The sequence below is a fragment of the Hemitrygon akajei genome, chromosome 4 (genome assembly GCF_048418815.1).
Source record: "Hemitrygon akajei chromosome 4, sHemAka1.3, whole genome shotgun sequence".
Taxonomy (NCBI): domain Eukaryota; kingdom Metazoa; phylum Chordata; class Chondrichthyes; order Myliobatiformes; family Dasyatidae; genus Hemitrygon; species Hemitrygon akajei.
The window spans coordinates 16,744,468-16,813,669 of NC_133127.1; the positions used below are offsets into that span (position 1 = coordinate 16,744,468).

General features: G+C 42.8%; 1 protein-coding gene across 1 annotated transcript; it reads left to right on the forward strand.

Moving 5' to 3' along the window:
- The first annotated feature begins 11,672 nt into the window (after positions 1-11,672).
- LOC140725881 (interleukin-12 subunit beta-like) lies at positions 11,673-39,787 on the forward strand. Its single transcript, XM_073041821.1, has 8 exons — positions 11,673-11,713; positions 19,656-19,734; positions 27,764-28,000; positions 29,284-29,374; positions 30,581-30,777; positions 34,443-34,606; positions 36,593-36,717; positions 39,574-39,787. The coding sequence occupies exons 2-8, from the start codon at positions 19,656-19,658 to the stop codon at positions 39,614-39,616; spliced, it is 936 nt and encodes a 311-aa protein (XP_072897922.1). The 5' UTR covers positions 11,673-11,713; the 3' UTR covers positions 39,617-39,787.
- The last annotated feature ends 29,415 nt before the right edge of the window (positions 39,788-69,202 follow it).

Genomic DNA, 69,202 nt, shown 5'->3' on the forward strand with positions numbered 1-69,202 from the left:
TTACGGATTTATTGAGTATGTCCATAAGAAAATGAATCTCAGGGATGTATATGGTGACATCTATGTACTTTGAAATAAATTTGAAATAAAGTTTGAAGTTTAATGAAGCATTTGATGTCCACATTGGATAACATCTCCAGCTTGGGCCAAAATGGCAGGTTACTGAATGGTCTGCTCAAGTACTAGGTGTTGGATTAAGGTCACAATTGCGATTTAAATTTTTATTTTTCTTGTATTTTAACTTTTCTTATGTTTGCGATCCAACTTCTCATTTAAGATGATGCAGCTTCTGGATAGAGGCTGATGAAATAAGAAAAACAGCTAAACGCTTTGTTAATCATACTTCTTCTGGTAAATGATCACCACAAGTAAAAGTCTGTAATTTCCCTTTGGATTTGAAGATGATTTGATGTGGCAGAACTGAGGTGAGGCGAGGAGGTGGGCCCATCACCGAGAGCGAGGGGGGCCTGAGGTTTGATTGATTTAAGTGCTGCGCTGAAAACTGAATTGAGGCAGCGAGATCTGGGCACCAGAGCATACCGAATGAACTTGATTAGGCAGGGACTTGAGCGCCGTGCTGAATTAGAAAGATCGATTACAGGCAGAATCGAGTTGGCGGTGTCCAGGCCCCAGAGTGTATTGAGGTGGTGTTTAGACATCAATTTAGGCACCGGGCCAGGCTAAAAAGGTCACGGTCTAAGGTGAGGGACGGACCGCTTCAGATCACTGTTTCATGATATTTACTCGGCTCTGTGCTGAGCTATGGGACTCTCTTGAGGAATTCGCTTGCGATTTTTTTTCTCTACACATTGGGTGTTCAACGGTCTTTTTTTATTAAATGGGCTCTTTTATTTTTCATGTGTTTTTTCATGAGCATGATATATTTTCTTTTCTGCTTGCACACTGGGTGTTTGGCGGTCTTTTTTTAATATATGGGTTCTTTGTTTGATGGCTGTCTGTTGGGCGTCGTATCTCAAGGTTGTTTAAGGTATACATACTTAGATAATAAATATACTTTGACTTTTAAACTTCGTAAAAGGATCGAAAAATGTTGCAAAGTGTTGTAAACATCGCCAGGTCCATCGAGGGCACTAACCTCTCCACTGTCAAGTGTATCTTCAAAAGGCCATGCCTAAAGAAAGTGGCATCCATTACGAAAAATCCCCTTCACTCAGGCCATGCCCGTTTCTCATTACTACCATCAGGGAGGAGGTATAGGAGCCTGAGAATGTACACTGAATGTTTTAGGAACAACTTCTTCCCCTCTGCCGTCAGATTCCAGAATGGTCCATGAAGATGGCACCAGTGAACGATGTTCCTAGGGTGACATCTTCCAGATAGTAAATCATTTCAGGTTTTCTACATCTTCTACTTATTATTTTTATCTTAGTTTTGTTTTTGAAACTGCTGGAGCCAGTGACTTACCTTCGGTATTTCGATTGAGTGTGCTAGCGCTCTGCTGTCCCTGAGGAAACTCCAGGAGAGAAATGTGAGCAGGAACTGCCATGAGGAGAAGCTCAGAGACCAGGGGCCCATGTTCAACTACATTTCTCACCGACTAAAGCCTCGAGGAAGATTGACTCATCAAGTGTGGAGGAGAGCCAGTGGTTCTCGGAGAGGCCCACTCGAAAGCGCTGGTTCGAGTTGTTTCCCTCGGAGGAACTGCTTGTTTATATCTCTGCCCATGGATAGGCCGCTGGTTTGAGTTGCTACCCTCGGTGGAACTGCCGGTTTAAGTCACTGCTCACGGAGGGACTGCAGAGTCCTAATGCTCTCAGAGGTTTTATTGAAATTATGACATTTATGGATGTGATTCTAATTCATATTGGCCTCTTTCAGTTCTGTTTTTTTGTGCTCTCGCCCATTCTTTCTTGTTACTATTTGCTTGGGTAGGGGTTTGGTGTTTAATGTTCTGAACTGTTAGCTCTTGTGGAAAAGGAGGGGTTGAAGGAATTTAGGTTGTGAGTTTTTGTTTCTTTTCTTTTCATGGGGGAGGGGAGGTAGATTGCTGTCTTTTTTTCAAACACCTCTAAGGTTTTCTGTACTTTATGGCTATCTAGAGAAGACAAATCTCAGAGTTTATTCTGCATACACACTTTCATAATAAAATGAACCTTTGAACCTTCAGACCATTGAACGCAAGATCACCACCTGACTATTTCATGCTCTTTTTTGCGTGGTTTATTTATTTTTTTTTAACCTTATTTCTTATTGTACCTTAATTGTAATTTTTAATGTATTGCACTGCACTGCCTCAGAAAGGCGACGAATCTCATGACATGACAGAGATATTAAATCTGATTTTGATTCTGAATATCAACGGCTACAGTCGACAGAAATCTGGAAAAAAAGAGAGTTAGAAATGGTCAAGGAAAGAGTCATAAAGTCGTAGGATACTACAGCACAGAAACAGGTAATTTGGCCCATCTGGTCATTGCGGGCCTAGTCCCGTCAACCTGCACCCGAACCATAGCCCTCCATACCCCTCACGACCACGTGCCTATCCAAACTTCTCTTACGTGTTATAATTTATCACCCCTTAAATATGCCACCTTTCACCCTGATCCTATTATCTCTAGATGTAGTCTCACCCACCATGAGGGGATAAAACCTGCAAGTATTTACCCTATCTGTACCCCTAACAATTTTATGTACCTCCATAAGATCTCCCTTTGTTCTGCTATGCTCCAGTGAATAAACTCCTAACCTATTCAACCTTTCCCAAACAACTGAGGTCCTCAAGTCCTGGCAACGTCCTTGTAGATGTGTGTAAGGTACATGTTCAGACATAATCTTCCAGCATCCGTGAAGATCAAAGGAAAATTAATATTTCAGATGGTTCACTGTGCTTCTCTCCACTGACCGACCGGCTCGGTGTCGCCAGCGATTTCTGCTTCAGCTTCTGGTCAAGATTGTGACCAAGAGTGAGATGTGATTGGAAGGAGAAAGAAAACATTCAGAAAAGGTTGAAAACAAAACATTCGGAAAGGCAGAAAGCAGGGAAAGTGTAATTCACCCTTAAGCAATCAACTTCCGCTGCTCTGAACGAGGTTGCATAATCACAGTGATATTTTTGAGCCCATCGTCTAGCAGATTTACTTCTACAGTCGCCTCTGGATCTAATGAACTCTGCTTCAATCCAGTTTCCATTGCTAGATTCTCTCTCGGTGAGATAGAGTCTGTTGATGATTCTCAAGTCAGGGAAGTCTAAAGTGACGCCACCGACTGTAACATGGAAACAGCAAGCTGTTGGCCACCCCTCTCGCTGTGGCAGGAGTGATGCCTCTTTCTGTACTCCTTAGTGAGAGAGAGAGAGAGAGCCTGTAGGATGTCATACTGTTAGGACGAACAGCGGTTTTTGATGGTGTCTCGGAGCTTTGTTATTGGTTGCATGGTGGGTGGTGGGAGGAGCTTTCCGCTGGAATTAGAGGGGGAGGGGGAAGGGAAGGGTTGGCGCCTTTTCTGCTGATTGTGCATGGTAGTGGGAGGGGGCTTTGGCGTTCTACGTTTTTCTGTCATTCGTACTTCAGGGTTTCCCTCTGTTTTGTGGATCTGCAAAGAGTAAGAATTTCAGGTTGTATACAGTACACATTCTCTGATATTAAATGGACCAACTGAATCACTGTTAAATGCATACATTCCCACTTTCTTTAAAAACACGATGTGGTCATTCATTATGTGCTGTGTCGTATAACACAGGCGATCCTGGTCTTGACCATGGTTGTTCTTAGCAGTTTTTTTTTCTGCTGGACGTCCTTCTGGGCAGTGTCTTCACAAGATGGGTGATCCCAGCCATTATCAACACTCTTCAGAGATTGTCTGCCTGGCGTCAGTGCTTGCATAACCAGGGCTCGTGATGTGCCCCAGCTGCTCGTACGACCATCTACCACCTCCTCCCATGGCTTCACGTGACCTTGATCAGGGGCTAAGCAGGTGCTACACCTTGTCCAAGGGTGACCTGCACGCTAGCAGAGGGAAGGAGCGCCTTACACCTCCTTTGGTAGACATATCGCCGCCCCACCGCCCAATGTGGTAACTTGTTATAAGCAACTTTATTTTATGTATCTCGTTGTGCTGATTATTTTATAATTGTTTACATGGTTGTGAAAATTAATTCTGAGAAGATAGATCCAGTTGCATAACAAACCAACCACATGCAGCTGTGATTGACTGGATAGCCGGAGACATTTCCCAGTGTTGTAAGTGGTTAATACCAGGGCCATAAGTTTATGGAGTGACTGGGATGACTTTTTACACAGAGTGGTGGGCACATGGAACACCATGCCATTGTTAATGGTGCAGGCAGACACAGTACTGTGCAAAAGTCTTAGGCACATATGTATAGCTAGGGTGCCCTAAACTTTTGTACAGTACTGTAATTTTTTTTGTATTGTACTGTACTGCTGCCACAAAAACATAAAATATTTAATGACATATGTGAGTGATGATAACCCTGATTCTGATATGGGTCTCTACCATGGGCTGAGAGTGGGAAGGGGGCAGGGAGAGGGAATAATGGTTGGGAAAAGTGGAAGGGAAAGGAGAGGAAGCTGAAAGCACCAAAGAGACATTCTTTAATGATCAATAAATCAATTGTCTGGAATCAAATGATGTTGCCTGGTGTCTCAGGGCTGGGTATGACTATATAAACTCCAACCTGATGCCCCGCCACTCTTTCTGTACCACCTACCCCACTCCCTTCCACAGGCGCCCCACCCTCACCATTCCCAAAATCCCTTGCTGCCGCCAGATTTACAAACTCGCTCTTCGTTCCGCATTGACAAATATAGTTCTCTGCAAAAGTCTTAGGGATCCTAGCTATATATATGTGCCTAAGACTTTTGCACAGTACTGTACATTAGAGGCATTTAAGAAACTCTTAAAGATAGGCACATGGATGATAGAAGGGAAAGGTTATACTGAACTTAAGGGTAATTTGAAAGGTTGGCACAACATAATGGGACAAAAGGCCTGTTAGATAATGTCATGTTCAATGTTTAAGAGGTTCATCAGTACAACAGAAAGTCACATCATCTTCCAAGCACTAACCATCCAATAAATAATCAGAATTCTGTCCCTCGCCTCCTACACCTACTCCTCTGTAACAATGAGATTACAGAACCTTGGCTGACATGGTACCAATAAAGGGAAGGCACTGCATCACATAGGTGCTGATACTAAACTGAAGAATGGCCAGAGTAGAATTACACATACATAATTCTGGAGGAACTCAGCAGGTCAGGAAACATCTATGGAAATGAATAAACAGTGGACTTATTTGGCCAAGACCCTTCATTAGGACCCGTCCTCAGGTCTGGATGAACGGTTGGCCCAAACCATTGACTGTTTATTCCTCTTCATAGGTGTCGCCTAACCTGCAGAGTTCCTCTAGAATTCTCTGTGTGTTACTCTGGATTTCTAGCATCTGTAGAATCTCTTGTGACTGGGTAGAGTTAACTGGCGTATGAGACAGAATGGATACAGGTAAACTAACGGAAAAATGACACTGGTGGGATTGTTCTGAGAGCTTTTTAGACTTGATAGGCTGAAGGGTCTTCCCCTAAAGAATAACATATCTGACTGTCTACCTTCTTGGGTGTTAGGGAAGGATTTCAGGGTACTGGAAATAGCTTGGAAAATGTGTAGCTCGGATGGTTGATGGTCCAGTTGAGTTGTTCTCCAATCTTGGCAATTTACCTGCAAGCGTTTCATCACCACGCAAGGAGACATTGTCAGTGCACTGTTGATTGTTGACAGCAGATGGTAACAAAATGTTTAAAAGTGAATTGACAAGATTGAAGAACAAGTCAGCCCAACCATTTCAGGGTCCTAGTTTGATGAATAGGGGTTGAATTCTCCTTGATGTTCTATAAGACCATAGGGCATAGGAGCCAATATTTGTGCCTTGAACAGCAAAAAGCAATTTGTCTAGTTGTTATTGTCTTGCTGTTTGGGGATCTTGTTCTGCTCAAACTGACTGACTATTGTCTTTTTCGTCTGACAATCACATCAGCAACTAGCCTTCATTGTAAGTATTAATGAGCTTTGTGATGCCCAAGGATTGTGCAGGATGGTTTAATGATGCCAGTGTTTCATTATATAATGACCATTTGAGCACCACACACAAAAAGCTGGACAAACTCAGCAAATCAGGAAGCATATACGGTTGGGAATAAACAGTCGGCGTATCAGGCCGAATTCAGACAGATATAATGACCATGTCGGCTTCTCACCGTGATGGAGATGGCATTTAACGGGTCAGATTTGCAAGGTCATGTTTCTCAGGCGTGTGAGCTGGAAGACGGAACTGTTGGACCGGTTTCCCTCAATAGATCACCATCTAGTGGCTTTAACTAGAATTGCACTTAATAATCGGCAGAGGCAAAAAAATCTCCATTGCTGGCTTGTTCACCCCCGCAGCTGAAGGGATCTTCATGACTGAATTGGCTAAGATCTTGTGGAAGTAAAGATATTTCTGCTTTCTAGACAAGATGCTAGCAGCTCTCGGAATCCATTGGGAGCATCCTCGAGACTGACGGAGCATAGTGGCATATTCCTGCCCAAAGTAGGCTTTGCTGGAATCTTGTCCCAAGGGTTTCAATTAGGGTTGGAGAAAGTTGCTACAGGTTTAGCTTTGTCAGCTCTAAAGGGGGTGAGGGGTGGGGACGTGAGCATCAGAAGGTGGGATATCCTTCCACCATCCTTGTATGACACTCAACAAACACTTCCTGCTAAGAACAGGTGTGGCTTCCTTTCACCCATCAGTCAACAGGATGAGGGTACCATACCAATGAACACAAAGCTTTAGTCCTTCCAAAATCTCCACTTGCTTTCCGGTTGTGTGATTTGGTTCTCTTAATGATTCTGCAGAGCAGGGACCAAGCTGGAAAAACTGAGGACAAGGTCACAGATTCTGCAGATGCTGGAACAACACACAGACAAACTGCTGGAGGAACTCAGCAGGCCAGGTTGCATCCATAGGGAGGAGTAGACAGGCATTGTATCGAGCTGAGATCTGACAGAAAAACATCAACTGTTCATTCCTCCCCCCCCCCCCCACCCCACAGATGCTGCCTGACTTGTGTCAGACACGTTTCTAAGGGAAACACACACAAGATACTGGAGGAGTCAACAAGGATTGGAAAGATTCAGAAGGGCATGCTGGCAAATGGGACTAGCTTGGATAGAGCACCTTGGTCAACATTGACCAGATGGGCCGAAGGGACTACCTCGGTGCTGTGTAACTTTATAACTTCCACTCCGAGGTCTGTTGAGCTGGTCACTTTCAGGAGCCACTGGCCTGGGAAGGCCTCGCTACAGGTCCGCAATTGGGATTCTAGTGACCCATGACCTGGCCTCCAGCAAACTCTGCTCCTGAATAGCCAGACCTAGTCTTCAGGGTCAATTTCTTGTTGCCCGGCTCAGTGGTGTGTCATGTTCCACTTCTTGGATAACTGGTTCCTCGCATTTCTGACCCCAGCACCCCAGTGAGATGTTTCTCAGCTGAGAGATGAGAAGTTCAGGTGCTGACTCAGTGGAGCAGAAGATCCCTCGCTGCTATGTTAAAAGAGAACTGGAACGTTGTCCTCAGTGTCCCAGTAATACATAATCCCTTAGTTCAATTTTGCATGTTCTAAAAGTGACCTGATAAAGGGGTACACAACGATAAGAGGCAGATAACATTCGACAGCCAGAGACTTCCCCAGGGGCAGAAATGCCTAATGCAAGAGGGTGTATTTTAAGGAGTTGGGAGGAGAGAATAAGGGCAGGTTTTTCTTACACAAAGAGCTCTCTATGATTGGAATGTGCTGCCAGGGTGATTGAGGCAGATATATTAGGAATATTGATGAAAGAAAACTGGAGGGCTATGTGGGAGAGAAGGGTTGGATTGATCTTGGAGAGGGTTAAAGGGCTAGCACAAACATCATGGACTGAAGGGCCTGTACTGTGCTATATTGCTCAATGCTCCATGTTCCGCTTTTCTTTATGACATAGAAAGCAACTATTTTTAGCCTGTTGAGTCCATCTCTAAACACCGCTTATTTTTCCAATATTCTCATTAACTACCCCAAATTCTACCACTTATCTGCACACTTGGGACATTTTAGATTAGCCAGTTAACTTACCAGTCTGTACATCTTTGGATTGTGTGAACACCAGAGACCAGGATCGAACCCACGTGGCTGGAGACAGTGGCTGTCTTGGCTGTATCACTGTGGTGCCTCCAGTAATCAATAAATCAAATGATCTTCAACATAAGCGATTCTGCAGATGCTGGAAATCCTGAGCAACACATACAAAATGCTGGAGGAACTCAGCAGGTTAGGCAGCATTTATGGAGAGGAATAAACATTCAATGTTATAGGCCAAGACCCAGCTGCTCCTTTTTTGTCTGCTGTGTTTGAAAGTTTGTTGTCTCAATTCTTATATTAAAATAGTCAAATAATATCTTCTTGTGATATTCTGGGGTAATGAAAGATTCCTTATTTCTTTATTTCATTTCTTATTTTTTTCCATATTCTTTATCTTTCTTCTTAATGTCAGAAGAGGGTGGAAGGGTGGAGATATGTCTCTATAAAGGAAGTGTAAGGCACCCCTTCACTCTGCTAGCCTGCAGGTCACCCTTGGGCAAAGTGTAGCACCTGCTTAGCCCCCCATCAGGGTCACATGGAGCCACGGGAGCAGGTGGTGGATGGTCGTATGAGCAGCTGGTGTATATCACAAGTCCTGGTTATGCGACCACTGACACCAGGCAATCTCTGAAGGGTATTGATAATGACTGGGGTCACCCGTTTTGTAAAGACACCTCCCGTAGACAGACAGACTGACAGACAGACATACTTTATTGATCCCGAGGGAAATTGGGTTTTGTTACAGTCGCACCAACCAAGAATAGTGAAGAAATATAGCAATATAAAACCATAAATAATTAAATAATAATAAGTTAATCATGCCAAGTGGAAATAAGTCCAGGACCAGCCTATTGGCTCAGGGTATCTGACACTCCGAGGGAGGAGTTGTAAAGTTTGATGGCCACAGATAGGAATGACTTCCTATGCCGCTCAGTGTTACATCTCGGTGGAATGAGTCTCTGGCTGAATGTACTCCTGTGCCTAACCAGTACATTATGGAGTGGATGGGAGCCATTGTCCAAGATGGCATGCAACTTGGACAGCATCCTCTTTTTGGACACCACCGTCAGAGAGGCAATGGCAAACTACTTCTATAGAAAAATTTGCCAAGAACAAACATGGTCATGGGACCATGATCGCCTACGTTATACAATATGCTGATGATGATAATGAATGTCAGAGGATTTTTGGGTTCCGGCTCCCCGCAAGATATCAATAATTATTCTGATGTGGTATGGGGGATCCAGGAGTGTTGGTGCCCAAAATTTCCTTCTTAACAACGGCAATTGCCTGTCATTACAGAAGGCAAAGCACTTCAGGATGTCCTGTTCTGACAGACAATATGTTAGCCCCTGCGGTTCTTTCCCTCTATGGGGTAAAACAGGCTAGTTAATATTGCAATTCGATATTTTTGTATGCCTCCTGGCTGTTTTATCAGAATGTTGATTTCACTTCCTTTGTTCCTGACTCAGAGAGTCATAGAGGCACGCAAGGTGCAAATAGGCACAACTCAACCATGCTGACTAAGAGAACCATGTAAGCTCAAACACGAGGAGGTCTGCAGATGCTGGAAATTCAAACAACAACACACACAAAATGCTGGTGGAACACAGCAGGCCATGCAGCATCTATAGGGAGAAGCACTGTCAACGTTTCGGGCCGAGACCCTTCGTCAGGACTAACTGAAAGGAAAGGTAGTAAGAGATTTGAAAGTAGTGGGGGGAGGGGGAAATGCAAAATGATAGGAGAAGACCGGAGGGGGTGGGATGAAGCTAAGAGCTGGAAAGGTGATTGGTGAAAGTGATACAGAGCTGGAGAAGGGAAAGGATCATGGGACGGGAGGCCTCAGGAAAAAGAAAGAAGGGGGAGCACCAGAGGGAGATGGAGAACAGGCGAACAACTAAATATGTCAGGGTTGGGGTAAGAAGGGGAGGAGGGGCATTAACGGAAGTTAGAGAAGTAAGCTCATCCCAGTTATTTGCATTCAGTCTCACTTACCCATGCCAACCAAACTAAGAACCTAAGCTGGTCCAGTTTTCCCTCATTTGGTTAATATCTCAGAATCTAGTCGATTATTACTGGCAGATGTCATGAAATTTGTTGTTTTGCAGCAGCAGTACAATGAAAAACATAATAATAAAAATTGTGAATTACATTAAGAAGCATATATGTATATATATGTAGTTCTCTCTCTCTCTCTCTCTCTCTATATATATATATATATATAGTTAAATTAAATAAGTAGTGCAAAAAAAAGTGGTGGTATGGGTTCATTGTCTATTTAGAAATCTGATGGCAGAGGGGAAGAAGCAATTCCTGAATCATTGAGTGTTGTGTCTTCAGGCTCCTCCCTGATGGTAGGAATGAGAAGAGAGCATGTCCAGGATGCTGGCTTTTTAAGGCAATGATCCTTGACGATGTCCTGGATGCAGGGGAGTCTACTGGCCACAACACAGCCTTATAAAGTTTGCTTTTCCATGTATCTGTCCAAGTGTCCACGTGCTTATTAGATATTCATTCTCTCCTAACCCCTGCTGTAGAATATCTCCCATTCTGTCTACTTGAAATCTTCTCAAGTGCTCTTCTTCAAAAGGTAGCAGATTTGACCCAGTATATCACGGGTAGAGGCCCCCCCCCCCTATCATTGAGCACATTTTCAAGAAACTCTGTTGTATGAAAGCAACATCCATCATCAAAAATCCTCAACACTCAGGCCATGTTCTTTCTCACTGCTGCCTTCAGGTAGCAGGTACAAGAGCCTCACGACTTGCACCACCAAGTTCAAGAACAGTTACTACCCCTCAACCATCAGGCTTTTGAACAAAAGAGGATAACTACACTCAACTATGGGGATGGCCCCACAACCAGTTATTGTTACTTATTGCTATTTATTGATATTTGTATTTGCATTGCTTGTAGTCTTCCATGCTCTTGATCTTTCATTTGTCCTGTTTCATTACTGTTCTACAGATATGCCCCCAGAAAAAAAGAATCTCAGGGTTGTATGTGGTGACATGTACGTACTCTGATAATAAAGTTTACTTTGCTAACTTTGTAAATGGTTACTCTTTCTCTGCTTGAATCTGGGTGGGAGGAAGTACTGCTCCGCAAGTGATAAAAAGCATTTCACACTGAACTTGGGTCAAGGAGACATGTGATGTGAACACAGGATTTGGGGATGGTGGTGGTGGGGGGTTACTGAAGGAAAAAGGCAACGTTTTTGAGTGGAAATCCTTCTCTTTTAGTCTATGTGGCACTTGTGGGTGGGGAAAATGTTTAATGTGGGGTTCAGGACAGGAAGGAAGTTGTATTCACTCTCAATGGATATGGGTAATGACTGTACTTTGAATAATCGGGCAATAAGAATGAGCATTAACCTGTATGAGGGGGTTTTAACATTTTTTTTCTCCTTTGAAGGTTCCTAGAAATGGAAGAATTTTTTGTGTGTAATCAGCTGTTCTCTGTCATGGACTGGCGAAATCCCTATTTGGTTATGAGGGGGCGTAATCTTGTATAAAGCTTCATCCACTGTCAATTGTGTATGTCTTCAGTGCAACACAAGGACAGACAAGGACTTCAAGGTAAGTCAAACTAGTTTTCAAATTCAGAGCTATCTTACGGTCTTGGATAACAAACATTTTAAAATTTAAGTTTAATTATGGTCTTATGGTTTAATTTCTCTTATGATGAAATTATGCTTTTTCTGTCCTTTTAATATAATAGTCACTTTTAGTTCTTTTATCTATTTTAGTTGTGAAAGTACAAATGTATAAAGAAATTTATCATATAAAGGGAACAGTTACGGTAGATATCCCTAATTAATACTTTGAAAGCGGAGAGACCATTTCGTCTGGGCAGATTTATTATTAGGTCTAACTGCCCCTTAAATACATGAACTATGGATTAAAAGCATTTTTTCTGTCCATTTATGAGAGGTTTCTGAAAATAATTAATTTTTCTTTAAACAAAATTAGTTCATGGTTAACCAGCGCCACAGACTGTATTGCTATTGCTTGAGTGTTGCAGGTTTTGAGTTCTGTTGCCTGGTAGCAAAGTTTAAAGATTTACCAAACCTTCTGTCATCATAAATTGCTGGATGATCATGGAAGTGTTGGAAAATCTCAAAAAAAGTCGATCAATGATAGGAATTTAAACTAAATGAAGTGAATGCTGGAAACACTCAACAGGTCAGTTGGGAAGAGAAATGGGTTGAAGACCCTTTGTCAGAGCCACTAGAATTGCTCCAACTCAGAGGAAGTGATTCAGCATTTTCAAGGTTTTCCCTATAGATCAGCTTAATGATACTCAGATTCAGATTCAGGCTTAATATCACTGGCATTTGTTGTAAAATTTTTTTTGTCTTTGTGGCAGAAGTACATCGCAATACATAATAATAGCAAAAAACTGTGAATTACACTAAGAGATACATAAAATAGTTAAATAAATAAGCAGTGCAAAAAAGCATAGGGAGGGTGGTGTTCATGGGTTCAATATCCATTCAAAAATCGGATGGTGGAGGGTAAGAAGCTGTTCCTGAATAGTTGGGTGTATGCCTTCAGGATTCTGTATCTCCTTTCCGATGGTAACGGTGTGAAGAGGGCATGATCCGGCTGATAGGGGTCCTTCATGATGGATGCTGCCTTTTTGAGGCATTGCTCCTTGAAGATGCCCTGGATGCTACGGAGGCTAGTGCCCACGATGGAGCTGACTAAGTTTACAACACTCCGCAGTTTATTTTGATCCTGTGCAGTCGCACCCTCCCTTCACCACCAACCACCACCCCCCCCCCACCGCCCATAAGCCAGTTTGAATGCTTTCCATGGAACATCTGTAGAAATTTGCGAATGCTTATGGTGACAAACCAAATCTCCTCAAACTTCTGATAAACTATAGCCGCTGTCGTGTCTTCTTTCTTTTTTCCCCAAGTAGCCCTGGAAGTTATTTTGCATCCAATTCTCCTTTGAAAGCCCTGGTTGAATCTGCCACCACAATCTTAAGTGTGTTCCAGAACGTAAAATATGTCTGCATTAGAAATGTATTTCCCACCATCTCCTGTGGATCTTCACTTTACATCTGATTTCTCAACATTTATTTCTGTTTACTCCATCTAAACCGATCTCTAGTAATCTGTCCCCAGCCTTTGCTGCAAGGTGAAAAACCCCAGCCTCTCCAAGTTAACTGCAGCTGAAATCTCCCAACCCGACAACCATTCTGAGAAATTTCTTCCGCAATAATACTCAGCAGGTCAGGCTGTAAACTGTGAGAGAGAAAATCTTTCAGGCTGGCCATCATTTCTGATACTCTTTAAAAGACCTCTGCATCCCACCCAAAGTTAGGTTGCCAGATTTCTGTGAAGTGGTCCATTCGGTGTTTGAACAATGCTTTATAGATGTCAACAACAATACTGTGTAATTTTGCACAGTACTGTATCTGTCAATGTGGAGTGGACAGCAAATTTATAAATCTGGCTGGAGCAAAGAATGTTGGGACTAGTGAGAGTGGAGCACTGTGGAGGGGTGTGGGACGGAGGGCAGAGAAGGAGTGCCAGGGCTGGGTTGGCACAGGTGAGCCACACCCAGCACTGAGACACCAGACAAGGTAATTTGATTCTGAATAATTGGTTTATTGATCATTACAGAATGTTTCTCTGGTGCTTCCTGCTCCCTCCCCTCTCCATTCCCCTTTTCCCAACCATGATTCCCTCTCAGTCCCCATTAGAGACCAATATCAGGTTCAGCTTTACCATCACTCACATACGTCACAACTGTTGCACAGTACTGTAACTTTCTTACCTTCTCAGCCTTTGTGTTTACCCTGTATTGCTACACTTTGTTCTTTCTCCTGAGAGGTGTCAAGAGTAAAGTTATTGCTGCAGAAATTGATTATTGACTGCAATCCCATTAAATTGAAACGAATCAAACGTTCTCTGCTCTGCAATAAGAACACTTCACATACATTCTATGCATTAGTGTGCTCTTAATCATTGTTAATTAATCACTGTTAATTAAGCTCACAACTTTATTAATTAAAACCTAGGTGAGCATCCTGAGTGAGTTGTTAAATGCTTGCTCAATATTCCTCTGCTCAATACCAGTGACTTTAGAAGTAACGAGATTTGCAAACCATGTGCCAATGGAACAGGAGATGTGTTCCTGAGACACCAAGGTATCAAAATAACTCCTAAGTGTTTTTTGATATGCATCAAAACATGACAACAACTTATTTCAATATAACTGGCAGGCTGAGGCTTGAAATGGCAGTAGTCAGACTGCACTTGGAGTATTGTGAGCAGATTTGGGCACCTTATTTAAGAAGGATGTGCTGATATTGGAGTAGGTCCAGAGGGTGTTTACAGGAATGATGCCAGAAATGAAAGTCTTAATGTATGAAGTGCGTTAGATGGCTTTGGGCTTGTACTCACTGGAGTTTAGAAGAATGGTGGGTGTGGGGTGGGATCTTATTGAAACCTATCGAATATTGAAACATCTAGATTGAGTTGATATAGAGGGGTTATTTCCTATAGTGGGGGTGTCATGGACTAGAGGGCAATGCCTCAGAATAGAAGGACGTCCCTTTAGAACAGAGATGAGGAGGAATTTCTTTAGCCAGAGAGGAGTGAATCTGTGGAAGTCATTAACACAGGTGACTGTGGAGGCCAAGTCATTGCATATATTTAAGGCAGAGGTTGATATGTTCTTGATTAGTTAGGGCATGAAGGGATACAGCGAGATGGCAGAAGAATGGAATTGGGAGATAAAATTAACTGGCCACGATGGAATGGTGGGGCAGAGTCAATGGGCCAAATTCTGCTCCTTTGTCTTATGGTCTCACGGTTTAAGCAATCTAAATGATTCTCCTTATTTTTTGAACAATAGTTATTTGTACCTTTAAAATTAGAGGGTATAGGTTTTAGGTGAGAGGGAAAGATTTAAAAGGGATCGAGAGGTAACTTTTTCACCCAGATGGTAGTGAGTATTTAGAATTGGCTGCAAGAAATGGTCAGAGTGTTCTCAACAGGCAGGTACATGATTGACATTTAGAAGACATGGACAGGAAAAGTTGAAAGCGATATGGGACGCATGTAAACTAATGGGACTAACTCTATTAGGCAGCTTGGTTGGCAGGGATGAATTAGACCCAAGGGTCTGTGCTGCATAACTGAATGACTCATCAAGGCTTTGATATTATGAAAGGATGGAGAGAGGAGATAAAGTGAAATGACTCTCCTTGACAAATGAAACAAAAGGAAGGAGAATACAGAATAAAGGTGATTTGACAAAAACCAAAAGTGACAAGTGGAAAATATTATTTTCTTCCCCTGGATAGTGGTGGACACAGAGTGAATTGTGGTGTTTGGCTCAAGAGAGTGTACCAGTGTTGGTGATTACAAAGAACAAAAATTAAAACACTCAGCGGCCACTTTATTAGGTACACCTGCTCATTAATGCAAATATCTAATCAGCCAATCATGTGGCACAAACTCCAAGCAAAACAGCATGCAGACATGGTCAAGGGTTGTTCGGGCCAAAAGTCAAAGTGGGGGAAGAAATGTGATCTAAGTGACCATGGAATGACTCTTGGTTCAAGTATCACAGAAACTGCTGATCCACTGGGATTTTCATACAGTCTCTCGAGTTTACAGAGACTGGCACAGAAAGCAAAACAAAAACATTCAAATGGCAGAAGTTCTGTGGATGAATACGCCTTGTTAAGAGAGTTCAGAGGAGAATGGCCAGACCGGATCAAGTTGACTGGAAGATGACAGTGACTTAAATAACCATGCATTACAACAGTGGTGTGCAGGAGAGTACATCTGACCACAAAACACATCAAACCTTGAAGCTACGCTGCAGAAGACCAAAAGCATTTACTGAATTATAGGACTGAATACAGGGGGTACTTGAAAATGTAGATGCTGAGTAAAACTGAATAGCACCTACCGTGCAGTGACCATTATGTGATTTATCACTCTTCCCTTTGTATACCTCAGAATTAAACCATCATTTCAAAATGTTGTGGTTACCTCAACACGAAACTGGAACCCACAAGCTGATGACTCAGAGGAGAAAGTAATTCCGAGTTACAGTATAGCAGGCACCTGGTGCCTGGGACCGAACTTAGCTCTACACATACAATAAAATAAATTTATTACAGATGCTATTACAGTCTTTATCCATACAGAGTGGGTCACGGTTTATTTATGATGTATTTGGTGCAAGGGTCCAGAGATACTTTGAGTTTAACTGTTATGTTATTGTTCTCGTCCTTTTGAGATGAATTCTAACATTGCATTTGTGTTTCTTATCACCGACTCAACCCTGCACAAGGACTCCCAAGCCCCTTGCTCCTCTGATTTTTCTATTTTCTCCCATTTATAAAATAGTCTCCACCTTTATTCCTTCTATCAAAGTGCATGACCATATACTTCTGCACGCCATATTCCACCTGCCATTTCTTTCCCATTCTCCTAATCTGTCCAAGTCCTTCTGTAGGCTCCTTGCTTGCTCAAAACCATCCGCTCCTCCACCTATACTTGTATCTTCTACAAATCTGACCACAAAGCCATCAATTCCGTCATCCAAGTTATTGACATCTATTATTGTTAGCCACTGCAGACCCACACAAGAGTCTGTAGTGTGCTTCATCTTTCCGGTGTATGGCGCTGTATCTCGGTAGTACACAGTACTCCCACTGTCCAGTTTATGATGTCAAACATCTCCAGTTTACAGAAGTAACTCTGTCTGCTTTATAATATTGCATCTGTTCAGAGTACAGAGACAACTCTTAATTGCTTACAGTCACGGACCCCCAATCATTAGCTCCATGTCTCATCATTTCAGAGTGTCTCCTCTCTTAAGCTTACAATGCTACATCTCTCCGGTGTACTGTGCGACATTCTGCATTTTATAGTATTACAACTCTCCTGTGTACACTGGGAAGCAGCTTCCAGGCCATGCTCTCTTCTCGCTGCTTTCATCGGGAAGGAGGTACAGGAGCCTTAGGCCCCACGCCAGCAGGTTCAGGAGTAGTTATTACCCCTCAGCCATCAGGCCTCTGAACTGGTGAGGATAACTTCACTCACCTCAATTCTGAACTGATTCCACAATCTATGGACTCACTTTCAAGAACTCTACAATGCGCATTCTCAATATTTATCTCAATATTATTTATTTATTATTTGCTTATTTTTTCATGCTTGCAGTGTTTGTCTTCTTTTGCATATTAGTTGATTGTTCGTCATTGTTTGCGTGTAGATTTTCATTTATTCCATTGTGTTTCTTTGCAGTTACTGTAAATGCCCACAAGAAAATCAATCTAAGGATGGTATATGGTCTCATATATGTACTTAGATGATAAATTTACTTTGAACTTTGAAATTTCTCCACTTTATGGTATTAATCTCTCCAGCATACAATGCGACTTTTCTCCGCCATATGGTGCCACACTCATCCCATGCAGAGTGTGACATCTCACCACAGCTTGAGAAATCTCGAAGTTTTTAGTTTCGTTTCTCTCCTGTGCATTGTGCTAAAGCTTTTCACCACATACCCGATAAACTGACATAAGGCCATCAGGCATAGAAATAGACTTAGGCCATTTTTGTGGGTTGAGGTTGTCTGAAGTTTGACAAGTGAGAGCAAGATTTGAGCAATCGATAGGCATCCATGGATGATAAACTTACCAGCATCTGGTTGCCCCATTACAAGAAATTGTAGAGGCTTTGGGCTCTGGAAGGGGTGCATAAAAGCATTGTAGCTAATACTCATTAAACCAGAATGATGGACCATAAGACCATAAAGCAAAGAAGCAGAATTTGGCCATTCAGTCCATTGGGTCTGCTTCGCCATTCCATATTGTCCCTCTCAATCCTAGTCTCCTACCTTCTCTCCATAAATTTTGACCACCTTACTAATCAAGAACCTTTCAACCTCTGCCTTAAATATACCCAGTGGCTTGGCTCCACAGCCATCTGTGGCAAAGAATTCCACAGGTTCACCACCTCTGTCTAAAGAAATTCCTTCTTCTCTCTGTTCCAAAAGGACATCTTTCTATTCTGAGGCTGCACCCTCTAGACTCTTCCCCCAATTTAGGAAACATCCTCTCCATATGCTATAGATGTAGAAATGACATAGATGGTGAAAAGAGACTGCCCTTTGAAATCTTCTGCTGATTAAAATGCCATTACCTCCTGAGCCAGCTCTTAAATTCTTGCTTTGAGTCACTGGTTGACTTCTGATCCTGTTATTAATTTCCCCTCTGAACTGGCTGGCCTGCGCTTTTTGCTTAAGTACATGAGTCACATCTGGAAGTAGAGCAGGGTTCGCTGGTGAAGACTTACTTAGCCAGATTGCATCCTATTCAGGCGTGACTACAGAGTGCAATTCCAGGGCTAAATGTGGGTGAAGTTGAGGTAAAACTCGAGGTGTGGCGAGTAGCAGATGTGGCAAGGAAGAGAGATAGAGGGGATGAGTTAGAGTGCACAGGGACGCAACGGCATATAACTGTATATAGTGTGTGCTGTTGGTGACTGTTTGTACCATGTTTGCACATTGGCCACAGAGGAGCATTGTTTCAATTAGCTGTATACATGTGTATCGTTGAATGACAATAAACTTGAATATGAGTCCATGGGGACTGGTTTACATTCTAGGTAAAATCTGACCAGCATAGAAGGCAGGAGAACAAAAAAAAAAGAAGAGAAATGGGGAGTTAGATATCAAGCTAAACTTATAGTTTTGAATATCTTTTTCTATGGTCAGCAATAGTGGGAGGGTCACCAAACTGCCTCCACTGAGGTCCCATGCTACCACTAACAAGATGCCCAAATTTCAGTGTATTCCCACTTCTTACAGTCACACTTCACGCTGATCAGCTCATTTTGTTTTCAGTTCTGCTACTTAATTCATTCACACTCTCCCTCTTTCTCTCTCTCTCTTCCTCTTCTCCTTTCTCTCCCACTCTTCCTCTTTCCCTCTTCCTCTCCATCCCCTCTGTCGCTCTCCCTCTCACTCTCTGCTTCCCCCTTCCTCTTCCCCTCTGTCTCCCTTTCTCTCTCTCTCTCTCTCTCTCCCTTTCTCTCTCTCTCTTCCTCTTCTCCTTTCTCTCCCTCTCTTCCTCTTTCCCTCTTCCTCTCCATCCCCTCTGTCGCTCTCCCTCTCCCTCTCACTCTCTGCTTCCCCCTTCCTCTTCCCCTCTGTCTCCCTTTCTCTCTCTCTCTATCTCTAATTCTATCTATCTTCTACTCACACAAAAAGACAACTCCCTACACTCGTTTTTCTTCATCTTTTGTCAATCATCTTAAACCTCATCTCTGTAAGAAGAGAGTTCCTTTTTGTCCATCACCCTGACTCTTTATGATGTTAAACATTCTTGAAGTCCTGAAATGTTTTTAATGTCTAAGAGGGTAATTTAAAATATTGAAATAAGGATTGGGTGGGCAATAGTACATTAACGGGCTAGAAGCTAGACAGTGCTTTGAGTGGAAATAGAAAACGTTGGTGACTGTCTCTTTCTCTCCTTTAGATGGATTACGTACTTCAACTATTCATTTCCTTCACTCTGCTGGGAAGCTATTTGGCACTGGACAGATACCCAGAGAACCGTAAGTGTCGCAGCAACTGATCTTCAACCCACTGGGATCTAGGATTAGAGGGAATTTTGAAAGAAATTCTGGTGATAGCAGCATGAGTAAAGTGTTAATCCTTTAGAAATCCCGCAAACATGTTATTGACAGGCTGCTTAGGAAAGATAGAAGGAGATCGATTGAAAGTTTGCAAATAGAAATCGGTGTTAATTAATGTGAGAGGAAGGGTTTGAGTTAAGGAAACATCCAGGAATTTATTCAGAATGCACCTGGACTGCGTTTTCTCTGCAGCTGGTACACTTTATTCTGCAGCAATACACTCAAAATGCTGGATGAACTCAGTAGGTCAGGTAGCATCAATGGAAGGAAGTAACCAGACCACATTTTGGGACAAGGCAAGGTTTTCAGCATCTACAGAACCTCTTGTGTTTTTTGATTCTTCAGTGTTATTGCTTCACCATGTCCAGCTTCAGTGCATTGTGCAATGATTTGATCAGTAAGAACAGGTATGCAAGATGTGCTTTTCACTGTATCTTGGTACCTAACTTTATCAAGTCTTAACCACTCTATCAAGGTCTTTCAATATTCGATAGGATTCAACAAGATCCCTCCCTCATTCTTCTGAATTCCAGTGAGTACAGGCCCAGAGCCATCAATTGGTCCTCATATGGTAACCCTTTCATTCCTGAAATCACTCTAATGAACCTGCTCTCAGCCCTCTTCAATGTCACCACATCACTTCTAAGATAAGGGCCTCAAAAGTGCTCACGATACTCCAAGTGAGGCCTCACCAGTGCCTTACAAAGCCTCAATATTACATCCTTGCTTTTATATTCTAGTCCTCTTGAAATGAATGCTAGCAATGCATTTGCCTTTCTCATCATAGGCTCAACCTACAAGTTAACCTTTAGGGAATCCTACACAGGACACCAAAGTCCCTTTGCACCTCGGATTTTCGAATTTTCTCTCTGTTTAGAAAATAATCTATGCTTTTATTTCTTCTACCAAAATGCATGAGAAGACACTTCCCAACACTGTATTCCATTTGCTATTTCTTTGCCCATTTGCTTATTTTCCTATCATCTGCAAACTTGGCCACAAAGCTATTAATTCCATCATCTAAGTCATTGACATATACTGTAAAAAGAAGTGGTCCCAACACAGATCTCTATGGAGCACCACTAGTCACCAGCAGCCAACCAGAAAAGGCTCCCTTTATTCCAACACTTTGCTTCCTGGAAATCCATCAATGTTCTATCCATGCTAGTATCTTTCCTGTAATACCATGGGCTCTCATTTTGCTAAGCAGCCTCATGTGTGGCGCCTTGTCAAAGGCCTTCTGAAAAGCCAAGAATGCAACGTCCGTTGATACCCTATTATCTATCCTGCTTGTTACTTCTTCAAATAATTCCAACTTGTTGGGCTAGATTTTCCCTTGAGGAAACCATGCTGACTTCAGCGTATTTTAACATATGCCTCCAAGTATCTCGAACCGAAACCACATCCTTAACAATCGACTCCAACATCTTTCCAAGCACTGACTGGTCTATATTTTCCTTTCTTTTGCCTCTCTCCCTTCCTGAAGAGTGGAGTGACATTTCCAATTTTCCAGTCCCTTGGAACCATTAGTCTTGCCTCCGCAATTCCTTCAACCACCTCTTTCAGCACCCAGGGGTATGCACCACCTGGTTGAGGCGATTTATCCACCTTCAGACTTTTCTGTTTCTCAAGCACCTTCTCCCTAGTAACGCTAACTTCACTCAAACCTCTGGCATACTGATAGTTTGCACAGTGAAGACTGATGCAAAATTCTTATTCAGTTCATCCACCATTTCCTAGTACCCCCATTGCTACATCTCTAGCATTATTTTCCAGTTGTCCGATATCTATTCTTGCCTCTCTTTTTCTCCTTATATATCTGAAGAATCTTTTGATATCCTCTTTAATATTATTAGCTAGCTTACCTTTGAATTCCATCTTTTCCAGCTTTATGACTTTTTTTGTTGACTCCTGTTGGTTTTTAAAAGCTTCCCAATCTTTAACTTTCCACTAATTTTTGCTTTATTATATGCCCTCTCTTTTCCTTTTATGTTGGCTTTGACTTCTCTTGATTGCCGCAGTTGCACCATCCTGCTGTTAGAATACTTCTTCTTTGGGGTGTATTTACCTTGCTCTTCCAAGTTGCTCCCAGAAACTCCAGCCATTGTTGTTATGCTATGATCCCTGCTTGTGTCCCCTTCTAATCAACTTTGGCGAGCTTCTCTCTCATGCCTCAGTAATTCACTTTACTCCACTGTAACACTGATAAATCAGACCTTAGCTTCTCCCTTTGGTGAATTGGTGAATTCTATCATATTATGATCACTGGACCTTAAGGCTCTCTAATCAATTCTCCAATCACCCAATGCAGAATAGCTGATGCCCTAGTGGACTCACCATGAGCTGTTCTAAAAAGCCATCTTGTAGGTATTCTACAAATTCTCCCTCTTGGGGTCCAGCATCAACTTGATTTTCCCAATCTACCTACATATTGAAATTCCTCATCACTGATGTAACACTGCCCTTTTGACATTCCTTTTCTATCTTCTGTTGTAATTTGTAGTCCACATCTTTGCTATTGTTCGGAGGCCTCTTTATAATTCCCAACAGGTTATTTTTTTCCCTTGTAGTTTCCTTGGTCTACCCACAATAATTCTACCCAATGTCACCTCTTTCTAAGAATTTGATTTTATATTTTATCAACAGAGCCACTCCACCTCTTCTGCCTACAAGCTTGTCCTTTTGGTACAATGTGCATCCTTGGAGGTTAAGCTCCCAGCTACAATTTTCTTTCATCCACGACTCATACCTGCCAATCTCTAACTGTGCTATAAGTTCATCTACCATATTCCATATACTGCATGTATTCAGATATAATAACTTCAGTCCTGTATTCATCACCCTTTTCAATTTTGTCCTGCTTTTACATTGCAACTCTTCCTGTTGACTTCAATTTTCCCCTATCATCAGTGTCTCCTTGCTAGCAGTCTCACTGTACAACACCCTCTGTTTGTAACCCAACTGTGTGTATGACAATAACAACCAATTCCAATTCTCACGCCAGTAGATGGGGAAGACTTCTAACTCAAAAACCTAACAGAATTGGGTTTCGTTTTGATTAATCTAATACAAAAATGCTTCACATGGAAAAATATTCAGGCTTCAGACATGGCACGAACTTGTTACCCTAAATAAGGATGTGAAAATATGTAGAAGGGTGGGTATTTTTTTCATCAGAACATGACAGATTCCAAAACGAAGAATGGACTAGAAAGGTTGTTTCCAGTATATAATCAGAATCAGAATCAGGTTTATTATCACTAGCATGTGAGGTGAAATTTGTTAACTTAGCAGCAGCAGTTCAATGCAATACATAATATAGAAGAGAAAAAATATTAATAATAATAATAAATAATAAGTCAATCAATAATACAGTATATAGATATTGAATAGATTAAAAGTCGTGCAAAAAACAGAAATACTGTATATTAAAAAAAGTGAGGTAGCGTCCAAGGGTTCAATTGTCCATTTAGGAATCTGATGGCAGAAAGGAAGAAGCTGTTCCTGAATCGCTGAGTGTGTGCCTTCAGGCTTCTGTACCTCCTACCTGATGGTAATAGTAAGAAAAGGTCATGCCCTGGGTGCTGGAGGTTCTTAATAATCGATGCTGCCTTTCTAAGACACTGCTCCCTGCAGATCTCCTGGGTACTTTGGCTAATACCCAAGATGGAGCTGACTAGATTTATAAACCTCTTCAGCTTCTTTCAATCCTGTGCAGTCACCAGCTCTTCCATACCAGACAGTGAAGCAACCTGTAAGAATGCTCTCCATGGTACATCTATAGAAGTTTTTGAGTATATTTGTTGACAATACCAAATCTTTTCAAACTCCTAATGAAGTATAGCTGCTGTCTTGCCTTCTGCGTTGATATGTTGAGACCAGGTTAGATCCTCAGACAGCTTGACACCCAGGAACTTGAAACTGATCACTCTCTCCACTTCTGATCCCTCTATGAGGATTGGTATGTGTTCCTTTGTCTTACCCTTCCTGAAGTCCACAATCAGCTCTTTTGTCTTACTGACATTGAGTGCCAGGTTGTTGCTGTGGCACCACTCCACTAGTTGGCATATCTCCTGTACACCCTCAACAAATCTTAACAAGGAGAATGTCAAAAAAGAAATAAAATATCCAGACCAAAACAAGGCAAATGTTTGTTCCCAACATTGTTTCCTCTCTGTGGGCGTGCAGCTGCACAGTAACTAAACTGCTCTCGTGCACATAGCGTTTGTTGCTGCACAGCTGGAATAAAGACTGACGACAAAAAGCTTACAAAACAGGAAAGATTTTTTTTGTTGTACTATATTTTGTTATACCTTTAATTGAGCAATAAAATCAAAAGTACGTGGTTTTTCAATCTTCATTCTAATTATTCATGGCATACATATTACCAAAAGAAACTTTTAAAGTGCCATGCAGTTTTCAGGCCTGCTCAGAGCAATGGTTGGTTTGTGCAGCCGCAAAAAATATTAGAGGGAATGTTGGTTTGCAATATAAGCTTTTTATTTATTACTATTTGTTCTTCTCAATACTTGCAGTCTCTCTTCCTTTGCTTTCCATTGTTTGTGTATAGGTTTTCATTGATTCTACTGTATTTCTTTGTTCTACTACAAATGCCCACAAGAAAATGAATCTCAGGGTTGTACAAGGTGACATATGTACCTTGATAATATACTTGAAAATTGAACATCAAAATATTTTCAGTGAAAATGTTCATAGGCTGTAGAGTTTATCATTAGGATTAATACTTGAGGCAGAAGTAGGGTTAATATTTAAGATAATATTGCAGAGACACAAAGGAGTTTTAAAAGAATCTTAGCTTTGAAATTTGGCTGCAGGATTTACAATGTGTCACAGAGACTATTTGACCCCATGTCTTCCTACGTTACTTTCAGTACTGCCTAGATGACAATAGAGCAGTTGTGGACTTTCTGTTCATATTGATGAGATATTTTATAAGGCATTGGTCAGACCGCACTGGAGTATTGTGAGAGGTTTTAGGCCCCTTATCTAAGGATGGATGAGCTGCCAATGGAGAGGATCCAGAGGAGATTCACGAGAATCATCCCAGGAATGAAAGAGTGTTTGATGGCTCTGTGCTGGTACTCGCTAGAGTTTAGAAGAATGAAGGGGGGACCTCTTTGAAATCTATTGTATATTGAAAGGGCTGCAAACAGTGACATGAAGAGAATGTTTCCTATAGTGGGGGAGTCCAGGATCAGATGGCACAGACTCAGAAAAGAATTACAAACCTCTAGAACAGAGTTGAGGAGGAATCTTTTTAGCCAGAGGGTGTGAATCTATGGAATTCATTCTGTGAAGGCCAACTCATTGGGTATTATTTAAGGCAGTGTTTGATAGGTTCTTGATTAGTAAAGATGTCAAAGATTACAGGCAGAAGGTTGGAGAATGGGGCTGAGAGGGATAATAAGTCAGCCATGATAGAATGTTGGCGCAGTTTTGATGGGGTGTATGGCCTACTTCTGCTCCTATGTCTAATATTCCTATGTCCTTGTACAATTCCATTTGACCTTGAGAAGTGTCTTCAGCTCAAGGGGTATTTGGAACTAGGTGGGAAGTGGTGGTGGTGAGGGAATTTTGCCAAGAGTGAATCGAATTTACACCAAGTTATACCTTCAAAAGGCAAGCTAGTTGTGACAATGAGCAAAGAACACATCCGGGAGCATTTGGCTTTTGGCTGGCACAGAAGGGAAGGATTAGGCTGTTAACTTGAGAAGCATTATGTTCTTGAATTGTGTTTGGGCAAACGTGCTGAAGGTGAGTAATAGCAGTATTGTTGGAGGTGTTACTTTTCAGATGAGATTAAACTGATGAGTTGTGATTTGGCAAATGTAGTCAAGGTACGAGCTTTTCCTGTGGTTTGATGACAAAGGGCTGTTTCTGGACGTGTCATCTTTCAGATGAGGTTAAACTTCTCAGAATCTCCTGGGAGTCATTGAAATTTAAGAAGGAAAGCAGGACTTTCAGCTCACGCCAACCATGAAATAGTTGGCAAATTGGCTCATCAGGTATCTGCCAACACTGAGAACTCTCATTAGTTCCACTCCCTAACATGTTTAGGTAACTTTAGATAAGATAAAGGGATGGAAAGCGCAGGAAGAACCAGAATAAAGAGAGTGTTTAGAAAGGGATAAGAATTTAACTTTAGGCAGCATGGAGACAAAATTGACAAGATGACTGAGGATGTTATAGCTGAACCTGCAGAGTGTACAAAATAAGGTAGATTATCTCCCAGAGCAAATGAGATTAAAATGCGTTTAGCAATTGCAGGTACAATGTTGAAGGCCTCATAGAGTCATTGATGAAAGAAGATCTCAGCTGGGAGCTAAATATCCACATACACATTCTAGCAAAAAGAGAGGCAGCTGAGGAAACAAGGAATCTACAGAAGGACTTGGACAGAATGAGAGAATGGACAGAGAAATGGCAGGTGGAATACGGTGGAGAGAAGTGTATGGTCATGCACTTTAGTAGAAGGAATAAAGCAAAAATTTTTGTGAATGGAGACAAAATTCAGAAACTGGAAGTGCAAAGGGACTTGGGAGAATTCTGTAAAGGTTTACTTGTAGGTTGAGTCATTAATGAGGAAGTTAATTACAGTGCTAACATTCATTTCAAGAGGGCTAGATATAAAAGCAAATGTGATGCCAGGCCTTTATAAAGCATTGATCAGACCTCATATGAATGGAGCACTGTGAGCAATTTTGAGCCCATATCTAAGGTTGGGTGTGCTGGCAATGGAGAGTTTTATCAGAATGACTCCAAGGATGGAAGGGTTAATTTATGAAGTGTTTGATTTCTCTGGACCTGGACTCACAGGAGTTTAGAAAGATGACGGGGGTACTCATTGAAATATACAGAATATTGAAAGGCCTGAACGGAGTTGATGTGAGAAGATAACTTCCATTACTGGAAGAGTCTCGGACTAATGGGCAGAGCCTTAGATAAAAGGAATTCCTTTTAGCACAGAGATGAGGAGGAATTTCTTTTGCCAGCAGGTGGAATTTATTGCCATGACTGGTTTTGATGTCCAAGTTATTGAGTGTATTTAAAGTGGAGGTTGATAGGTTTCTGATTATAAATTAGAATATAAAACGTAACACACCACAGCACAGTACACAGTGCTCACAGTGTCATGCTGACCTTTTAACCTTTTCTAAGATCAATCTAACCCTTCCCTCCTACAGAGTGCTCCATTTTTTTCTTTTATCCACGTGCCTGTCTGAGAGTCTCTTGAGTGTCCCTAATGTATCTGCCTCTACCATTACCCTGGCAGGGCATTCCACGCACCCACCACTCCCTTCGTAAAGAATGTACCTCTGCCATCTTCCATTAGTAAGGGAGTCAAAGGTCACAAGGAGAAGGCGGTTGAGTGGGAAAAATAAACTAGCTATGGTGGAGTGGAGGAACAGACCGAATCGCATAATTATTTATTATTTTATTTATTAAGATACGGTGTGGAGTAGGCCCTTCCAGAACTTTGAGCCATGCAGCAATCCCCCAGTTTAATCCTCACCTAATCATGGAACATGAATCATAAACCATACAGGCAACAGTGGGAATTGAACCTGGGATGTCTATATTGTAAAGCGTTGTGCTAACCACTATGCTACCATGTCACCCTCCTATGTCTTATGGTCATATAGTCTTTGCTGCATCTTAGTCAATTCAACACTCTGGAGCCTTTCAAATTCAATTTCAATTTTAATTGTCACTCAACCGCCCGTGAATACGGATGAATACAGTGAACGAAATTGGGTTACTCTTGAGATGCAGGTTGTTTTAACATCTCATATGAAGTAACAACAGCCTGAACGGCCTGTTGCTCCCCTGATGACAGCAGCCTTGATTTGCTTTTCCTTTGTACATCTTCCTAGAGCATAAGCACCAGTAAAACTTTCTGATCAGCTGGGTGCCTTCTCTCTTGCAGTGGTGATTGTGAAACGGACCGAAAGCACCCGGATTAACTGTGGTGAAGGTCAATTCACGACGGTCACGTGGAAGAGGAATGACGAGGTGTCTGGGAACTCAAAGGAACTCGCCCTGGAGAATGTGGACCAGCCCCTGGCCGGGAACTATACCTGTTGGCAGAACGGTAGCTTGGTGTATCACAAATACCTAGTGATCAGTGAGGAAGACCAGTCACCCATCTTCCAATCTAAACAAGGTGAGCACATGCTGGGGACACTGTATTACTTGCTTCGGTGCTGGTTTATAGTATCACAGGCTCATCAATCTATTCCATCTAGTCCAATCTAGGGTCCAAGGATCCCTCAGTTAATGGAGGGGTCCATGGCATACAAAAGGTTGGGAACCCCTGATCTAGTCCATCTTCACAGTTCATTGCATCAGAAAACCTACTAGTATCATCAGGAATGCCTGCTACTTTGCTCATTCTTCTACTTTCTGGGACACGATACGAAAGCCCAAACATCCTGACTCAAGGATAGCTTCTTCGCCTCTGCTATCGGGCTCCTGGACCAGCCACCTCTTTCCCATTCCCTTGTTCAACTCCTCAGTGGTGCTGCCACATTCTCCGTGTCTTAACTCTCTCAGCTATCGGAATCAAGGTCAAAACTAGAATCACGTTTATCATCACTGACATACTGAATGTCATGAAATTTGTTATGTTGTGGCAGCAGTCAAAATAGAGGGTGGGTAATTTTAATGCGTATATAAAATATAACATATAACAGTTGAGAATTTTAATGTGTAAAATAAAAATTACTGTCACCAGGTAATTTAAGACTGTGCCCTGAAACACTGAAATACAGAACATACATTTTGTAGTTATCCAGAACTGGCATAACATGGAGAAAAGAAGCATATCAACATATTCATAAAAATAGTGAGCTAATAAAAAATACTGAGGTAGTGGTCTATGAACTCGTGAGGAAGAAGCTGTGCACTCTATCCAGATCTTTCCATATGCAAGGTAATAATCAGTTTGTGTGGTCTTAATATATATTACAGCAAATACAACAGCAAGCAGCATAACAATAGAATAACACGAAGACCGTATGAAGTAGTGCAAAAACAATGTGGAAATAACAATAATAATAACATTAATGAGAACTAAGCAATAAATATAAAGAACATGAGACGGAGAGTCTTTGAAAGTGAGTCCATAGGTTGTGGGAACATTTCAATGATGGCCAGTGAAGTTGAGTTGTTATCCTTTCTGGTTCAAGGGTCTGATGGTTCAGGGGTAATAACTGTTCCTGATCCTGGTGATGTGAGCCCTGAGGCTCCTGTACCTTCTTCCTGTTGGCAGCAGTGAAAAGAGGGCATGAACTTGGTAGTGAGGGTCCCTGCTACTTTTCTCTGACACTGCTCTGTTGAGATTTGGTCAATGGTGGGGAAGATTTTTACTAATATTACTTCCCTAATAATGTCACTAAGCCAAAGAAAATATGCAACAAGATTTACCACCTATCTCTTTGCCTCCAGTACAATGCCAGACCCGAAGCTTCACAGGTGTGATTACCTGCTCCTGGAAAACTCGAGGTGCTGCGTTTTACCAAGTGAGGTACTGCCGAAGGTAAGGGCGTGTTATCTTCTTCTGCTTTAACAGAGAACACTCTGCTTCTTGCTGCCATCACCTATTGCCATTCCTATAATGAGAGTTCCTCCAAGAGGAGCACAACTTTGTCGTGGTTTGGAGGCTTGCCTGCCTCAATGACCCAGAGAGCTATGTTGGCTGGAGTCAGAGCAGACCTTTTGCTTTGGCTCTGGCTTCAGCCGATGAGGCAGGATCTATGGAAATAAATAAACAGTGGATATTTCGGGCTGAAACCTTCCTTCAGGACTGGAAAGGAAGGGGGAAGACAACAGAATAAACATTATTCTGCAAGATAATTAACTACCATTAACTGCCCCTAGTCTATAGGTGAGTGTAGTATCTCAGGTGAGCTGATGAGAACATGGGAAAGAATATATTAGTGTTAGCGTAAGGCCTGTATAAGTGGGTGCTTGATGGTTGGTGTGGACTTGTTTGGCAATGAGGAGAGGTTGAACAGAGCGAGGTTGTTTCCCCTGGAACGTTAGAGGCTGAGGGAAGATCAAATGGAAACTTATAAAATTATTCCAGCATCTAGTCTCCTGGGTCTCTATGGCCTTTAATCACCTTTTGGTTGACACCAGTAATGAAAGTGACCTTTAATGGACTGTAAGCCCAAAGGCTGAAGACCAAAGTCAATGAATCCGAGGTAGAGGCCAAAAGGTCAAGTCCATGAGTCCGAGTCAGGGACTAGTGGTTGGAGGCCTGAAGTCTGAAAGTCCGGGACCAAGGATTGGAGGCCTGTCTATGTGTGTGAAGGGATGGGGGTGGGTGTAGAAGGTTGGAAAAGAGGCTTATTTTGTTGTTCTTCTGTTGTTGTTGCCTGTGCCATTCTGCTGAGCATTGTGGACATGTGGTGTGTTGGTTGTTAACACAATTGACACATTTCACCGTATGTTTCAATGTACATGTGATAAGTAAGTCATCTGATAATCACCTGTACATGTGATATGCAAGTTACCAGAAGCGTAGCGGTCAGCACAGCAGTGTGACAGCACCAGCAGTCCAGGTTCAATCCCACTGCTCTCTGCAAGAGTTTATACTTTCTCCCCATGACCGTGTAGATTTCCTCTGGGTGCTCTGGTTTCCTCTCACATTCTCTTGAGATGATCCACTTTTTTGAGAATTTTGCCATCGTCAAACCTTCGGTTTACTGATCAGGGCTTTCCCTATTCCTTCTGTTGCCAGGAATTCCACACTGAATCCGGAGTGCACATACAATTATCTGAATTACTCCAGCTCGGGCACAGACCACCACTTCACGTTCACCGAGGAGAACTACTCACCTTACGCAGAGGAATATCGACCCATCACTTTTATCGTGGAGGCTGTAAACAGTGTTTCCTATCAAAGTCTTCAAAAAACATTTTACGTTGGTGATATCGGTGAGTCCCTTTACCTGATGTTGACTGTGATTGGATTGTGGCAGATACCATGACAACAGTCAATGCTAGTATCTCAAACAATCAGTCAAATCATTTCACTTTCTATCAGATTAAGAACATCTTTATCTGCCACACGTACAGATTGAAGCATACAGTACATTGTTTGCATCAGTATGAGGACTGCATTAGGCAGCGTGGAAGTTCTGATGCTAACATAGCATGTCCACAAGTCGGTAACTCTAATCTGCATCTCTTTGGAATGTGGGAGGAAACTAGAGAATCTGCAGGAGACAGGGAGAACATACAAACTCCTTACAGACAGCAGCAGGAACCAGATCTGCATCTTACCAGTGGTGCTGTAAAGCGTAGCACTAACTGCTACACTACCATGCTGCTTATACAGTGATAGGGTCAAATGAGCCATATGACCCTCGATATCTTTATCAGCTCTTTTAAAATATTTAACACTTCAAATGTGTTTCTTCTGTGTGGGAACTTGGCCCATAGCAACATCCAAACAGTTGAGTTGAACACCCTGGTTTAACTACCTGTTGTCCTTACTTGGCCCATATCTTTATTTAAATATTTTGATGGTGGCTGCATCTTTGACCTGTGAACTGTTTGGGTTATGAATAGTTCTTAGGGACAGGACCTCAGAATCAGCAATATCATCTATAACATACGTCATGAAATTTGTTGTTTTGTGGCAGCAGTACAGTGCAATACATGAAAAAATTACTATCTTACATTAAATAAATAGGAAGATAAAAGATAAACAACTAATTAAATAGATAGATGGATAAAAGGTGCAAAGAGGAATAGCAAGGTAGTGGTCATGGTTTCAAGGACCATTCAAAAATCTGATGGCAGAGGGGAAGAACCTGTCACTTTGTCTTCAGGCTCCTGTATAGAGTCAGAGTCATAGAAAATTCCAGCACAGAAAACAAACCCTTCAACCCATCCAGTCCATGCCAAACCAAAGCTGTCTACTCCCATTGATCTGCATTGTGACCGTAGCCCTCCATATCCCTATCATCCATGCACCTATCCAAACTCTGCTTAAACATTGAAATCGAGCTCACATGGTTGCTGTGCTGGCAGCTAATTCCACATTCTCACAACCCTCTGATTAAGTACCTCCTCTCTGATTATAGTTATGAGAAAAGAGCAAGTTCCAAGTGGTGAGGAATGTTTATGATGGACAATGTCCTCAATACTGAGGAGGCTGGTGCTCATGATGGAGCTGGCTGAGTCTACAACCCTCGGCAGCCTCTTTCAGTCCTGTGTATTAGAGCCTCCATGTCAGAAAGCTGTCCAGAATATATCTGCGGAAATCTGCTGCTGTCTTTGGTGACATACCAAATCTCAAAATCCTATGAAGTAATGCCACAGGCAAGCCTTCTTCATGTTAGGCCTGGGATGGATCCTCTGAGATGTTGACACCGAGGGACGTGAAGCTGCTCACGCTCTCCTGTATCAGGAATAGGACTGGTGGTTTTTATTTTGATTCACACAACGACCTGCAGGAAAGACAAAACAGATGAGGCCCTCCGTTGGTCAGGATCGACCATGGATATTGCATCCCACCTGTCTATTTGATACACAAGCCAGGCCACTACAATATGGAGAGCAAGCTGCTGCCAATGTAGCAGGCTCCACCTCTCTACGCACCTGATGAATCCAAGGGAACGGCAGAGACCGATACACTTTTTCACCAGCCACCTTGCTGGAGTTGCCAGTCAGCGTTGAACTCAACGTAGGACTGCCTTAGGGTTGGAGTTCAGTTGTAGCCTCCTCTGTAAGAAGTCCATATGTCCTTGCCATCAGCACATAGGTTTCCCCCGGGTTCTCTGGCTCCCACAAGCCAAAGATGTGCCAGTTGGCAGGTCAATTGGTCATTTAGGCTAAGGTTAAGTAGGGGTACCGGGTGGAAAGTGTAGGGGGCATTTTGGAATTCTTTACACAGAGTGTGGTGGTGCATGCAATAGTGTTAGAGATTCACAGGCAAATCACGAGTGGGATCTGCTGCCTTATTTTGCAATGGCCAGACGCTTAGAGCCTGAATTTTAGGCGAGTATGGATGCAGAGGAAAATTTTCGATAAATTGGCTTCTTGACTTCAGAAACCTAAGCCCAGACTTTCTCAGAGGAAGCTGGCATGATGTCACAATAGTGCTGGGTCGGACAACTTCAACCTAGCTGGTGAAACCGCATTTGGAATATTGTGTTCAAGTCTGGTCGGCTCACTGTCCGAAAGATGCCATTAAGCTGAAGAGAGCGCAGAATAGATTTTCAAGGATGTTGCCAAGACTCGAGGGTGAGTTACAGAGTGAGATTGGGCAGGCTTGGACTTGGAACTTCAGAGCTTAAGAGAATGAAAGGAGATCTTACAGAGGCGAATAAAATTATAAGGGGCGAAGGCACAAAGTCTTTTTCCCAAGGAGAGTGAATCAAAATGAAGGTGGCAGGCTAGAGAGTCAACAGTGGCAGCTTTTTTTAACCAGAGAGTGTGTACATGGAATGAACTTGCAGAGGAAGTGATTCAGGCAGGTACATTAACAACATTTAAATGATACTTGGATAGGTGCATGGATAGGAAAGGTATAGAGGGACATGGGCCAAATGCAGACAAGTGGGATTAGCTTAGTGGGCATCTGGGTTGGTGTGAATCTTGGGCTGAAGGGCTTGTTTCCACGCTGTATGACACTACGGTGGCATGGTGCATCGAATGTAAACTGGTCTATAATCAATGAGGCCAGTCCCTGAAAAAGGGCTAGTCCTACACTACTGTGCAAAAACTCTTAGGCACTTATATATAAGTAGGATGCCTCAGACTTTTGCTTGCTCCTGTATTTGTTAAGAAGGAGTGCAGAGTGAGTTCGTAAATCTGGTAGGAGCAAAGGATGTTGGGAAGGGCAGGGGGAGCGCTGCAGGAGGGGTGTAGGACAGGTGGTGGAGAAGCAGTGCCGGGGGTGGGGTTGGCATGAGTGCAGACACACCCAGCCCTGAGACAACCAGGCAAGGTAATTTGATTTCAAACAATTGGTTTATTTATCATTACATAATGTCTCTCTGGTGCCTCCTGCTCCCTCTCCTCTCCCTTCTCCTTTTCCCAACCTTGACTCCTCTCTCCTTGCCTCCTTCCCACTCTCAGTCCACAATAGAGACCCATATCAGAATCAGGGTTATCATCACTCACATATGTCATGATCTTTTTTGTGGCGGCAGAACAGTGTAATATATATAATTATGAAAGTCTTAGGCACCCTCACTATATATACAGAATGTGCCTAAGACATTTGCATGGTACTGTATGTTTTGGAAAAAAAACCCTCTGATATTCATATCCTGTCAGGTTTTGCTTAAGGACAAGTCATGGGTCTAAAATCAGAAGCATGCCATTGAACATAAAACACAGTACAGGCGCTTCGATTCACGATGTTGTGCCGAACTTTCAACCTATTCCGAGATCAAATAACCCTTCCCTCCTACACAGCCCTCCATTTTTTGATCATCTATAACTCTGCAATGTTTCTAATGTCTCTGTTTCTACCACCACCTCTGGCAGGGGGTTCCACGCGTCCGCCACTCTCTGTGTAACAGCGATCGGTTTAATATAATGATGGGTTCAACATGTTGCATTGTGTTTTTTTCCTCCCGCCACAGTGAAGCCAGATCCACCCCAGCTGCAATCAGCCGTCCTTCTCGGGAGAAACCTCAGCATCTCCTGGCAGTATCCTAGCAACTGGGTCAAGCCCTATTCTTATTTCCCTCTGATCTTTCAAGTCCAGTGTGAACCCGTCAGGAGATGTAGAGCCAAGAAGTGTAAGGTGAGTTCGACATGTTCAAACGTGTTTCAAAACCTCCCTCACATGCCTCCTCCTCCGACTCTTCCTCTCTGGGTGACTATCGGGGTGACTAAAGTATTTCTAAGAAACCTCCGCAGGACGGAGACACAAGAGATTCTGCAGAATCTGGAACAGCAAAAAAAAAAATTGCTGGAGGAACTCAGCATCTATGGAGTGAATCAGATAGCCGACATTTTCGGCAAGTAGAGGTGAAGGGTCTCGACCAGAAATGTTGACTGTTCATTTGCGTCCCTGGGTGCTGCCTGACCTGTTGAGTTGGAGTCACAGAGTCAATCAACGTGGAAATAAGTCATTCAGCTCCACTTGTCCACGCTACGTTGCCCAGCGAGCACGTCCCTTCTGCCTGTGTTGGGCCGATAGCCCTCTAAACTTCTCCTGTCCACTGACTTATCTATATAATTTGTAAATGTTGATAATGTTTCCACCTCAATCATTATTTCTGACAGCTCATTCCAAAAATACACCAGCCTTTGTGTGAAGAAGCTACCTCTAATGGCCCTTTTAAATCTCTCCCCTCTGATCTTAAACATGTGCCCTCTTGTTTTTAGCAGCCCATCTCTAGGGAAAAGATTGTTTGCTCTTACCCTATCCCTGCCCCTCCTGATCTACCAGGTCACTCCCTCAATCTTCCAATTTCCTAGTCTATGAAACTGTTCCTTCTAACTAATGCTCCAAAGTCCAGGAAACATCCTGGTAAATCTTTCTTCTCCTTCCCTTTCTCCCCCGGTCCACTCTCCTCTCCTAACAGATTCCTTCTTCCTCAGCCCTTTACATTTTCTACCTATCGTCTCCAAAGTTCTCACTTATTCCCCCTCCCCACCCTCCTACCTTCCCCCTCACCTGGTTTCACCTATCACCTGCCTGCTTGCACTCTTCCCCTCCTCCCTCCCCCACCTTCTTATTCTGATCTCATCCGCCTTTTCCCCCGGTCCTGATGAAGGGTCTCGGCCCAAGATACCTGCTTTTTATTCCTCTCCATAGATGCTGCCTGACTTGCTCAGTTTTTTTGTGTGTAAATATTTTCTAGTTTAATAACACCTTCCCTGCAACAGGATGACCATAACTGTACACAATACTCCAAGTGTGGCCTTGCCAACATCTTTATATTATTGAAAACTAACTTTGACTTTTTGACCATGACTGATGAAGGCCAGCATGCCAAACAGCTGTTGGTGACTCTCTGTGGACAAGTGTTTCTACATATATGGTTCATCTTTAGTTTTTTTAAATCTTGTTTTTATAAAAGAACGTTTCTTGTTGAGATGTGATTGCCACATCTCTGAAAGCTTTTATAGTCTGGAGGGGGCCTTCACATGATGTGCTTCAGGATTTGGACTTTGGAATGATAAAGGGATTGCAAGTTCTTATTTTGTTTTATTTACAGATGCAGCATGATAACAGGCCTTGCCAGCTCAATGAGCCTGTGCTGCCCAATTACGCCCACGTGACCAATTAGCCTATTAGCCTGTACATCTTTCGAATGTGGGAGGAATCCAGAGCACATAGTGGAAACCTGTGTGGTCATGTGGAGAATGTAAAAATCTCCTTTCAGGCAGTAGCAGGAATTGAACCTGGCTCACTGGCCCTGTCATAGCGTTATGATAACCACTGTGCTACATTCTCCACTCCACTCTCTGTACCCTCTCCAGCATTGTCACAGAATGACACCCTCGGAATGATTATAAAGTCTGACTCTGAAAGGAAAACAGAAAATACTGATATACTCTGCCGGTCAGACTTGATGAGGGAAGCTAATAGTTCAGGGTGATTATAATTTAAGTAATATCCTGATAGGATAGGCTTTCTCAGAGTCTCAGAGCTGAACAGCATCCAAGATGTCGGTCTAAACTGGTCTCATTTGTCTGTATTTGACCCGAGAGTAAGGGATAGCTGATGTTAAATTTGAATGAGTTTTGAATTTGTGTTATCCTCCCTGATCTTCATTAGGATGTGCCCACGGAGATCATGCTTCCACAGATCATCATTCCGAACCGTTGCAAAATCCACATCAGAGCCAAGGACAAGTTCCTGAATTCGCCTTGGAGTGATTGGAGTGACTGGGTGGATTCAAAGTACGAATTTGATTTCAATGTATATTTTGTCTCTCTCTCAATGTGTAAAGATACCTAATCTTTAAGGAGGTAGATATTCTGTAACCCTATTAAATTTGGCTGATTCACACCATTACTGGACACTGAAAGGCCTGGATAGAATGGATATTTCCTTTAGTAGGAGATTCTAGGACCTGAGGGCACAGCCTCAGTATAACGGGATATCCCTTTGTTTTAAAAAGATGAGGACAGATACCTTTAGCCAGAGGCTGTTGAATCTATGGAATTTGTGGCCACAGAGGGCTGTGGAGGCCAAATAATTGTGTGTATTTAAGGCAGGATTTTTGATTGGTAAAGGGGATAAGGGTTGTGGAAACCATGCAGGAGGACGGTACTGGACGTAGGCGTCTGGAGGGCTATGGTCCCAATGCATGTTGATGGGAATAGGCAGTTTAAATGGTTTGGCATGGACTAGATGGGCCAAAGGGCTGTTCTTTCCTATGACTCTGTGATGGATTGAACATTGGTCTTGATGGCATGGCAGCGCAGACTTGATTTTGCCCAATCCTGCTCCTGCTGCTTACGGTCCTACGTTGACTTCCCATGGTGCATCCCTGCTCTGTTTTTAGAGTCTCAGATGCACGAATTAGTTCTCGCGGAAAAATAACGCGTGTGATTCGATTTGAGTCCTTCCCACATAACAGGAAAAGAATTAAAGTATGAAGCTGTTCAATATATTCCAGAAATGATGTTCTGAATGGAAGCTGAGCGAGAGATACACAATAGCATTTATAGAAGAGAGCTCACCTCCTGTCTCTGTGGGGAGCTCGTGAGGCTACAACAGGCATTTGTTGGAGTGATGAGATACTGTGGTGCCTATGTTATTGGGCTCATAAACAGAGGCATGGAGTCCTAAGAGCATATGAAATAGGAGCAGGAGTCGGCCATCTGGCCCGTCGAGCCTGCTTTGCCGTTCAATAAGATCATGGCTGATCTGACCACGGACTCATCTCCACCTGCCTGCTTTTTCCCCATAACCTTTAACACCCCAACTATGCAAAAGTCTATCCAATCTTGTCTTAAATATTTTTACTGAGGTATGAGTTTGAAACTGGGGAATTCAAATCCAAGTAATTAAATAAATCTCAAAGAGAAGAGTCATCATGAGAATCCATCTGGTTCATTAATGTGGGAAGAGAACCTCTGCCCTTTCCCGGGAATGCAACAGCCTGTTGGGTACTTTGTTTTATTGGCTGAGGTACAGAATATAAGGACAGTGAGGTCATACTGGAATTGTACAGATCAAGTCAGAGCTTGACTTCTGTGTCCTGTTCTTGTCACGATTTTGATATAGTTATGCTGGAGAAGGTACAGGGAGAACTACCTATGATGAAAGATTACATAGAACATAACAGCACAGACCAGGCCCTTTGGCCCACAATGTTGTGCCGACCTTTTAACCTAAATTCAATCTGACCCTTCCCTTCCACATAGCCCTTCACCCACCGCTCTTTGTGTAAAGAACTTACATCTAACATGCCCCCTATACCTTCCTCCAATTACCTTGACATTGTAAGACCATAAGATACAGGAGCAGCAGTAGACCATTTGGCCCATCGAGTCTGCTCTGCCATTCAATCATGGCTGATCCTTTTTTCCTTCCTCAGCCCCACTCCCCAGCCTTCTTCCTGTAACCTTAGATGTCACGTCCATTCAAGAACCTATCAAGCTCTGCCTTAAATACACTCAATGACCTGGCCTCCCATTGCTGTGGTAATAAATTCCACAAATTCACCACTTCTGGCTGAAGAAACTTCTCTGCATCTCTGTTTTAAATGGATGCCCCTCTATCCTGAGGCTGTGCCCTCTTTTCTTAGACTCCCCCACTTGGGAAACATCAATTCCACATCTACTCTGTCTAGACCTTTCGATATTTGAAAGGTTTCAGTGAGATCCCCCCCCCCACCACCTTCCTAAACTCCAGCTAGTACAGACCCAGAGGTATCAAATGTATGATAACACTTTCATTCCCAAATCATCCTTGTCAACCCCTTCTGAACCCCCTCCAATGCCAGCACATCTTTTTTTTAGATGAGGAGCCTAAAACTGTTTACAATACTTAACAAATGGCCTCACCAGTGCCTTATAAAACCTCAGCATCACATCCCTGCTCTTGTATTCTAGAACTTTTGAAATGAATGCTAACATTGCATTTGCCTTCCTCACCACAACTCACCTTGCAAGTTAACCTTTAGGGTGCTCTGCACAAGGACTCTGAAGTCCATTCTGAATTTATATTTTTATTATTATTTGGTGGACAGAAGTGTCTGAGGGAAGATTTAATTGTTCATATGAGGAAACTAGACAGAGTGAATCAGAAGGAAGTTCTTGCGTTTCTCATTAATTGCCTGAAAGAGGCATTGAAACAGATCAGTAGAGACTACCAAGGTCTTGAAAGGGCCAATAAAGAATAGCTGAGATGGAAGTATGGAACTGGTTTATGAGTGGTATGGACCCCTTCTATGACTTCAGGCAGATCACTCGATTGCCTCTCCTGTCCACTGTCACCGCCATCCCTCATCTTGACTCTTATCGCAAGCATCCTTTTGACCACTGAATCTCAAATGTTCGAATTACTGCCTCAACCCACAGAGGCAGAGTTCTTCTAAAGCAGGGGTGTCCAACTGGGGTCCATGGACCCTTCCATTAATGGTTGGGGTGCATGCATAAAAAAGGTTGGGAACCACTGTTCTAAAGGGTTAGTAACCCTCATCTCTATTAAGTAAGGTTTTGCCTCTAATTACCACCTTACCACATTAGATATGATCATAAAGAAATGAAGATTTCTAAATCTCTCTTTATTTCTCTTTTCCTTAGAAGTCAAAATAGCATGGCAGTAAATAGACAAGGCACCAGATGACTGAATGGAGAAGAGAAGCGGAGATGACTTTATCACAGTAATTTAAGAGGACCCCGGATCCTGTACACTAGAATTTACTATACTGGATTTGAATCGTAATTAAGTATATTAAGAACCAGAAAAAATTAGGAAAAATCATGCTCTCTTACAGTATTGCTGTCAGCGTTCCTTATGTACACTGTGCTGGAACAAAACTGCAATTTTTATGGACAAAGAAACACTTGTTATAATGGAAATTGGGCCAAATCGTAAATGCTTATTTAAAGAGTATTGTTAAATTTTCTTATTTTCTACCAGAGCAGATCTAAATATTTATTTATTTATTGTTATTTATTTATTTACTTCCTCCCTGGAAATGCATAATGATATATTTTTAATGTTTTCCTTAGTAATATAATGATGTATTTTTAAAGCACATTCCTTAATAAAATAAAGATATAATGCCAGTCTGAAGTTTGATGACATTATTATTCTACACTTTTAGCTATGTCTGCTTCACCTGCCCATTAAACTCTCTGTAGATGTATTGCCTTTTTACCATCTCCTTACAGGCGATTTTAAATCATATTCTCAACACAGAGGTGAAAGTAATGCTTTGCAGCACCAATGATCAATCAGAAAATTGGGGTTCAATTTCTGTAAGGAGCTTGTACTGTAACTGTGTGGGTTTCCTCTGGGTGTTCTGGTTTCCTCCCACACTCCAAAGATGTGCGGGTTAGGGTTAGTGAGCTGTGACCATGCTATGTTGGTGCCAGAATTGTGGTGACACCTGTGGGCTGCCCACAGCACATTATACTGGCTGTTGACACAAGGGATGCATTTCACTGGATGGTTGGAAGTACATGTGACAAATCGAAGGTAGTCTTTAGTCTTTAAATCTTTAAACTTTAATCAATGTCTCTTGCATCTAAAAACATGTACTTCGACCAATTTAATGGACTGTACACAGAGTTCATGATATGGTCCCTGCCCTGGGGCACTGAATGCATATTGGGTGAACGTTTTACAGCTCATCTTCCTTCAGTCCAAAAGAATGACCCTGACTTCCTTGTAATATGTCTCCATCTCATGCCCAGGCTGACCTCACTGGCTTCGCCTTCCTGTACAGACCTAACAGTGTGAGTTAGAGTAAGCTACACAGACGTCCCAGCCCAAATCATCCACACTGATCAAGCTGTCTACCTGAGCGAGTCTCATTTAATCCATATCTCTCCAAACCTTTCCTTTCCATGTCCCTGTTCACAAGCCTTTTAAACAGCTTAATTATGCCCACAAAGTTCTGGAGGAAATACTTCTGTAAATTACTCCTCACATAGATAACTGACAAGTGAACCATAATAGCACGTTTAACCATAAACAGCATGTTTAAGGCTAGAGGGTGATAACAAAAGAGGAACTAAGACAAGGGATTGTTGCATCACTGTCTGGTATGGAGGCACCACTGCACAGCATTGGAAAAAGTTGCAGAGGGTTGCAAACTCAGCCAGCTCCATCGTGGCCAGTGACTCCCCCAACGTCAAAACGCAATGCCTCAACAAGGTGACAACTATCATTAAGGGCTCCCAACATCCAGTACGTGCCCTGTTCACATTGCTACCATCGAGGAGGCAGAAATCCGAAGACATACACACTCAATGTTTCAGGAGCAGCTTCTTCACCTCTGCCATCAGATTTCTGATTGGGCACTGAACCCATGAACACTACCTCACTGTTTTTGCCCTCTCTTTGCACTACTTGTTTAATTTATATGTATCACTCTCACTTTAAATGTAAACTCTCTGGTTTTAGATTCTCCTAGTCTATAAAAAAAAAGACTGTGATCATCCACCTCATCTAAACCCCTCATAAGAACATAAGAGATAGGAGCAGGAGTAGGCCAATCGGCCCCTCAAGCCTGCTCTGCCATTCAACAAGATCATGGCTGATCCAATCTTAACTCTAGTTAACTGGTCCAGGAGATCACATGGCTGATCTAAACCTCATGATGTTTTATGCCAAGAGCTCAAGGAACAACATTGCATTTTTAATTGAATTATGAGGACTATATATAGGGTAAATGCAAGCAAGCATTTTCCACTGACTCATAGAGTACTACATTAAAGAAGCAGACACTTTGGCCCATCTAGTCCATGCTGGGCTATTAATCCGCCTAGCCACACCCACCACACCCAGGCCCATAGCCCTCCAAACCCCTCCCATCCATGTACCTATCCAAATTACTCTTAAATGTTGAGCTCAGTCCTGCATCCACCACTTATACTGGCAGCTCATTTCACTCTCTTACCATCCTCTGAATAAAGAAGTTTCCCCTCATGTTCCCCTTAAAAATGTCACCTTTCACCCTTAACCCAGTTCTAGTCCCACCTAACTTCAGTAGAAAAAGCCTGCTTGCGCTTACCGTGTCTGTAATTTTGTATACCTCAGCCAAATCTTCTCTCATTCTCTTACGTTCAGGGAAATGAAGTCCAAACTTATGCAACCTTTCCCTCTAACTCAGGCCTTCAACTCCTGGCAATATCCTTGTAAATTTTCTTTGCACTCTTTCAATCTTATTGACATCTTTCCTGTAGGTAGGTGACAAAACTGCAAACAATACTCCAAATTTTGTCTCACCAATGTCTTGTACAATTTCAGAGGTGGAGCAGGACAGCAACTTCAAATTCCTTGGTGTTCCTCTTCTGAACCCAGCACATGGTGCAATTAGAAAGAAAGCGTGGCAACGTCTTTACTTCCTTAGGAGTTTGTGAAGATTTGGCATGACTAAAACTTTAACAAGCTTCTATAGATCTGTGGTGGAGAGTATATTAACTGGTTGCATCATAGCCTGCTATGGAAACACCAAAGCCCTTGAACAGAAAATCCTACAAAGAGTAGTGGATATGGCCCAGTCCATCACAGGTGAAGCCCTGGTCCTGATGAAGGGTCTTGGCCCAAAAGGATTCACACCATCAAGTTCAAGAGCAGTTATTACCCCTCAATTATCAGGCTCTTGAACCAAAGTGGATAAATCCACTAACATTGAAAGGTTCCCACGACTTATGGAGTCACTTTCAAGGACTCTTTATTGCATGTTTTTGATACTTATTGCTTATTTATTTATTATTATGATTTCTTTCTTCTTCTACTTGCTCAGTTTATTGTCTTTTGCCCACCAGTTGAATGCACAAGTTGGTGCTGTCTTTCATTGATTTTATTCTGGTTATTATTCTATTATGGATTAATTGATTATACCCACAAGAAAATTAATATCAGGGTTGTACATGGTGACATATATGTACTTTGATAATAAATTTACTTTGAAATTTGAACACCCTAGCACCTGTACTCAGTACTTAGATTTATGATGGACAATGTGCCAAAAACTATCTACCAATGATGCCACTCGTAGGAAATAATGAATCTTCACTCCGAGAATCCTCTGCTATATGCACTCCTCAGTGCTCTACCAGTCACTGTGTAAATCTGCTCATGAATCTGTTGCTTCCCATGTACTAGTCAGTTTCAATGGCCATGAAATTACGTTGCTACAAAAATGCATTTTGTTGGATTTTTGAGTGCTTTGGCATGCGCTTGGGTTGGGAGCTGTGCTTTGGAAGCATAGTTCTCAATCCCAAGCATCAAAATACGGAGGATAAGATAGAGGACGAAGATGTTGTGATCAATGTTGACCAACACAGGGACTTTCAGCAATATCTGTGTCAGTTTTCATTCATCAAAACTCCCCAAAATCCAAACAACTGCAACAAAATAGCAAACTATATGCCAGACCAAATCGATACTGAGACAGGGGTATTGGAATAGCATAAAATTTCCAGTCTTAACAAAATTTTCTTAAAGCAACAGCAAACAGTCTTCAGAACAGAAAGCACCTGTTGAGATTTGTTTACTTGGATGATATACTGGCAGAGTTAAAGAACTGTGGCCTGTGAACAATAACTTTTTGCATTGATGTAGCACTTTCAACCTCGAGATCGTAGTTCAAGCAACGTGGTATTGGTATTGTCGCAACAAGCAATCTGCTGGACGATCTCATGCAGTCTCTGTGGGGGATAGGGATTGTCAATGTTTCGGGTTGGCTGTCTTCTATGAGGGTCTGCTGCATAGGATCAAAGTGAGCTGCAGAAAGTTGCAAACTTAGTCAGCACCATCATGGGCACTAGCCTCCGTAGTATCCAGGACGTCTTCAAGGTGCGATGCCTCAAAAAGGCAGTGTCCATTATTAAAGACTCCCATCACCCAGGATATGCCCCCTTCTAATTGTTACCATCAGGAAGGAGGTACAGAAGCCTGAAGGCACAAACTCAACAATTCAGGAACAGTTTCTTCCGCTCTGCCATTCTAAAACCAATTGGCTGCACCAGTGATGATTTGGTGTGTCATATTAAAGGGGGGGGGGGGGGTGAATACTTATGCAATCAACTATTATGAGTTTTATACTTGTAATTAACTTTGATCACTTTCTAGAGATCTGTTTTCGCTTTGACACATAAGAGTCTTTTTCTGTTGATCGGTGTCAAATAAGCCAAATTAAATCCACTGTGATTCAATGTTGTAAGAAAATAAAACATGAAAACTTCCAAGGAGGATGAATACTTTTTATGAGCGCTGTATATGTCACCATATACAATCCTGAAAGTCATTGCCTTGCAGGCATACTCAATAAATCCAATAACCATAACAGAATCAATGAAAGACCATACCAATAAGATGGACAACCAGTATGCAAAAGATGACAAACTGTGAAAATACAAAAAGAAAGAAAACAAATAAGTAATAATAATGATAAACCGAGGCATTTTCCAGGGCGTCTCTATAAGTCCACTATGATTCTAACTAGCTTTAAAGCCGCTCTCTAATTTATTGACTTGGACGATAATTGGGTATCAAATCAGAAACAGTGAAATGAGCTATACCTTAACACACCTTCAAGACATGGATGATTTGAAATTATACGTTCCTTCATCAGTTAAGCTAAAGCAATAAAGACAAAGGGGATAGTGATGGAATTTAGGAAGACTAAGCTTGCATTGCTCCCTGTTACTATTGATGTGAGGATGTGGATGCGGTGAGGACCTACAAGTACCTGGCAGTGCACCTGGATGACAGACTTGAGTGGAGCACCAACACAGAGGCTGTGTACAAGAAAGGCCAGAGTCGCCTCTACTTCCTGTTGAAAATGATCCTTAGGAGTATGCAGGCCTCTCCTTCACATGTTCTACCAGTTTGTTGTTGCCAGTACAATCTTCTATGCAGTGGTGTCCTGGGGCAATGGTATCAACACCGGTGATGCCAACAGGCTCGATAAACTGATTAGCAATGCTGTCTTTGTCATAGCAGTCAAACTGAGCACACTGGAGGCTGTGGTAGAACTCAGGACCCTACGGAAAATCCTGGCAATTCTGGACAGTGTTTCTCACCCTCTGCATGCCACCTTGGCTGAACAGAGGAAGAGTTTCAGTAAAGGACTAAGACAACTGCGTTGCTCCAAAGAGCGCTATATAAGCTCATTCTTACCCTTGGCCATTAGGATCTCTAATGAGTCAATCTATAGCCCCTCCTCTTAGACTGTTTGAGGTAACTACTTTTTATTCTTTCTTACTTCTCTTCTAATATTTATATATCTGTGCACTTGTGATGCTACTGTGACACTGTAATTTCCTTTGGGATCAATAAAGATTCTCTCTATCTTAATTCAAATAGTATAACTATTTTCAAAAGATATAAACCTGAACTTCGGATTGAATAAATACAGAACATTAAACATAAAGAATGGAGCTAATAGAATACAAGACAGAGCAGCAGGATATAATACAACTGCTGGATGAATAAGAAACATATAAATATCTGGGATATCAACAAGCAAACAAAATAGACAATAGTGCGATAAAGGAAAAAGACACTCTTGACAGAACTTACTTCAAGGCTTAAGAAATTCTGCCAAACAGAGCTCAAGAAATATAAAAAAGGCAGTAAACATTTTCATCATACCTATATTAACGTATTGATTTGGAATAATATCTTGGTCCAAAACCAAACTGGAAAATTTACAAAGAAAAGTAAGAACTGAAATGACAAATTTCAGAAAACATTATGTACATTCGAATGTGCTTAGACTAATACTAACTAGGACAGAAGGGGGAAGAGGAATAACAGACATTAAAGATTTACACAAGAGTCAGATAAAACTTCTAAGGATACACTTTCATCAACAAAAACAGGATTCAGCATCCCACGCAAGCATATACAATCCTGACAAGAACTATATAACACTAAACTTAAATGACAGCACAACCCAGAAAAATGAAGATTTTATCACTATTGAAGAAGAAGTTAACCAATGGAAGAGCATGGCCCTCCATGGAAGACATCCCCACGATCTGAGCAGACAGAGATGTCAACATGGGAGCCTCAAATACCTGTCTCAGAATTGGAGACTCTTTCACAGAAACAGAGGGGTTCCTCTTGGCAATACAGGGCCAGGTAATTAACACAAAAAATATCAAAAATACATGATCAAAGGACAGCAACTTCAAAATGATAAATGCAGAAAATGCCAAGAGAAACTAGAACCAGGATCCTGCAGCAGTTTAACTCAATCTGATTACTTGCACAGGCACAATCGAGTGATAAACATCGGAATCAGAATATCAGAATCAGATTTATTTCTCACCAGCACATGTTGTGGAATTTGTTAACCTTTACGGCAGAAGGTATAATGAAATACCTGATAAATAAATATAGAGAAAAAAACTGAATTATATTAAGCATATCTAGGTCTATTAAATAGTTAAGTTAGAATAAGTAATGCAAAGAAACAGAAATGTAAAAAAGTAGTGAGGTAGTGTTCATGGGTTCAATGTTCATTTAGAAATCTGATGGCAGAGGGGAAGACGCTGTTCTTGAATCACAGAGTGTGTGCCTTTAGGCTTCTGTATCTCCTACCTGATGGTAACAGGGCATGTCCTAGGTGGTAGGGATCCTGGGTGAAGGATGCCTTGGATACTACGGAGGCAGATACCCATGATGGCACTGACTAATTTTACAAGTTTCTGCAACATATTTCAACCCTGTGCAGTAGCCGTCCCCCACCACACCCCATATACCAGACAGTGATGTGGCTGGTCAGAATGATCTCCACTTTACATTTGTAGAAACGTTTTAGTTGACAAACCAAATCTCCTCAAACTCCTAATGAAATATAGCCGCTGTCTTGCCTTCTGTATAGTTGCGTCAATATGTAGCGTCCAGGTTAGGGTTCAGAGATATTGACACTCGGGAACCTGAAATTGCTTATTTTCTCCACTTCTGATTCCCTCTATGAGGATTGGTTTGTGTTCCCTTGTCTTTCCCTTCCTGAAGTCTACAAGTTCTTTGGTCTTGCTGACATTGCGTGCAAGGTTGCTCCTATGACATCACAAAACTAGCTGATATATCTCACTCCTGGGCACTCCTTCATAACCATCTGAAATCTGAGCTATGCTTAGCCTCAAAGTCATGGGTGTAGAGAGAGTAGAGCAGTGGGATAAGCACACATCCCTGCGGTGCACCAGTGTTGATTGTCAGTGAGATGAAGATGTTATTTCCAATCCACACTGATTTCCCTTGGGATCAATAAAGTATGACTGTCTGCCTGTCTGTCTGTATTGTGGCTTTCCAGTTAGGAACTCCAGGATCCAGTTGCAGTGGGAGGTACGAGAGGTTTAAGTTCTGTAGCTCTCACCAAAATCTTTCTTTAAAATACAAACTCATAAAAGACACCATACCTTACTATAAATACAGGCCTGATCCAGTGTCAGAGTCAGAGCCCACAAATTATATTATGACTGGTCCGTTATTACAGATAGGACAACCAACAATAGCCATCCAGATATAATATTACAGGTTAAACAAGTAAGAACAACTTACTTAATAAATACACCCATTCCAAACACGTATACAGAAATCAGTAAGTAAAAAAACACCAGAAATATCCCGAACTAAAAGAGGAAATTGAAAGACTATGGAACATGAACAGTAGTGTTAAACAGCTGGGCCTACACTAGATGTTCTTTTGCTGTTACCGGGTTCGGATATGGCCCAAGTGCGGAGTGAGAGACACTGAAGCAGGTCGATAGTTCACAGACTTTAATATGAACAGTGTTAACCATATAACCATATTACTGGATCATAGCTTAAGTTCATAGAATTTGCTAAACTTGTAAAGATAAGTGAGTCAGCAATGTGACAGTCTGACCCTCTGATTTAACCACGTGGGTCAGACACACCTACTTGCTGAGGTTTTTCTCAGAGGAACAGGCAACTGGTGATGTATGTTCACTGCTCGGAACATGAAGCGCTCAGCCCTCACGATTTCGGCAATGTTGATGTAAACAGCGCCATGTGTACCGCCCCCACTTGCTGAGGTCTATGACCCACTCTTTTGTTTTGTTGACATTGAGGGAAAGATTGTGGTTATGATGTCTTTTCACTACATTATCTATCTGCTTCCTGTACTTTGACTTAAGAGATACAGCTCACTATGGAAAAAGTATTTCACCAGGCACATGTGACAATAATAAACTGATTTACCAACTTTGTACAAAACAGGAACTTGATGATTGGAATAGGATCGTGGTGATTGTAGTGATGACTTTCAGCAGACTGAAAAGCTTGAGCATTTAGATATTAAGAAAGAGGATGTGCTGGAGCTTTTGGAAAGCATCAAGTTGGATAAGTCTCCGGGACCAGATGAGATGTATCCCAGGATACTGTGGGAGGTGAGGGAGGAGATTGCTGAGCCTCTGGTGATGATCTTTGAATCATCAATGGGGGAAGGAGAGTTTCTAGAGGATTGGAGGGTTGTGGATGTTGTTCCTTCATTCAAGAAAGGGAGTAGAGATAGCCCAGGAAATTATAGACCAGTGAGTCTTACTTCAGTGGTTGGTAAGTTGATGGAGAGGGTCCAGAGAGGTAGGATTTATGAACATTTGGAGAGGTATAATAATGATTAGGAGTAGTCAGCATGGCTTTGTCAAGGGCAGTTCGTGCCTTACGAGCCTGATTGCATTTTTTGAGGATGTGACTAAACATCTTGATGGAGGAAGAGCAGTAGATGTAGTGTATATGGATTTCAGCAAGGCATTTGATAAGTTACCCATGCAAGGCTTATTGAGAACATAAGGAGGCATGGGATCCAAGGAGACATTGCTTTGTGGATCTAGACAGGTTTGGATCTGTCCTGGAATCCCTACTCTTCATGATTTTTATAAATGACCTGGATGAGGAAGTGGAGGGATGGGATAGTAAGTTTGCTGATGACATAAATGTTGGGGGTGTTGTGGATAGTGTGGAGGGATATCAGAGGATAGAGCGGGACATTGATAGAATGTAAAACTGGGCTAACAAGTGGCAGATGGAGTTTAACCCGGATAAGTGTGAAGTGGTTCATTTTGGTAGGTCAAATATGATGGCAGAATATAGTATTAATGGTAAGACTCATGGCAGTATGGAGGATCAGTGTGGAGGTCCGAGTCCATAGGATGCTCCAAGCTGCTGCACATTTCCTGCATCATCTCCATTTCCCGCACGTCAGCCCTCACCCCATCCTCCCGTCACCACAACAGGGACAGAGTTCCCCTTGTCCTCACCTCCCACTCCACCAGCCTCCAGATCCAGCACGTTATCCTCTGCAACCTCCGCCACCTTCAACAGGACCCCACCACTAAGCACATCTTTCCCTCCCTACCCCTCTCTGCTTTCTGCAGGGATCATCCCCTCCGTGACTCCCTGGTCCACACATCCCTCCCTACGGATCTCCCACCTGGCACATATCCCTGCAAGCATAAGTGCCACATCTACCCCTACACCTTCTGTCTTTCCACCATTTGGGGCCCCAAATAGTCCTTCCAGGTGAAGAAACACTTCACGTGTGAGTCTGTTGGGTCACCTAATGCATCTGGTGCTCCTGGTTTGGCCTTCTCTACATCGGTGAGACCCGACGCAGATAGGGGGACCTCTTCGTCGAGCACCTCCGCTCCGTCCACCACAACAGACAGGATCTCCCGGTTGCCACCCACTTCAACTCTGCTTCTCATTCCCATTCGGATATGTCCATACATGGCCTCCTCTACTGCCATGATGAGACCAAACTCAGGTTGGAGGAGCAACACCTCATATATCGTCTGGGTAGTCTCCAGCCCCTTCGCATGAATATTGAATTCTCCAAATTCTGCTAATTCCCTCCTCCTCCCTTCCCCCATCCCAGATCATTGCCACTTGTTAGTCTAGCTGCCTATTAACTCCCTCATGTTTCCACCTCCTTCTACTACCCATAGTGCTTTCCCCTTACATTCCTTCTTCACCTTTCCTGCCTGTCCTTCACTGCTTCCCCTCCCCTACCCCTTGATCTTTCCCGTTACTTGTTTTTCACCTGCCACCTACCAGCCTTCTCTTTTCCACCCTCCCCCCACCTTCTTTATAGGGCCCCTGTCCCCTCCCTCTTCAGTCCTGACAAAGTGTCTCGTCACAAAACATTGGCTGCTCATTTCCACGGATGCTGCCCGACCTGCTGAGTTACTCCAGCGTGTTGTGCGTGTTGATTTGACCCCAGCATCTGCAGAGTATTTTGTGTTTACGATGCTGCGCAGGTTGACTCTGTGATTAAGAAGGCATATGGTGTATTGGCCTTCATTAATTGTGGAACTGAATTTAGGAGCCGAGAGGTAATGTTGCAGCTATATAGGACCCCGGTCAGACCCCACTTGGAGTATTGTGCTCAGTTCTGGTCGCCTCACTACAGGAAGGATGTGGAGGCCATAGAAAGGCTGCAGAGGAGATTTACGAGGATATTGCCTGGATAGGTTGAGTGAGCTCGGCCTTTACTCCTTGTAGTGAAGGAGGATGAGAGGTGACCTGATAGAGGTGTATAAGATGATGAGAGGCATTGATCATGTGGATAGTCAGAGGCTTTTTCCCAGGGCTGAAATGGTTGCCACAAGAGGACACAGGTTTAAGGTGCTGGGGAGTAGGTACAGAGGAGATGTCGGGAATAAGTTTTTTACGCAGAGTGATGAGTGCGTGGAATAGGCTGCTGGCAACAATGGTGGAGGCAGATACGATAAGGCCTTTTAAGAGACTTTTGGATAGGGACATGGAGCTTAGAAAAATAGAGGGGTATGGGTAAGCCTAGTAATTTCTAAGGTAGGGACATGTTTGGCACAACTGTGTGGGTCGAAGGGCCTGTATTGTGCTGTAGGTTTTCTATGTTCTATGTTCTAAACATGGAACAATTATTTATTGTACTGCCTGCACTGTTTTGTGCAGTTTATACAGTTCTGTGTAGGTCTGTAGTCTAGTGCAGTTTTTGTGTTGGTTTACGTAGTTCAGTGTAGTTTTTGTATTGTTCATGTAGCACCTTGGTCCTGAAAAACATTGTCTCATTTTTACTGTGTACTGTACCAGCAGTTACGGTCAAAATGACAATGAAAAGTAACTTGACTTGTGATGCACCATCAATAACTCTTGGATTTGGGAGGTGAACGATAGGCTTTTATTAGCAGCAAAAGGGACCACGACGTCTCGGAGACTGAGGGAGGAGCAATGCCTCCAATCGCCCTTATACCGGGGTCTGTGGGAGGAGCCACAGGAGCAGTCAGCAGAGGGGCGTGTCCAGACAGGTATACATAGTTTACCACAACTTGACTTAAAGGGAAAGTAAAACAATAAACGCTAGGCCAAACAGGGCCGTGAACTAAAACTCTCAGATGGAAAACGAAGCCTACACTGCGGCTGAAAAGAACATTTAAACATTAAACGAGTACCTCTAGTCCTGAGAGTCAGTTGATTTGAAAGTCCAATATCTCAGGGAAGGCCGAAACCAAACAGCAGTGAAACGTCGCTATGCGCTGTCCAAGTCCTGACAAGCACTACAAGGACAAATATGGAGTTAAATACTATCACGATTAAATAATAATTACCTGACACGTGCAAATTCATAAGCACAATTGCCATATGTACTGTGCTGCCGAATCTGTGGTTGTGACAGCCTCTATTTTATGTATCCCTTTCATAATTTTATATATTCCTATGACGGGGGTTCCCAACCTGGGGTCCATGGACACCTTGTTTAATGGTATTGATCCATAGAATAAAGTAAGTTTTGGAACCCCTGTCCTATAAGATCACCAGTCATTCTTGATTCCCCACCCCAGGGAAAAAGCCTGAGTGTATTTGCCCTGTCCATGTTCTTCATGATTTTATACACCTCAATGAAACCATCTCCCAGTCACCTCTGCTCAAGGAACGAAGACCAAACCTGCCCAATCTTTCTCTGTGACTCAGTCCCTCAAGTCCTAACAAAATTGCATATTTTATATTATACTATGTTCGCTGGCTGCATCACTGCCTGGTATAGAAACAACAATGCCCTTGAATGGAAAATCCTTCAAAAAGTAGTGGATACAGCCCAGTCCATCACGGGTAAAACCCTCCCCACCACTGAGCACATCTAAATGGAGCGCTGTTGCAGGAAAGCAGCATCCATCATCAGGGACCACCCAGGTCATGCTCTCTTCTCATTGCTGCCATCAGGTAGAAGGTACAGGAGCCTCAGGACTCATACCACCAGGTTTACAAACAGTTGTTACCCCTTAACCATTAGGCTCTTGGACTAAAGGGGATAACATCACTCAACTTCACTTGCCCCATCATTGGAACGTTCCCACAACCAATGGGCTCTTCAAGGGCTCTTCATCTCAGGTTCTCAATATTTATTGCTTGTTTATTTATATATTTTTATTATTTCATCTTTTTGTATTTGTACAGTTTGTTGTCTTCTATGCTCTGGTTAAATGCCTTAGTTGGGCGGTTTTTCGTGGATTCTGTTATGGTCATTATTCTATTGATTTATTGAGTATGCCCACAACAAAATGAACCTCAGGGTAGTACATGGTGACATATATGTAGCTTGATTATGAATTTACTTGGAACTTTGAACACCCTTTCTGCACTCTTTTCAGCTTTATATCATATTAAGCTTGGACACACTTGGGTTGTCTCTTCTGGAGCAGGGAAGGGAGATCTGACAGAGGCATAAGATTATGAGAGGCATTGACAGAGTAGACTGACAGTATCTTTTTCCAAAGGTTGAAATTTCTAACACAAGAGGGCATGCATGTAAGGTGAGCGGTGGTGATTTCAAAGGAGATGTGAGGAGCAAGGATTTTATACAGAGAGTGGAATGTCCTGCCCAGGGCGATGTTAGGGGCAGACATATTTGAGACTTTTAAGAGACATTTAGACAGGCACATGACTGTGAGTAAAAGTGGAAGGATATGAACATTGTGGAGGCAGAAAAGTTTAGTTTTTATTTGATTACAAATTTAATTGGTTTGGCACAACAAAGGGCCTGTTCCTGTACTGCAGTATGTTCTATCATAGTTTTATATATATATAATATACTATACTATATTTTATATATATATGTTCTATCATACTCCAAGCCCGGTCTCGCCCACATCCTGTACAACATCATCATGGTCTCCAGGCCTTTGCACTTAAAGGCCTGACTGAATGAAGACCAGCGCACCAAAAGCCTTATTCACAACCCTGTGAACCCGTGACTTCACTTTCAGGGAACCGTGCACTGGTTTTCCATGGTTCCTCTGTTCTGCAACCTTCCCCATGCTCTGTGAAAGTGCTACCTAGATTTGATCCTCCAATATGCAACACCTAGCGTTTACCTGAATTAAGCTCCATTTACCACTCCTCAGCCCACTCACCTGCAACCCCTATAGTTTCTGATAATCTTCGTCATTGCCTGCTATACCACCCATGACAGAGAATGCTGGGGAGGAAATGAAGATGACAGGAAAAAACAAAAACTGAATTGACTCACAATCAGGTTCAATATCACTGGCATATGTCATTCAATGTGTTAACTTCGCAGCAGCAGTACAACGCAATACATGATAATAAAGAGGTCACAAAAGCTGTGAATTACAGTAAGTATATGTGTGTGCATGTGTGTGCGTGTGTGCATGTGCGTGCGCATTGGTGCGCGTGTGTGCATGTGTGTGCGCGTGAGTGTGCATGTGTGTGTGCGTGTGTGTGTGCGTGCGCATTGGTGCGCGTGTGTGCATGTGTGTGTGCACGTGAGTGTGTGTGTGCGTGCACGTGTGAGCGTGCGCATGTGTGTGTGTGCGTGCGTGCATGTGCGTAGGCATTGGTGCGCGTGTGTGCATGTGTGTGCGTGCGTGCGTGTGTGTGTGTGTGTGTGTGTAAAAAACAGTTAAATTAAATAAGTACTGCACAAAAATAGGAAATAAAAATGTAGTGAGACAGTGTTCATGAGTTTACTGGGACCACAGCTTTCCATATCCTTACTATCCACGTACCTGACCAAACTTCTCTTAAACATTGAAATCAGACTCACTTGCACAACTTACACTGGCAGCTCTTTCCATACTCTCACCACCCTCAGAGTGAAGAAGGTTCCTCTCCTTAAACTTTTCACCCTTAACCAATGACCTCTAGTTGTAGTCCCTCCCAACCTCAGTGGTGAAAGCAAAGAGGAGAGGGGGAAAGTTTAAAGGAGACTTGTGAAGCAAGAATTCCACTGCCAGGGGAGTTGGAATAATCAGATACAATAGTGATGTTTGAGAGTCTTTAGTCAGACACATAAACAACCAAGGAATATACGGATATGTATCATGAGCAGACAGATGGGATTAGTTAGATTGGCATTATAGTTCAGACATGGTGAAAGAGCTCCAAGTTTAGAACATAGAACATAGAAAACCTACAGCACAATACAGGCCCTTCGGCCCACAAAATTGTGCCAAACATGACCTTACCTGAGAAATTACTAGGCTTACCCAGTAGCCCTCAATTTTTCTAAGCTCCAGGTCCCTATTCAAAAGTCTCTTAAAAGACCCTATCGTATCCGCCTCCACCACTGCTGCTGGCAGCCTATTCCACACACTCACCACTCTCTGAATAAAAAACTTACCCCTGACATTTCCTCTGTACCTACTCCCCAGCACCTTAAACGTGTGTCCTCTTGTGGCAACCATTTCAGCCCTGAGAAAAAGCCTCTGATTATCCACACGATCAATGCCTCTTATCATCTTATACACCTCTATCAGGTCACCTCTTATCCTCCATCGCTCCAAGGAGAAAAGGCCGAGTTCACTCAACCTGTTTTCATAAGGCATGCTCCCCAATCCAGGCAACATTTTTGTAAATCTCCTCTGCACCCTTTCTATGGCTTCCACATCCTTCCTGTAGTGAGGCGACCAGAACTGAGCACAGTACTCCAAGCAGGGTCTGACCAGGGTCCTATATAGCTGCAACATTACCTCTTGGCTCCTAAATTCAATCCCACGATTGATGAAGGCCAATACACAGTATGCCTTCCTAACCACAGAGTCAACCTGCGCAGCATCGTAAACACAAAATACTCTGCAGATGCTGGGGTCAAATCAACACGCACAACATGTTGGAGGAACTCAGCAGGTCGGGCAGTACTTGTGGAAATGAACAGTCAACGTTTCAGGCCGAGACCCTTCTTCAGGACTGAAGAGGGAGGGGGCAGGGGCCCTATAAAGAAGGTGGGGGGAGGGTGAGAAGGAGAAGGCTGGTAGGTGCCAGGTGAAAAACCAGTAAGGGGAAAGATCAAGGCGTGGGGATGGGAAGCAGGGAAGGACAGGCAGGAAAGGTGAAGAAGGAATGTAAAGGGAAAGCACTATGGGTAGTAGAAAGAGGTGCTGATAGGCAGCTGGAGGAGGAGAGGGAGAGTGAAACTAGGATGGGAGAAGGGAGGGGAAGGGAATTACTGGAAGTTGGAGAATTCAATATTCATGCCAAAGGGCTGGAGACTACCCAGACGGTATATGAGGTGTTGCTCCTCCAACCTGAGTTTGGCCTCATCATGGCAGTAGAGGAGGCCATGTATGGTCATATCGGAATGGGAATGTGAAGCAGAGTTGAAGTGGGTGGCAACTGGGAGATCCTGTCTGTTGTGACGGACGGAGCAGAGGTGCCCAACAAAGTGGTCCCCCAATCTGCGTCGGGTCTCACTGATGTAGAGGAGGCCGCACCAGGAGCACCAGATGCAATAGATGACCCCAACAGACTCACAAGTGAAGTATTGCCTCACCTGGAAGGCATGTTTGGGGCCCCAAATGCTGGAAAGACAGGAGGTGTAGGGACAGGTGTAGCACTTATGCTTGCAGGGATAAGTGCCAGGTGGAAGATCCGTAGGGAGGGATGTGTGGACCAGGGAGTTGCGGAGGGGATGATCCCTGCAGAAAGCAGAGAGGGGTAGGGAGGGAAAGATATGCTTAGTGGTGGGGTCCTGTTGAAGGTGGCGGAAGTTGCAGAGGATGGAGGCTGGTGGGGTGGTAGGTGAGGACAAGGGGAACTCTGTCCCTGTTGTGGTGACGGGAGGATGGGGTGAGGGCTGATGTGTGGGAAATGGAGGAGATGTGCAGCAGCTTTGAGCGTCCTATGAACTTGGACCTCCACACTGCCAAGAGTCTTACCATTAATACTATATTCTGTCATCATTTTTAACCTACCAAAATGAACCACTTCAAACTTATCTGAGTTGAACTCCATCTGCCACTTCTCAGCCCAGTTTTACATCCTATCAATGTCCCACTGTAACCTCTGACAGTCCTCCACACTATCCACAACACCCCCAACTTTTGTGTCATCAGCAAACTTACTAACCCATCCGTCCAATTCCTAACACAGGTCATTTATAAAAATCACGAAGAGTAAGGGTCCCAGAACAGATCCCTGAGGCAGCCTACTGGAGAATATGACCACTCCACAACCACTCTTTGCCTTCTGTGGGCAAACCAGTTCTGGATCCACAAAGCAATGTCCCCTTGGATCCCATGCCTCCTTATGTTCTCAATAAGCCTTGCATGGGGTACCTTATCAAATGCCTTGCTGAAATCCATACACACTACATCTACTGTTCTTCCTTCATCAAGATGTTTAGTCACATCCTCAAAAAATTGAATCAGGTTCGTAAAGCACGACCTGCCCTTGACAAAGTCATGCTGACTATTCCTAATCATATTATACCGCTCCAAATGTTCATAAATCCTGCCTCTCAGGACCCTCTCTATCAACTTACCAATCACCGAAGTAAGACTCACTGGTTTGTAATTTCCTGAGCTATCTCTACTCACTTTCTTGAATGAAGGAACAACATCCGCAACCCTCCAATCCTCCAGAACCTCTCCATCCCCATTAATGATTCAAAGATCATCGCCAGAGGCTCAGCAATCTCGTCCCTCGCTTCCCATAGTATCCTGGGGTACATCTCATCTGGTCCCGGAGACTTATTCAACTTGATGCTTTCCAAAAGCTCCAGCACATCCTCTTTCTTAAAATCTACATGCTCAAGCTTTTCAGTCCACTGCAAGTAGGCATTGCAATCACCACGATCCTTTTCCAATCATCAAGTTCCTGCTTTGTACAAAGTTGGTAAATCAGTTTATTATTGTCACATGTGCTTGGTGAAATACTTTTTCCATAGTGAGCTGTATCTCTTAAGTCAAAGTACAGGAAGCAGATAGATAGTGTAGTGAAAAGACATCATAACCACAATCTTTCCCTCAATGTCAACAAAACAAAAGAGTGGGTCATAGACCTCAGCAAGTGGGGGCGGTACACATGGCGCTGTTTACATCAACATTGCCGAAATCGTGAGGGCTGAGCACTTCATGTTCCGAGCAGTGAACATACATCACCAGTTGCCTGTTCCTCTGAGAAAAACCTCAGCAAGTAGGTGTGTCTGACCCACGTGGTTAAATCAGAGGGTCAAACTGTCACATTGCTGACTCACTTATCTTTACAAGTTTAGCAAATTCTACGAACTTAAGCTATGATCCAGCAATGACTATTGAAGAATCAAGATTGATTAATAACATTTCCTATACACCATTGTAAGGAGAATGAAATAGTTGTTACTCTGGAGGCAGCACAAAAACAAAACACCAAAAATAAAGAACATCATCATCATAATAATAATAATACCTAGCAGAGAGGTAGGTAATGTTAGAGATCTAGAAGATTTTAAGGCTAGTAGGAAGGAGCTTAAGAAGAAAATTAGGAGAGCCAGAAGAGGCCATTCTACAAGTATGTGAAGAGGAAGAGGACAAGACACAAAAGGATAGGACCTATCAACCATTGATCTGCACCCAGACCAGAGCCGATACCTATCCAAATTTCTCTTCATTGTTGAAATTGAACCCACATTCACCACTTGCGCTGGCAGCTCATTCCACACTCTCACCACCCTCTGAGTGAAGAAGATCCCCCTCAGGTTCCCCTTAAACATTTCAGCTTTCACCCTTAACCCATGACCTCTAATTCTAGTTCAGATTCAGATTCAGTTTATTGTCATTTAGAAACCACAAATGCAATTCAGTTAAAAAATGAGACAGTGTTCCTCCAGAATGATATCATAAAAGCATATGACAAAACAGACTACACCAGAAAATCCACATAACATTTGGCAATCCCCAATCCAGAGTCCGGAGAGGCTGCTGCGTATTAATATCACGCTACCATCTTAGCGCATTTCCCGGAAAGGAGCTCCAAACCCACCAGACAAAACAAGACCAAAAACTAAAGCTACAAGACCTGCACAAAACCACATAGTTACAACATATAGTTACAGCAGTGCAAACAATAGCATAATTGATTAAAAAAACAGACCATGGGCACTGTAAAAATAGTCCAAAGATGTTAAGGGATTATAAGTTCAAAAGAAATCACCACACAGTTTCCACAAGTCTCTCCCAACTTAGTGGAAAAAGCCTTCTTGAATTTATGCATTCTGTACCCTTCATAATTCTGTATACCTCTACTAAATCTCCCCTCATTCCCACATGCTCTAGGGAATAAAGTCCTAACCTATTCAAACTTTCCCTATAACTCAGGGCAATATCATTCTCTGCATTTTATATGGTCACAGGGGGATGATACAAAGTCCACACAGATGGCACCTGGGGTCAGGATTGAACCCAGATCTTCCACACTGTGAGGCAGTGGATCTGCTGCCTGTGCCACACCACAATGGTATTCACCAATCTAGCCAACTTCCAACATTAAAGTTTGAGCAGAAACAAGAAAGTTGAACTACTCTGCCACCTGCATTCGTACATTGCCCCAGAGTGTAGGTGAGGAGGATGTTTCCTATAGTGAGGGAGCCTAGCACCTGAGTAGAGAATGACTCCAGAAGAGAGGGGCGTCCTTTTGGAACGGAGATGAGGAGGGATTTCTTTAGCCAGAGGGTGGCGAATCTGTGGAATTCTTTATCATAGGCAGCTGTAGAGGCCAAGTCATCGGGTATATTTAAGGCAGAGGTTAAGTTGAGCCTGCTCCACCATTCAATAAGATAGTGGCTGCTCTCGCCATGGACTCATCTTCACCTACCTGCCTCTTCTCTATAACCCTTAATTCCCCAATTAAGCAAAAGCTTCAGTAACTCTAGTTCAATCCTGACCCCTCTGGTGCTGTCAGAACGAGTTTTCACCTTGTCCCTGACGGGTGCCCCCAGTTCCTTCCAAAATCCCCAAAATTTGTGGACTGGTGGGTTAATTGCCCACTGCAGATCACCTCAAGTGTGTCGCTGTTTGGAGAATTAGGGGATATTAGAACCAGGCAAGAATAAAACTGGATTAATGTTAACAGGTGTACAATATCATTCTCTGCACTAATTGCAGAAAGGAATTTATGTGTGTGAGGCTGGTATTCTGTGCTGGGTGTCAGATATGTCACCAGGCCATTCTGTCTGACCAGAATCGCCTGCTCAGACAGGTGATTCTGTGGATGCAGGAAAGAAACTCAGATGGTAGTTTGCCTCCCAGGTGCCAAGAACCGGGATGTTTCCGATCGTGTCCAAGATATCCTGCGGTGGGAGGGAGAACAGCCAGAGGTCATGGTATATATTGGTACCAATGACATAGGTAGGAAAAGGGAAGAGGTCCTGAAAAAAGACTACAGGGAGTTAGGAAGGAAGTTGAGAAGCAGGACCGCAAAGTTAGTAATCTTGGGATAACTGCCTGTGCCACGCGACAGTGAAAGTAGGAATAGAATGAGGTGAAGGATAAATGTGTGGCTGAGGGATTGGAGCAGGGGGCAGGGATTCAGATTCCTGGATCATTGGGACCTCTTTTGGGGCAGGTGTGACCTGTACAAAAAGGATGGGTTGCACTTGAATCCCGGGGGAAGTCATGGAGGGATTGTCTACAGAATCTCTATGGCTGGAGGTTAGGAACAGGAAGGGGTCAATATCTTTACTGGGCATTTTTTATAGGCCACCCAATAGTAACAGGGATATCGAGGAGCAGATAGGGAAACAGATCCTGGAAAGGTGTAATAATAACAGAGTTGTCGTGCTGGGAGATTTTAATTTCCCAAATATTGATTGGCATCTCCCTAGAGCAAGGGGTTTAGATGGAGTGGAGTTTGTTAGGTATTTACAGGAAGGTTTCTTGACACAATGTGTAGATAAGCCTACAAGAGGAGAGACTGTACTTGATCTGGTATTGGGAAATGAACCTGGTCAGGTGTCAGATCTCTCAGTGGGAGAGCATTTTGGAGATAGTGATCATAATTCTATCTCCTTTACAATAGCATTGGAGAGAGATAGGAACAGACAAGTTAGGAAAGCGTTTAATTGGAGTAAAGGGAATTATGAGGCTATCAGGCAGGAAAATGGAAGCTTAAATTAGGAACAGATGTTCTCAGGGAAAAGTAATGAAGAAATGTGGCAAATGTTCAAGGGATATTTGTGTGGAGTTCTGTATAGGTATGTTCCAATGAGACAGGGAAGTTATGGTAGGGTACAGGAACCATGGTGTACAAAGGCTGTAATAAATCTAGTCAAAAAGAAAAGCATATAAAAGGTTCAGAGAGCTAGGTAGTGTTAGAGATCTAGAAGATTATAAGGCTAACAGGAAGGAGCTTAAGAAGGAAATTATGAGAGCCAGAAGGGGCCATGAGAAAACATTGGTGAGCAGGATTATGGAAAACCCCAAGGCATTCTACAAGTATGTGAACAGCAAGAGGATAAGACATGAAAGATTAGGACCTATCAAGTGTGACAGTGGGAAAGTGTGTATGGAACCGGGGGAAATAGCAGAGGTGCTTAATGAATACTTTACTTCAGTATTCACTACGGAAAAGGATCTTGGTGATTGTAGTGATGACTTGCAGCAGATGAAAAGCTTGAGCGTGTAGATATTAAGAAAGAGGATGTGCTGGAACTTCTGGAAAACATCAAGTTGGATGAGTCGCCGGGACCAGATGAAATGTACCTCAGGCTACTGTGGGAGGCGAGGGAGGAGATTGATGAGCCTCTGGCGATGATCTTTGAATCATCAATGGGGACGGGAGAAGTTCCGGAGGATTGGAGGGTTGTTTCTTTATTCAAGAAAGGGAGTACAGATAGCCCAAGAAATTATAGACCAGTGAGTCTTACTTCAGTGGTTGGTATGTTGATGGAGAAGATCCTGAGATGCAGGATTGATGAACATTTGGAGAGGTATAATATGATTAGGAATAGTCAGCATGGCTTTGTCAAGGGCAGGTCGTGCCTTACAAGCCTAATTGAATTTTCTGAGGATGTGACTAAACACATTGATGAAGGTAGAGCAGTAGATGTAGTGTATATGGATTTCAGCAAGGCATTTGATAAGGTACCCCATGCAAGGCTTATTGAGAAAGTAAGGAGGCATGGGATCCAAGGGAACCTTGTTTTGTGGATCCAGAACTGGCTTGCCCACAGAAGGCAAAGAGTGGTTGTAGACAGATCATATCCTGCGTGGAGGCTGGTGACCAGTGGTGTGCCTCAGGGACCTGTTCTGGGACCCTTACTTTCGTGATTTTTATAAATGATAAAACAAAGGTTGGAGGTGTTGTGCATAGTGTGGAGGGCTGTCAGAGGTTACAGCGGGACATTGATCGGATGCAAAACCGGACTAAGAAGTGGCAGATGGAGTTCAACGCAGATAAGTGTGAAGTGGTTCATTTTGGTAGGTCAAATATGATGGCAGAATATAGTATTAATGGTAAGACTCTTGGCAGTGTGGAGGATCAGAGGGATCTTGGGGTCCGAGTCCATAGGATGCTCAAAGCAGCTGCACAGGTTGGCTCTATGGTTAAGAAGGCATGCGGTGTATTGGCCTTCATCAATCGTGGAATTGAATTTAGGAGCCGAGAGGTAATGTTGCAGCTATATAGAACCCTGCTCAGATCCCACTTGGAGTACTGTGTTCAGTTCTGGTCGCCTCACTACAGGAAGGATGTGGAAGCCATAGAAAGGGTGCAGACAAGACTTACAAGGATGTTGCCTGGATTGGGGAGCATGCCTTATAAAAACAGGTTGAGTGAACTGGGCCTTTTCTGCTTGGAGCAACAAAGAATGAGAGGTGACCTGATAGAGGTGTATAAGATGATGAGAGGCATTGATTGTGTGGTTAGTCAGAGGCATTTTCCCATGGCTGAAATGGTTGTCACAAGAGGGCACAGATTTAAGGTGTTTGGGAGTAGGTACAGAGGAAATGTCAGGGGTAAATTTTTACGCAGAGAGTGCTGAGTGCGTGTAATGGGCTGCCGGCAACAGTAGTGGAGGCGGATACGATAGGGTCGTTTAAGAGTCTTTTGGATAGGTACATGGAGCCTAGAAAAATAGAGGGCTATGGGTAAGCCTAGTAATTTCTAAGGTAAGGACATGTTTGGCACAGCTTTGTGGGCCGAAGGGCCTGTATTGTGTTGTAGGTTCTCTATGTTTCTATGTTTCTAATATTCGTCTGTCTTACAGTCTGTTAAACATCACTATTGTAACTGCCTCTCCAGCCATCTATCAGACTCTGTAAAAAATCTCTTGCTGCAAGCTGAAAGATCAGAGTAAATTTTTTTATCAAAGTGCAGTATATGTCACCATTTACAACCCTGAGATTCATTCACAGTAGATTCAAAGAAGCACAATACAATAAAAAGCTACACAAAAACAAAACATAGACAAACAAAAGTTCAAAGTTCAAAGAAAAATTATCAGAGTTCATATGTCGCCGCGTACAACCCTGAGATTCTTTTTCCTGTGGGCATACTCAGCAAATTATAGAACAGTAACTGCTAAACAACAAACTGCAAATGACCTATAAATAAATGGATTTATAGATTCCTTATAAATAAATAGCAATAAATAACGAGTATGAAATAACAAGCAGGCTGGTGGTGTAGTGGCATCAGCACTGGACTTCGTCGTGTTTGGTACCAGGTTTGAATTCAGCCGGCCCCTTGAATCCATGCTGCCTTCTTTACCACAGACTCAACCTGCAAATTAAGTTTCTGGGAGTCATGCATGAGGACTCCTAAGTCCCTCTGAACCTCTGATGTTTGATCTTTCTCCCCATTTAGGTAATAGTCTGCAATATTGTTCCTTTTTTCAAAATGTATAATCTTATATTTCCCTACACTGTATTCCAAATGCCAATTTTTGCCCATTCTTCCAAGTTGTCCTGCTGCAATCGCATTGTTTCCTTGGCACTACCTACCCTCCACCTGCCTTTGTATAAACTTTGTACAAACTTTACCACAAAGCCATCAATTCCACTACTTTTCAATGTGAAAAGTAGCGGACCCAATACTGACCCCTGAGGAACACCACTAGTCACTCACCCAACCAGAAAAGCCCCTCTTTAATCCCACTCACTGCCTCCTGCCTGTCAGCCATGCCAGTATCTTTCCTGTAACACCACAGGATTTTATCTTGTTAAGCAGCCTCATGTGTGGCACCTTATCAAACGCCTTCTGAAAATCCAAGTAAGTGACATCCACTGCCTCTCCTTTGTCCACCCTGCTTGATACTTCCTCTAACAGATTTGTCAGGCAAGATTTCTCTTCACAGAAACCACGTTGACTTTGACTTATTTTATCATTAGTCTTCAAGTACAGTTCCCCAAAACCTCATCTTTAAATATAGACTCCAAAACTTTCCCAACCACTGAGGTTAGACTAACTGGCCTATAATTTCCTTTCTTTTGCCTTCCTCCCTTCTTAAAGAGTGGAGTGACATTTGTAATTTTCCAGAACTCCTGGACCATGCCAGAATCAAGTGATTCTTGAAAGATCATGACCAATGCATTAATTATCTCTTCAGCAACCTCTCTCTGGACTCAGGGGTGTAGTCCATTTGGTCTAGGTGACTTATCCACCTTAAGACCTTGGAGTCTGCCTAGCACTTTTTCCTTTATAATAGCAATGGCACACTTCCCTGCTCCCTGACACTCACAGACCTCTGGCACACTGTTAGTGTCTTCCACAGTTAAGCCAAATGCAGAGTACCCATTAAGTTCATCTGTCATTTCTTTGCCCCCCATTACCACCTAACCCACATCATTTTCCAGTGGTCTAATATCAACTCTCACCTCCCTTTTACTCTTTATATAAATGAAAAATTTTTGGTATCCTGCTTTAAATTGTTGATTAGTTTGTCCTCGTATTTCATCTTTTCCCTTCTTATATCTTTTTTAGCTGCCTTTCGTTGGATTTTAGAAGCTTCCCAATCGTCCAACTTCCCATTCACTTTAGCTACCTTATATGTCCTTTCCTTGGCTTTTATGCGGTCCTTAACTTCCCTTGTCAGCCACAGTTGCCTACCCCTGCCATTTGAGAACTACTTCTTCTGTGGGACATATCTATCCTGCACCTTGTGAAGTATTTCCAGAAACTTCAACTAACTCTGCTCTGCCGTCATCCCTGCCAGTATCCTCCTCCAATCCACCTGGGCAAGATCCTCTCTCATGCCTCTGTAATTTCTTTTGCGATACTGATACATGTGGCTTATGCTTCTCCCTCTCAAATTGCAGTATGAATTCAATCATATTATGATCCCTTCCTCCTAAAGGTTCCTTTACATTCAACTCCCAAATAAGATCTGGGTTATTACAGAACACCCAACCTAAGATAAGCTTTCCCCAAGCAGGCTCAAGCACAAGTTGTTCTAAAAAACCAATTCATAGGCATTCAACTAATTCCCTCTCTTGCGATGTGACACCAACCTGATGTTCCCAGACTCATTGCATATAGAAACCCCCATTACAATTGTGTCATTACCCTTATTACATGCCTTTTCCAGCTCTCATTGAAATCACAACCCCACATCTTGGCTACTAGTTGGAGGCCTATATATGATCCCCGTAATTGATTTTTATTACCCTTGCAGTTTTTAAACTCCACTCACAAAGATTCAACTTTCTCTGACCCTATGTCACCTTTTTCTGAAGATGTAATTCCACATCTTTTACCAACAGAGCCACACCACCGCCTATGCCTTACTGTCTGTCCTTTCGATACAAAGAACATCCTTTGATGATGAGCTCCCAACTATGGCCTTCTTTCAGCCACGATTTGGTGATGCCCAGAACATCATACCGAACAATCTCTCATCATGCCACGAGTTAATTCACCTTATTTCAAATGCTACGTGCATTTAAATACAGCACCTTCAGTCCTACATTCTTCACTGTTTTGAATTTTGCCTCTGTGATGGAATTTAATTCTTTGCTCTGTCTGCGTTTGTACCCAGCCATTGACTGGTCCTTCCTTGCTTTCATGTTACATCCACCATCTGCTGGCTCATCCTCAGCCCTATCGCAATGGTTTCCATCCCACTGCCATATTAGTTTAAACCACTCCCAACAGCTCTAGTAAACCTGCCTGCAAGTATATTGGTCCCCCTCGGATTCAACTGCAAACTGGCCCTTTTGTGCAGGTCCCACCTTTCCCAAAAGGGGTCCAATTATCCAGAAATCAGAATCCCTGCCCCCTGCTCCAATTCTTCAGCCACACTTTTATTTGTCACCACATTTTATTCCTATCCTCACTGTCGCGTGTCTCAAGTAACAGTCCCAAGATTACTACACTTGAGATCCTGCTTCTCAGCTTCCTTCCTGACTTCCTGTATTCTGTTTTCTGGACTTCCTCCCTTTTTCAGCCTATGTTGTTGGTACCAATATGTACCATGACTTCTGGCTGCTCACCCCCCCTTTTCAGGATATTGTGGACACGTTCAGAAACACCGTGGATCCTGGCACCTGGGAGGCAAAGTACCATCTGTATTTGGTTTTTGTGACCACAGAATTGCCTATCTGACCCCAGACTATAGAGTCCCCTATCGCTGCTGCCATCCTCTTCAGTTCCCTACCCTTCTGAGCCACGGGGCCAGACTCAGTGCCGGAGGCACGGCCGCTGTTGACTCCCCCCAACAGTACTCAAAACGGAGTACTTATTGTTGAGATGGATAGCCATAGGGGTACTTTCCACTATCTGACATTCTCCCTTCCCCCTCGGGCCAGTCACTCATTTATCTGTCTCCGGTAGACTTGGAGTGACTACCTCCCTGCAGCTCCTCGTCACTGCTTCACTTTCCCTAACAAACCGAAGGTCATCCAGCTGCTGCTCCAGTTCCCTAACTCGGTCTCTAAGGGGCTGCATCTCGATCATTGATGCTGCATCATCGAGGAGGCTGGGAGTCACCTGAAAATCCCGCACCCAGAATAGAATACAGACATACCTCCTACTCTCTCAAAGGTTAAATAAGAAATAAAGAGTAAGAAATAAGCAATGATCTCACCTACTTACCTTGCGTCCGCCGGTTCTCTCTGAAGCCCTGTTGAGCCAAAGCCTTACTACTCTGACGACAACTGCTCCCACGGTGACCGTCCACTGGCCAGTACCTCTCTTTCATAGACAATGGGTTTTTAAAGTTCTTCACCGGACCTGCAAGTGAATGTTTCTGTTGCATCTGCGCAGTACTCCAATCAGCCTTGCACATTCTCCCTATGTGACCTTGTTTGTGACACTTAACGCACACTTTCTCTTTGAACCTACAGTCATTTGCTTCACGGGAGGATTTGCCACATCAATAATATTTTTGGCTTTTTGCACCATTCAGGGACATTTTGTGCATTTCACATTCTAACCTCCTTCTCTGTCATTCTGCTGCATCCTTTGCTGCAGTCTCTAACGATATTCCAGTGGTCAATGCCCATTCTAAGGTTAGGTCGCTTTCTGCCAGTAGCCTCTTTTGAATGCTTTGACATACAAGCCTGTCCCTTAATGCATCTCTAAAGTTACATTTCTGGGAAAGTTCATGCAGTTCTGCAATGTATTCAGAAATACTTTCATCTTTTGACTGATTCCGTTTTGTGAAATCTCTCAGCTATTGCCAGTAATTTAGGGCTCAAGTGGCTTTGTAAAATTGAAACAAATTCATCAAATGCCTTGCTTGCAGGCTTTTCAAAGGTTACTAAGTTATGTAAGAAACTGTACGTTCTTGGGCCCATTAAGCTAAGAAGTGTAGGGGCTTTCTTTTGCTCCTGCATGTTGTTCGCCTTACAATAGAGTTCAACCCATTTGATATACAACTCCCAGGCTTCATTAGTGCTATCAAATTCATCAACTTTCCTTTTCATCGGCCTTTTCTGTACTATTTAACTCTTGCTGTTTCGTCCTGTAATCGTGCCATAACTGTTGATGCAGTTTGTGATATTTTCTGACATGCAGATTCATCCTCGTCGCCAATTTGTTGTGTCTGTGCCCAATTACTTATCAATTTAAATAAAAGCATGCATGTTGGAGATGGCTTTGACTGGTGTAGTCACATTGCCATGAGAGAGAGAAATGCTCATGTGTAGATAACAGATCAATACTTAGTGCTGAGGGATGGGGGGGGGGGGGGGCTGGTCATTTTTCAAAACAAAATGCATCCATACATTACAGAATCCACCTCCTTTTGTAGGATTTTCTGCTCAAAGGCATTGGTGTCCACATATCAGGCCATAATGCAACCAGTCAGAACTCCTTCTATCATACATCTATAGAAGTTTGCCGAGGTTTTTGATGACATGCCAAACCTCTGCAGACTCCTGAGGAAGTAGAGGAGCTGTCATTATTATTTCCTAACTAATTTGTGATAACATTACTTTATGTGCTATGTGTGAATGCATTTATTATCAAGATACTGTGTGCAGAAATTATACAACTTTAAGATTCGTCTCCTTACAGTCAGCCACAAAACAAGAAACCTGAAAGAATCCATTAAAAAAAGAAAAAGCACCCAACACGTAGTCCTGACACCCAGCCTTTGACTATCCAGCCCGGGGTTTAAATTGTCCAAACACTGGGTTGTACCTTGCTCTAGGGCCTGGACCCTGTTGCATAAAATGCTCTTTGCCTGAAGCCTGCCTCCATATGTTGGTCTGTACCTGACCTTTCCAAATCCCAGAACTTAGATCAATCCAGCATTGCTCTTGGTTTAGGTGGACAGGCTCCAAAACTCCACTGTTTCGTTTGCCCCAACCCTGTCTTGACCGTGTCTCGACCTTACTCCAACCACTTCTCCTCAAACATTCCTCTTTGTCACATGGCACCCGCATGGTTCGACCCTCGAGTCAGCCTCGCTTTCACTCACCTCTTCATTGTGGTAATTGTTTACCACAATTTTCAACAGAAAAAGTATTACTAATAAAGTGTTTGGTTGTATTTTTTGCTTCATTAACCACCAGTAAGCTGTAGTACACCATGTAAAACAAGACCTTGACAATCCAGACCAATGTGCATGAGAAAACAAATTGTGAAATTACCAAAAAAATCCCTAAACTATCTACATCTTATCTTAAATGCATGTCTTCCAGAAGATAACGTTTCTACCACCAGGAAAAAGATTATGACTGTCTACCCTATCACTGCTTCTCATAATCTTATAAACTTCTATCAGATAGCTCCTGAACTTTCGATGCTCCAGAGAAAGTAACCCAACTTTGCTCGATCTCTCCTGATAGTGTAGGGTAACATAATTGAGGGAAATGTACATTGAGTTGGGCTTTCATGTTAAGAGGCTGGTCTGATACTATGACGTAAGGGACTTTTTACCATGCTTGATGTTCAATAAATGAGTTGCTACATTTTTTACTTGAACATAAAATGTCTGCACCATTTTATTTGTGAAATCCTCCATTGGTGACCCCAATGCTCAGCCAACGCAGTCGCTTTGAAACAGCAGAAGTTTTGGGAGCAAAATGCCGTTGCTTGGTTTGTACAAGCCGAGGTTCAATTTGTGCTGTGAGAAATCATCACCGATGACACCAAATTCTACTCTGTGGTAGCATTGCTCAGTAATTCCACAGCTGAGAGAGTGGTGCATCCAAATCCAAACATATATCTCATCTCCGCATGCTTTTCAGGTGCTCAAGCCTACACGAGTTCATTACTAACCCTACCAAATGCCAGTTTGAGTTGTCAACCATTGACGTTCTCGGCCATCACATCTCCACAGAAGGCGCAAACCCCTCCCATCAAAAGTAGCCGCTATTATGGATTTCCCACCTCCCTGCAGTACTAAAAGAACTACAGGAGTTTTTAAGCATGGTGCTTTCATTCTGTAAGCTGCTGAACCTAAGCTCCCCCTGTATAATGTGCTTAAAGGTAATACCCTGAATCAAGTGCTTGATTGCACAGTGTCCACAGCATAGTTTGAGATGTCAGAGATGTGTGGCAGCCGTTCGCCTTCTTCAGCCA

Coding starts and splice junctions, on each gene's coding strand:
- LOC140725881 (XM_073041821.1), top strand. CDS start 19,656: ATGGATTACGTACTTCAACTATTCATTTCCTTCACTCTGCTGGGAAGC. Junction 28,001..29,283: donor CATCTTCCAATCTAAACAAG/GTGAGCACATGC, acceptor CTTTGCCTCCAG/TACAATGCCAGACCCGAAGC. Junction 30,778..34,442: donor ATTTTACGTTGGTGATATCG/GTGAGTCCCTTT, acceptor CTCCCGCCACAG/TGAAGCCAGATCCACCCCAG.